Source organism: Cervus canadensis, chromosome 13 (genome assembly GCF_019320065.1).
Source record: "Cervus canadensis isolate Bull #8, Minnesota chromosome 13, ASM1932006v1, whole genome shotgun sequence".
NCBI classification, from domain to species: Eukaryota; Metazoa; Chordata; class Mammalia; order Artiodactyla; family Cervidae; genus Cervus; species Cervus canadensis.
In genome coordinates, this window is record NC_057398.1 from 38,670,932 (window position 1) to 38,743,020 (window position 72,089).

The window sequence follows — 72,089 nt, forward strand, 5'->3', positions numbered from 1 at the left end:
GGAGTGAGTTTTCAACTACTGAGCCAATTCTGTTGTAGCCACTTTGGGCTCCTCCTAATAAGGAAAAATAGGAAAGTCTTTGGGTTTAGCAGAAAGAATATTGGAGTGGAAGACGAGCTGGTTGAATGATTTTTGGTAGGTCACAGATACTCCCTTTAGATGGGGAATAATGGGACCTTCTCTACATATTCTGCAGGGTCCTTGGGAGAATGAAATTAGGGGAAAATGTGACAGGAAATGTTGAAAGATTTTCATAAATATCAGATGATGTGTCCATAGTTAGGCTGGAGGCAGACTGGTGATTCTAGTTGAGAGAAGGAAAGTAGAGCTGTTTCATGTGCTGTCAACTTGCTGGAGTCTTTGTCACCCTGAAAGAGGGAGAGGACAAAAACCAAATCTAAGGAAGTTTCTCCTAACTGCCTCTCCTGCCCTGATGCCCTCCCTCCTTTTTGTCCTTCTCCCCTCTTTTTCTCTTCTTTGTTAGTGCTGTTAATTTGGGGTGTCAACAATTAGATCCTTGATTCACCAGGTTTGTATTCTGGGACACATGAGGGTGGTTTGACTCCTGAGCAAATCAAATGTACTGGGTGACAGGAGGGGAATCACTGAAAGGAGGAAGAAAGAGAAAGTTGCATTGCTTGAATGCCAAAAATCAACACTGGAGACATTATGTAATTATACTATAGTCCAGTGAGGTCACGATCATGGTCCTTATCTTAGAGACAGATCGGAGGCTTAAAATGTGTTCAGTGCCACACAGTATCACACATAAAGTAACAGAATTGGAATTTGCAGTTGATTAAAGCCCTTTGTTTTGTTCTGTATCCCCAGGGGACTTAGAGAATCAACCTTCTCCTCCTCTACTACCCTTCCCTGCACTTCCAGATGTGAAAAAAGAGGTCCCCAGAGATGACCCATGTTGTTCTATGTCACATGCTAGGTAACAGACAAGTGTGGGTTGGTGCCTTGGTGCTCTGCCTTCCACCACCTGCCACAGTTATGCTCCCATGGTTACAAAATCAAATTATATGTAATCTAGTTATGGTCATAAGAATCAATTGACACTTTGTTTAAAGACAGTTATTCCTTAATGCCTTTCTTTCCAGATCTGCTACCCCCTGTTTCACCACTATAGCTTGTGATGTGCCCTCTTTTTGGAAATAATCTGTTGCTGCATAGACAGTCTCAGAATGCACTTGTGGCTGGGAATTTCTAGGCACTCCATCTAGAAATATGAAAGAACTAAGGACTAGAAGTTGGATTTGAAGGCACCCCTAGGAAGGCATTTACTACAGAGTATACACAGATAGAATCCATTCTCTAGGACAATAATGAGTCCTTTCCATTCAGTTTGTTGAAGCTGAGACTGGGAAACTCTTGGTAGGAATACCCAAAGTTTATACAAAAATAAATCGGGATTGGAGGGATGGATATTTCTTAAATGCTGACTTCAAGGCTTGTAGTTAGTTTCTCACCCAAATGGCTCTTCAGTAGGAAAATACAGGTTCCAACAAGCCATTCTACATTTTATATAAATCCTGTTTCCTTCAAAGGGGTTTGAAAGTGCCAGAAGGCTGCACATGATTGCTCTGTGCTCTATCAGAGGAGGTCTGAAGTTACCTGTGTCATTCTCCTTTTTCCTCCTAATCCAGGTTCTTCTTTCAGGATCATATGAGATTCTAGTTACTATGTCAAAATCTACTAGCCTCCCTCATCAGGGGATATAGATGTGATACAAGTTCCTGGGGAGTGTAAGTTGCTGTTGAGCAGAGGGGATTATGAGGACGGTTTGGGAAAGAAGGGGTATGAGTATGAGACAAATCATACATTCTTAAGAAGGACAGATAAAATTATAACAAGGTAAATGAGGTGAAAGGATTGGAAAAGAATGATTAGCATAGAAAGTTCCATGGCTTGGCCCTGGTGAGGATGGACATGGGATGAGGACAGCTATATACATTCAGGAAGGGTGACTTTCAGAGAAGGGGGTGATAGTGTTTTGCATCTTCATCAGGACTGGCTAGCAGGCTCACAGACATGCCGTTGTTAAGTCTGTATTATGCATTAGAGCTTTAGCAGATCGGTTTTGAACAAAGTTGTGAGTTGAGTGGTCTTTTGTGGAGGGCAGATGGTATGGTTGATGTGTGGGGGCTGTATTTCAATGGAATATATCATAGAAAAGTCCTTTCTAAACCTGGAATGATTCTCTGATGCTGAAAGTAGGAGTTAAAAAGCAAGTAATAATACAGAGGTCCTTTAACAGCTCTCTTCCGTAACACCTCATCCTTACTGATGTATTCATTCTGCATTCTTTTCAGTACATCTTCTGGAAGAGACAAATTTTGCCACTAAATTATGAGCCTGAAAGCCACAAGGGCAGGAGCACATTCTCATACACCTATGCCAATTGTCGATTATACTTGGCAATCCCTTTTAACAGAAGGCGCTTCTACAGGCTTTCTCTATGGCCCATTCTGGAAATTTTTTCCTCACTGTTAACTGTTAATGAAGCCTTTGAAGCCCCCTTTTCTAACTTGATGTTTTTGATAGAGTACACATTTTATTTTTCTTAAGATATTTTGAGATTTTTATCCTCACAGCCTGTTCCACAGAAATCAATTAAATGCAGCTTTGTTTTTTGACATGATAGAAACACATGGACTTTGCATGTCACATAGACCTGATTTTAAATCCAACTCCACTGCTTAGTGGCCACGTTTCCATCTCAGGGTTGTTGTTCTTGCTCTTTTTTTCACTCCAAATCTCTGTCTGGTTCTTTCCTTCATAGCATGCATGTGTGTATATTCACTCCCTACCTTCGTACCCTGTTTAAGATTCTTCCTAGTTCTTACCATACTTGGTACATTATTTGTCTTGTTGGTTTTTTGAGTACTCTTTTATTGTCTATTCCTCCCCTAGAATGATGTCTGCCATGAAGCACATGCTCAGTTCAGTTCAGTCGCTCAGTCATGTCCAACTTTTTGGACCCCATGGACTGCAGCACGCCAGGAGTCCCTGTCCATCACCAACTTGCTCAAAATCATGTCTCATGTCCGTCGAGTCGGTGATGCCATCCAACCATCTCATCCTCTGTCATCCCCTTCTCCTCCTGCCTTCAGTCTTTCCCAGCATCAGGGTCTTTTCCAGTGAGTCAGTTCTTTGCATCAGGTGGCCAAAGTACTGGTGCCTCAGCTTCAGCGTCGGACCTTCCAGTGAATATTCAGGGTTGATTTTCTTTAGGATTAACTGGTTTGATCTCCTCGCAGTCCAAGGGACTCTCAGGAGTCGTCTCTAACACTATAGTTCAAAAGCATCAGTTCTTTGGCACTTAGCTTTCTTTATGGTCCAACTCCCACATCCATACATGACTACAGGAAAAACCATAGCTTTGACTAGACAGACGTTTGTCGGCAAAGGTTTTTAATCTTTGTCTGCTTTTTAATATGCTGTCTAGGTTGGTCATAGCTTCCACGGAGCAAGCGTCTTTTAATTTCATGGGTGCAGTCACTATCTGCAGTGATTTTTTAGCCTAAGAAAATAAAGTCTGTCACTGTTTCCATTGTTTCCCAATTTATTTGCCATGAAGTAATGGGACCGAATGCCATACTCTGGTTTTCTGAATGTTGAGCTTTAAGCCAGCTTTCTCACTCTTTCATTTCATCAAGAGGCTGTCTAGTTCCTCTTTGCTTTCTGCCATAAGGGTGGTGTCATCTGCATATCTGAGGTTGTTGATATTTCTCCTGGCAATCTTGATTCCAGCTTATGTTTCATCCAACCAGGCATTTTGCATGATGTATTCTGCATATAAGTTAAATAAGCAGGGTGACAATATACAGCCTTGGTGTACTCCTTTCCCAATGTGGAACCAATCTGTCATTCCATGTCTGGTTCAAACTTTTCTTCTTGACCTGAATACAGACTTTTCAGGAAGCAGGTAAGGTGGTCTGGTATTCCCATCTCTTGAAGAATTTTCCACAGTTTGTTGTGATCCACACAGTCAAAGGCTTTAGCATAGTCAATGAAGCAGAAGTAGATGCTTTTCTGGAATTCTCTTGCTTTTTGTATGATCCAGCAGGTGTTGGCAATTTGTTTTTTTTTTTTTTTTTAATGTATTCATGGATAAGCTTTATTCCAATGTTTACATAAAAATGAGTTGACGTTGAACAGGAAAAGGTTTTTATAAAGGGTTAAAATTTATCAAACAACAGAACTTGGTCCTTCCCTTTAGTTTGAATTCAATTGGCTGACGCATCATTATTAGTATCCGCCCTCACTAATCATTTTCATCACACACAATATCTAAATGTCTTTGGATGGCACTTCCTATTTCTCTGGAAGTCTCTTAAACTGCTTTCAGTTACAAGAGAAGGGCAAGGATTTTATCGGCTTATACTCTACTCCACTGGAGGCAAAGATACACCCCTCAATTCTCTTGTTTAAATTGTGGCTGTTGGCAAAGTGTCCAAATGAAGGATTTAAGGCTAACACACAAAGAACATAGTATAATCTATGTATAACAGTAACTTTGCTTCAAATTTTTTCCATTAAGAATTATTTCTATTATCTCTCCACAAGGAAGTTATAAAAATACCTGTAAAAACATTGAAAAGGCTCTTTAAAATCCTGGGATGAAAAATTCTGAAGTATAAATTATGATACATCTTCTATGATTTGCAAATAAAGAATAAAATAAATTCTACAAGTTGGAATTTCTGAATGATTTTGGCAGGAATTTACCAGAAGGAACCAGAACATCAAACCTTTACAATTTTCTATTTTCATCCCAACTGAGTTTTTGAAAAGCTGTATGATCTGTTGACAGGTATAGTCCACATACGAACTTGCTTCTGCTGTTAATGATGAAGTCAATCTGAAAGACAGAGATTTGTATGCTGGATGCGCCAGGCTCTTCCATGCAACTGACTGGTCTTCTCTTATTTTTTCCATCATGTTTTAAATAAAAGTAAATATATATATATGGTAAAAAATTTAAATGGTACAAGAAGATTTAAAATAATCAGTAAATATCCTTTTTGCCCATAACCTAGAAAATCTGATGTCTTCCAAATCATCAGTCACATGAATAATTTGCAAAGTGGAGTCAACCTTAGAGTCTCTTCATCTGAAAATTATTCTCAGGATTTCTGGAATGTGTTGATTCTCTCAAATATTACCTCTGTTACAGAGGAAAGCCATGCAGTCTTCTTCTAAAAAAAAACTAACTACGAAAGCAACTCGCACGCTCTGCTTCAAGAGAGCAAGTCCAGGCAACACCTTGTACTCCGTGGATCTGGTCCTGGCTACAGGCAGAGGCTCTGGTATCAACCAGACTCGGGCGGGTGGCCAGAGCTCAGCCAAGCCCTTCCTGAATGCCTCGGATCCTCCGGGCCAGCTGCACATCCTTCGGGAAGAGCGTGACGCGGCCGGCGTGTAAGGAGAGGAGATAGGCATCCTCGAAGAGATGAACTAGAAACGCTTCTGCCGCCTCTTGTAGGGCCAACAGGGCCTGGGCTTGCCAGTTGAAGTCCACACCACGAGTGAATTGAACACATATTTCTCTTGCCAGGCGGCATAAGGGGGTCTTTCTTAACAGCAGGTGTGTGGTCTTCTGAAGAGTTCGGATCTCCTTCAGGATTCCACATCTCCGGCGAGCAGGTGAACGGGAGGACGTGCCTAAGGACGGGGCCGGCCGGCTGGCGGCGGGAGCCGGGCTCGCGGGGCGCCTCCTTGGTGTTTCGGGCTTGCGGCTCCGGCGCGGGCCCATGGCGGGTGCGCAGAGCTGCGGCCCCGCGGCTCCTTATAGATCTTCTGGGTCCAGGGGCAGAGGCTGGGAGGGCCGGGACGACCCCAGATGTTGGCAATTTGATCTCTTATTTCCTCTGCCTTTTCTAAATCCAGATTGAATATCTGGAAGTTCTAGGTTCACATCCTGTTGAAACCTAGCTTGGAGAATTTTTGAGCATTACTTTGCTAGTGTGTGAGATGAGTGCAGTTGTGTGGTAGTTTGAACATTCTATGGCATTGCTTTTCCAGTCTTGTGGTCACTGCTGAGTTTTCCAAATTTGCTGGCGTATGGAGTGCAGCACTTTCACAGCATCATCTTTTAGGATTTGAAATAGCTCAGCTGGAATTCCATCTCCCCCAGTAGCTTTCTTCATAGTAAAGCTTCCCAAGGCCCTCTTGACTTTGCACTCCAGGATGTCTGGCTCTAGGTTGGGTGATCACACCATCATGGTTATCTGGGTCATGAAGATCTTTTTTGTACAGTTCTTCTGTGTATTCTTTCCTTTATTGTGCCCATCTCTGCATGAAATGTTCCCTTGGTATCTCTAATTTTCTTGAAGAGATCTCTAGTCTTTCCCCTTCTATTGTTCTCCTCTATTTCTTTGCATTGATCACTTAAGAAGGCTTTCTTATCTGTCCTTGCTATTCTTTGGAACTCTGCATTCAGATGGATATATCTTTCCTTTTCTCCCTTGCCTTTTGCTTCTCTTCTTTTCTCAGCTATGTGTAAGGCCTCCTCAGACAACCATTTTGCCTTTTTGCATTTCTTTTCCTTGGGGATGGTTTTGATCACTGCCTCTTGTACACTGGTATGAACCTCCATCTGCAGTTCATCAGGCACTCTATCAGATCTAATCCCTTGAATCTATTTGTTACTTCTACTGTATAATCGTGAGGGATTTGATTTAGATCATACTTGAATGGCCTAGTGGTTTCCCCTACTTTCTTTAACTCTAAATTTTGTAATAAGTTTATGATCTGAGCCACACAGTCAGCTCCTGGTCTTGTTTTTGCTGACTTCTCCATCTTTGGCTGCAAAGAATGTAATCAATCTCATTTTCATATTGACCATCTGGTGATGTCCATGTGTAGAGTGTTCTCTTGTGTTGTTGGAGACTAAATTTGCTCACTAAATCCTTATTAAATTGATAGATAAAAGAGTGAATTGGTGACTTTGAGCAACTTAGTAATTTTCTCTGAGCCTCAGTTTCTGTTTTCCATTCATCAAAGGAAATTTAATATTCCTCAAAGTATTGCAGTAAAGATTAAATGACATGCTTCAGTGTACCTAGCACAGTGCCTGGCAAATCATAATACATTCAGGACAGTTTTTTCTTCCCCTGCTGATAGATTATTCCTTTACAATGTTTATCTAATGGATGCTTGAGAATCGTTATTACTGAGATATAGTTAAACTGGTATCTGATAATAGCAAAGACCAAAGTCATTTAAAAAAACATAAATCTCAATGGTTCCAGGGGGTCATCAAGCAACAGAAAGAAAAATAGCTCAATGAAAATTGGTAAGAATATTTTGCAGGACATGGCTACTGGGAGAAAACTTCATGGTCTTTGGTTTTCAGATTTCCTCCTGTTATGATTCAGGCAAGATTGGTGCAGAGAGGTTAGGTCACTTGTCAGGTTGTTAGTGGCAGAGTTAGGGCTGGGACACACATGCTTGAGACTTGGTTTGTGCTCTTGCCTCCTACACATCACTTGCCTCCAAACACAAATTGATTCAAGCTAGTTTCAGAATTTAGAAACTTGGCAGATGGAAAATGTTAATCACTGGTTTCAGATTCTTGGCTGATTCCAGCTTTCTAACTCTTCAGTTATAAACATGTCTTAACTTTTGTCATAATAGCGCCTTAATAAAAATAAAGAGTTGGAAACATTTTCTCTTTTACTAAATTAGGTGAGCTCTTCAAAATGTTATTTGCAGATCTAAATTTATTTTGTGGGAAACAGTTAATAAAGACGACATATGAAAATAAGGAGAAAACATGCAAGATGAAACTAACAACATAGTGCTGGAAATGCCTTAAAATCAAATTTAGTTTCAAATCAGAGACTTAGAGTCTGAAAGGGCCAACACCAATCAGTAAATGTGAAAAGATGAGGTAAATCTATATGAATACGATCTGAAACTGTGGTAGAAAATAACAGCAATAATAAAAAGAGTGATTTAAAAATCTCACTTTTAATTTTTTAGACATGAATAATTTTCTGTGAAATTTGATTTGTTCTATAATAAAAGCTTATTAATTTAATAAGTTTAAATTAATTAGTCATGGTTTGGCTAAATCAGCTTTACAGAAAGATCAAAAATGTATATTCAACAGTCACATTTTCCATGCAGCTTATTCTGGGTGGACTCATAATAGATGTCTTTTTTAAACCTAGTTCCTAAGAATGAGCTAATTTTTTTTTTTCTAATGGGCTTCTAATAACTTTGCTGGCTGAAGTTACATTTTGATAGGGTTTCTCCAAGAACAAATTTAGTCATTAATTTCCTCCTCACATCCCTTCTTCATTCCTCTAGTTTTCCCTTCTCTCTCACATCTGTCTCCTTTTCTTGCTCCCTCTCCTCTCTCTCTCCTTTCTCTTTCTTCATACCTCCTCACTTCTACATGCCATGCTTCCTTCCTATTTCCATAATCATCTCATTGCCTTTTCTTTCTCTCTCTCTTTTTTTTGTGGACCCAAGTGAATCTGAAGAAATTATATAAATAAAAGTCTCAATCTTGAAAAAACGACATTGGCAAGCCTTGTAATTTGCGATATGCTGTACTTTTTATGGGCTTCCCTGGTGGCTCAGATGGTAAAGAATCTGCCTGCAATGTGGGAGACCTGGGTTCAATCCCTGGAGAAGGAAATGGCAACCTATTCCAGTGTTCTTGCCTGGAGAATTCCATGAACAGAAGAGTCTGGGGGGCTACAGTCCGTGGGGTTGCAAAGAGTTGGACATGACTGAGTGACTAAGCACAGCACAGCACATACTTTTATTAGAGATGGATGTGATCTTAGATACAAATTATAGTATGTTACATGAATGGTCCTGGTTCTTCTCTGTAGCTACATTCTTTGCCATGTGACTATGAAGTTGTATTCCTTGAAAAGGTAGAGATATATTCCCTGCTCTTTGACTTTATTTTGGCCATGTGACTTTCTTTGGCCAATAGAATGAGGCTGAGATGATGCTATACCACTTCCAAGTCTGAGACCCAAGAGGCCTTAGATGTTTCTATTTTGCTTTTCTGTACCTCAGTCATTACCAGAAGATAATACCCAGGCCATTCTTTTGGCCCCAGAAAGAGGATGAGAGACATGGTGGAGCATAACTAAAACTGCTAGGTGGTGTTTCAGAGGGCTCCAAGGAACTCCAGGCCTTTTTGTCTCAGTGCAGAAAGAATTCAGCGAGAGGCAAAGTGATGAATAAATGATTTATTAGAACAGGGTGCTTGTGAGATTTACAAATGAGCAGGGGAGAGGGTGCTGTTTACTGAGAGCTTAGTGGGCTACAGTTTTATAATCAAAGGAAAAGTGGGGAGAGGGAAAAGGCCACCTCCTTCCTCATTCTTGAGTAGACAATCATGCTTCCATCATCAACTCCTCCTCCAGGTTGGGCACGGGAGTTTCCTTGTACATACATGAGATCAAGCCAGGACTGTCATGGCACTATGGAAAAATTATTTCAGGTCTCAGTACAGTGAGGGTCTTTACTTTGAAGTGTCACCTTTTCATAAATTATTTTTCTTTTATGTGTGCAGAGAGCATATCCTAGGAGTCATTAACTTGTTGAGCTCACTGGGCAGGATGTGGGTCTCATATCACCAATGTTTGATTGTTTTGGGGCATGTCTCATGCCTCTGCTGCATGGGTTTTGATGCTGAGCTAGCCTGCTTGATTTTATGGTTAAGCTAACCTGCTTTCTGGAGTAATCACTAATTTACAGGGGTCTCCCATGTTTTTTCTTTATTTACAATTCTCTTGTAGGATTAACTATGTAATCACCTACTTTGCCCCTTTACTCTGTCCCTGTCATAGTCACCCAAACAAGTCAAACCTCAATCAGCTGACCCCTCAGTTGACACACAAATGTTTGAGCTAAATATATGCTTATTGTTATGTACCTCTGATATTTGGTGGTTGTTTGTTACACAACATTATTGTAGTAACGGGAATTTAACAGACCATCCATCTCAATGTCTTTCATTTTGAACATGTGGAGACTGAGACCCAGATAAATCTAGTGTTAAAATTGATTAGTGACATGTCTGAAACTAGAACTCAGAACTCCAGGTAGCTAGCTGGACCTATGCTTGGCCAATAAATTGTGCCTTGCGACAAAGTGAATTTACAAACTCCCCGAATTCTTAATGTAATACCTTTTTACTAAACTTCTGTTAGTGCCTCCTTATTATTTATTTAACTAATTTGAACTGATCATTTCAGCAGTAAGTTAGGTTAATGGTCAATTTATTATAAAAGACAGGAAACAGAAAGCAGTGTCATTTTGTTAAGGCTTGCCAATCTTGCTGTGGGGTGTGTGTTTGTGTGTGTGTGTGTGTGTGTGTGATAGTTAAGAACACTTGTCACCATAGCTATCATTAGCTGAGTAATTACTATAATTAAGTTGTACTCCAAGAATTGTGGAAAGTACTTTTAATTCATTATCTCATTTGGTTTATACCATGGATTAACAAACTGTGGCCTGCAACCAACTCTTGTCTGCTGCCTGTTTTTGTAAATCAAGTTTTACAGGAACATAGTCATGTTCACTTTTTAAGTGTTGCCTACATCTACTTCTGTGCTACAGTGGCAGAGTTAAGTAGTTGTGGTAGAGACTGGCCTACAAAGTTGAAAATATTTGCTGTCTGGCTATTTACAGAAAAAGTCTGTTAACACATGGTCTTGAGTGCGTGCTTGTATCTGACTGTTTGTAACCCCATAGAGTGTAGCCCACCAGGCTCCTCTGTCCATGGGATTCTCCAGTAAAGAATACTGGAGTGGGTTGCCGTGCCCTCCTCCAGGGGATCATTCCAACCCAACCCAGGATCGAACATATCTTCTGTGTCTCCTGCATTGTAGGCAGATTCTGTACTGCTGAGCCACTGCAGAAGCCTGGTAATTTTTTCAAGTGTGGTCTGTGAACCCTAGGGTTCCTAAGTAGGTCTGTGAGGTCAGAACTATTTTCATGACAAACTAAGACATTCTTGCCGTAGTCTCTTGTGTTGACATTTGAACTGATGGCAGGTATAATTGCGGTCAGTTTGGGGTCAGTTGAGGTACTGGTGCTACATTGTGATAGTCATCATATTCGTCAAGTACCCACAGTGAAGAGAAAAGCCAGTTTTGCTTCAGATGTCCTGATGAAGCAACAGAAATTAATTTTTATTAAATTTTGACTAAGTATAAATCTTTTTACTATTCTAGGTAGTGAAATGGGACATGTGAGTAAAGTGCTTCTGTTGTACACTAAAATATGATGTTTGTCTGAAGGGAAAGCCCTTGTGTAACTGAGTTGGGAGCTAAACTCACTGTTTTTTTTTTTTCACAGAACACAAGTTTTACTTGAGAAAAACTAAAAATTTTACTTTTACTTGAAAAGAGTTGGTCTTTTTGATTTTTCCAGCTGAAGTATTTTGGCAGACATTTTCTTTAAAATGGAAGAAGTGAAACAGTTCTTGAAACTATTTCAAGAACAGTTGTTTGAAGAACAACTGACTATTTTTTGTCAATGATAAAAGTCAGGCTTTCAAGTGAAAGTTAACCTTGGGAAAACTTGCATCTGCTACCTTGAGATTGACAGCTTTCTAATACTTAAAAGGCTTTTATGGTTAGCTTAGTAGTAATATTAATGAATGTGATTTATTTATTTGCTATTTATTTAGCCATAGCAAAAGGCAATGGGTGAGTATTTGAAAGATCTGCATAACTTAATAAACTAGTATTTTAAAATGAACCATGAAAAAAGTTACAAATTCATACATGAGTAAAAGATCTTTTCAAAGTGCAAGATATTCCAATGTATCCTCAGGTAACAGAATACTAAGTTCATTGATGCGAGTTTTGATTCTACATGACAACTAACCTTTAATAAACTACCACTTTTGAGTTTTGGTTTGTAATCAAATGACAAATCCATGATTATCTGAAAAGAATATTAAGACACTCCTCTCTTTTCTAACTACACATTTCTAGTTGGTTTTATTTTCTTTGTATACATCAACCAAAGTAGCATGTCACAACAAATTGAATGCAGCAGATATGTGAATCCACTTCTTTTCATTAAACCAGACATTTAAAAAATTACAAAAATGTAGAGCTATTCTCACTTAATTTTTTGAAAATACAGTTTTTTTTTCCATAAAAACTTCTTTATGTTCACATGTAATAGGGCTAATTTTAGTGAATAAATAGTTTTTTAAGAGAAGGTTTATTCAGAGAGGAAACACAGTCCATAGACAGAGTGTGGGCCATCTTAGGAGGCAGGAGAGGCCTAATTATTTTTTAAATGCTCAGCTTAAATTTTTGTGGTGGTAAGTATCAGTAGATGCATGATACATAAATAAAAGCTCTTAAGAATTGTTAATAACTTTTGAGTAAAAAGACATCCTGATATTAAAAAGTTTGAGAACAACTGTAATATATGTACAGCTATTATCCCTATTTTGGGGATGATGGAACTGGCTTAGAGATACTAGGTAACTTGCTCAAAGTCAAATAGTTTCTGTAGAACTAAGATTCAGACTCCAGAAGAATGACTCCAGAACTTATATTTATCACCACTGAAAATGCCTTCAGGTATTTCAGGATTTAGAAAGCTCAGAAAACTCAGGACAGTGATGTCTTGCCCGCCCCCTCCCCCCCCCACCACTGGCACCCCCCCCAACACCCCCCATACACACAGAACAGGATTTTCTGAGCTCACTTTTTTTTTCATCCTTGTTTCTTCTCAGTTCTGAAAACATGGGCCAGTGTATCTGCAAAACTGCATTTAATAAAGTTAGGTAAAACACAGTCCACAGAAAGGAAATGTGGAGAGAAAATGGCTTTAGACCTAGCTGGGTAAGACTTTTCACTTGCTGCTTAAAAAGGAGACAGAAAGAGGGCATAACTGGGGAGTCTAAGGAAGGTTGGCTCAGTTAACCAGAGTAGATGGCAGGAAGATTGACCCAAGGGCTGGATTTTGTCCTCATCCACCTCTTAGATTAGGAATAGCTCAGAGATGATACTTCTGCATCTTGGTCCATGGCAGACCTTGATAACCGGTCAAAACTCTCTTTCTCATTGAGTTTAGAGGCAGCCCCAGTTTCCTTCTCAAGACCAGGTCCTACACAGTCACTCCTTGGAAAGGATGTGGCATATATGATGAAACCTTACCACAAGCCTAACTTTATGCTGTAACCTCATCTCAAACAGAGCCTGTCAAGAAGTTTTCTATGGTTCATTCCTAGTCCTAGAAAAACAACTGGCTATCTGTGAAGTTTTCACTGGTTGCATTCACTAGAAAAGGTTTGCCTAGTTTTCCTCCTATACATGTAAAATTGAACCCTCTTTTGTCATCTAAACCTTAAAGACACAGAATGTGTAGTAGTTATTAGGTTGGTGCAAACATTGTTGCAATTTCAGATCATGAATTTTAAATCATTATAACTAGGTTCATCTTTATTAATCCAGATAGGAACCACTACAGTCAACACATTTTTGCCAATAAAAAATAAGTTCGCTTATTCCCGTGGTGCATAAATCTGTGCTTTGGTATTCAGTGAACTCTTGGAAAGCATCTTCTGTCTCTTGCTGGTTGTGGAAGCATTTTACCTGCTAAAAGCTGTCAAGATGCTTGAAGAAGTGGTAGTCAGTTGGTGAGAGGTCAGGTGAATATGGCGTATGAGGTAAAACTTCATAATCCAACTCTTTCAACTTTTGAAGTGTTGGTTGTGCAACGTGCCATCAAACTTGTCATGGAGAAGAATTGGGCCCTTTCTGTTGACCAGTGCCAGCTGTAGGCATGGCAGTTTTTGGGGCATCTCATTGATTTGCTAAGCATACTTCTCAGATATAAAGGTGTCATTGGGATTTAGAAAGCTGTAGTAGATTAGACGTGCAGTAGACCACCAAACAGTGACCAGGACCTTTTTTGGGTGCAAGTTTGGCATGGCATCCAGTCCCATCACTTCATGGCAGATAGATGGGGAAACAGTGGAAACAGTAGCTGACTTTATTTTTCTGGGCTCCAAAATCACTGCAGATGGTGATTGCAGCCATGAAATTAAAAGACGCTTACTCCTTGGAAGGAAAGTTATGACCAACCTAGATAGCATATTAAAAAGCAGAGACATTACTTTGCCGACAAAGGTCCATCTAGTCAAGGCTATGGTTTTTCCAGTGGTCATGTATGGATGTGAGAGTTGGAGTATAAAGAAAGCTGAGCGCCGAAGAATTAATGCTTTTGAGCTGTGGTGTTGGAGAAGACTCTTGAGCGTCCCTTGGACTGCACGGAGATCCAACCAGTCCATCCTAAAGGAAATCAGTCCTGGGTGTTCATTGGAGGGAGTGATGTTGAAACTGAAATTCCAATACTTTTGCCATCTGATGAGAAGAGCTGACACATTTGAAAAGACCCTGATGCTGGGAAAGATTGAGGGCAGGAGGAGAAGGGGATGACAGGATGAGATGGTTGAATGGCATCATCAACTTGATGGACATGGGTTTGGGTGGACTCTGGGAGTTGGTGATGGACAGGGAGGCCTGGTGTGCTGCAGTTCATGGGGTCGCAAAGAGTCGGACATGACTGAGCGACTGAACTGAGCTGAACTTGGCTTTGGGAAGTGCTTTGGAGCTTCTTCTCAGTCCAGCCACTGAGTTGGTCATCACCAGCTGTCATATAAAATCCACTTTTCATTGTATGTCACAGTCTGATTGAGAAATGGTTCGTTGTTGTTGCAGAGAATAAGAGAAAATGACAGTTCAAAAAGATGATTTTTTTAAATTTTTGGTCAGCTCACAAGGCACCTACTTATTGAGCTTTTTCACCTTTCCAATTTTCTTCAAATGCTGAATCACTGTAGAATGGTTGATGTTGAGTTCTTCAGCAACTTCTTGTGTAGTTGTTAGAGGATCAGCTTCGATGATGGTTCTCAGTTCGTCATTGTCAACTTCTGATGGCCAGCCATTATACTCCTCATCTTCAAGTCTCTCGTCTCCTTTGCACCGTTGCACTGTATGTTCACTAGCAGTTCCTAGGCCAAATGTGTTGTTGATATTGCAAGTTGTCTCTGCTGCCTTATGACCCATTTTGAACTTGAGTAAGAAAATTGCTCAAATTTGCTGTTTGTCTAACATCATTTCCATAGACTAAAACAAATATAAAATACACAACAAGTAATGTCATTAACAAAAAAAACATAAAAGGAGAAATGCACATTAAAATGATGTATAAATGCACATTTATTTAGGAATGTATTCAATAGCAAAAGGCAAATTTCAACAATGTAAAACCACAATTACTTTCCCATCAACCTAATAATAGCATGAGTTCTGGAATCAGATTATCTGGGTTTGATGTTCTAGTGATACTGTGAGGATTATTTGACTTAATAAAGTAAAATGCATTTAACAGTACTCAGCTTATAGTAATGCTTAGTGAATATTAGCTATTTTTGACTATTACAATGGCAGGTTCCTTATTTAGGAAAATGTTAATTGTTTAAAATGAGGGGTTGCAGATTGCCAGCTCCAGCAGCAGGAGGATCAGGTATCCTGAATTATTCCCTGGTTGAAAACAACCAAAATAAATGAATGGAATATAAAAAATATTTAAAAACCACTTCTCTGAGCAAGAAAGGAAGGAAGACATTCGCAGAAGTTGAAAATTAACTGAAAGTGGGAAACTTGAAGGCAAATGAATACCGAGCAGATTTCATTTGAGGTTATTTGACAAACCTTGATGACCCAGAGGTTTTATTTTGATGGATATGCAGGACTTAGAAGGCAAGAGGTAAAGTGTAAGATTGGCTATCTTGGGGGCTCTCATAAGAAACCCAAATCAGTGTGAGATTAATCTCAAAATGAACCTGCCATGTAGAATGGAACAATAAGGAAACTTGTCTGGTTTGACCATGATTTGAATGAAGGGAAAACATTCTCTCTTAAGATTTTATAGCCATAATTCAATCTTCTCTGGGGTTTGAGTGTGAATGAAAAGTCTGAGTTGCAAAAAGAAATGGTGAGAGAATAGATTATTAAATAAGAACAAGCATCATATAAAACAGCAACAACAATATTAAAGTCTAATTGGTTAGACAAATACAGGATAGAACCAAAATACTAGATAGTCATAGAATTTAAATTCAAGGAGTGATGCTGGTAAAGATTGAAACATTGTAGGATACATGTAGTGTTTCTGAGAAGGCTAAAAGTATTTATTAAATTCAGAGCTTGTTAAGTTTGCATGTTAAAAAAAAATCTAGATTAACCACAAAAGGAATAGATAACAAAAAATTCTCCCTTTCTTTTTTAGTATATGTGCTGCTGAAGCAAGCACAAAATTCTCCCTTTCTTGACTACTTCTTGAAATTCTTCTCAGGTATGATAACTTGGCACTTAAGTATCACTACCCAAGTCCCTGCAGTTAGATCACAGGGAGAAGCAAAAGTTTTCACAGCATAAAATATTCACTAATGAATTGGCTAGTAGTGGAATTAGTCCACACACAAATATCTTTCCTTGTCTTTTCTAAGTCCACGATTGTGAATATTTGAATGCAGAATAAACTGAGTGATGAGTAAAACTGCAAATCTTGTACAAGAATCAAGATACTAAGAAGTCTCTGTCAACTACAGATAGGCATTTGCCAAGGGCATTTGTCATCTGCCTCTGCGGGGACTGAATCCGGTGCTGCTGCAGCTGTTGACCTTCAGCATGCCCTGAATGGAGTTCAGTGTGGTGAGCTGGAATGAAGCACTTTGTGCTCTGGGAAAACTGGCGAGACAGGTCTTTAGATAGTTAGATATTTTCAGGAACTGATTTTATGAGCCCAGTCCTTGCATCTCTTCATATCTAGAAAAGCACTAAATCTAGAAAAGCACTACATCTTCATGGTGGCATCAGCTCCTTGTGACTAGCAGAAAACCTTTTGTAAGGTAAGGGATTAATTACATGTACTTCCTCTTCACCAAAATCACATGTATTGACCTTCCCCCCTCTACCTCTTTGGAGCAATTTCTCAGAGCTGTGTGAGGTGCTGTCTCCTGGACTGCAGTCCTCATTTTCCCCCAAATAAAACTTAACTCAGAACTCTCACATTGTGCATCTTTTTAAAGTCTACATGTGCAAAAATGCATGGGAGAATCACAAAACTTCTGAAAAAGGAAGCTCTGGCAGATTCAGATCAGTTGACAACTGAAGTTCAGTTCAGTTCAGTCACTCAGTCGTGTCCTGCACTTTGTGACCCCATGGACTGCAGCACACCAGGCCTCCCTGTCCGTCACCAACTCCCAGAGTTTACCCAAACTCATGTCCATGGAGTCGGTGATGCCATCCAACCATCTCACCCTCTGTCGTCCCCTTCTCCTCCTGCCCTCAATCTTTCCCAGCATCAGGGTCTTCTCAAATAAGTCAGCTCTTCACATCAGATGGCCAGTATAGGAGTTTCAGCTTCAACATCAGTCCTCCAATGAACACTCAGGACTGATCTCCTTTAGGATGGACTGGTTAGTTTTATACTATATATAAAATTTAGTTTTATATTATATATATGTAAACTTCTATCTTTGCATATTATGTTTTATATATATGTCTTAGTTTTATATTTTATATATATATATAAAGGAAAATTACCAGGTGTTAAGAGATTGGTGATCTCTCATCTTTTAGGAATACTGTATAATAACTTGTATAAGATTTGTAAAGTAAGATGTTTTAAGTTCTTTTTCTTACAACATATTAGTCATATGTACATGGGCATTTTTTTTTCCTCAACCACAATACATAAAAATCATATCTTGAAAATGAAAAAATGTGAAGATTTTAAGGAATGGATAAAAAAATATATATAAAATACATGTTTATATGTATATTCCATATACATGTACATACATACATATGTAATATTTAATACATATATGTAATATGTATATATATATATCAATGTAATATTTTGCCACGTTAGTAACTCTTTGTAACTCACTTCAAAAAATATTTTTGTCATTTCCAGTTTCTTTCTCTTCATTTTTAAAGCATCTATAATGGTGTACTGTAATCCATAGACTTCTAATCAGTCCTCTAATATTTTCTTTTTATGTTCCTATTTCATAGGCATTAGGCTCAAACTTGTATTTCGATATGATTGCATCATCAGATCTGTAATCATCATCAGAAGAGGACTGATACTCATGATTTGAGGTTGAATAGTCTGGTAGAGATAATGTGGGCTCCAAAGTCATACAAGCCAGTGCCCACTCACTGGGTTTGTGACCAACATTAAGTCATTTGCATCACTAAGCTTAAATTTTCTCATATGTGAAGTGGGCGTAATCACTTATTTGCAACATCCTTGTGATGTTTACAACATATGTAAGCTGCCTTGTAGAGTACTTCTGTAAATACTTCTGGAGTGGGCAGATGAACTTAGAGATAGGCACTTGTCCATCCTCATGGGGTGACAACTGAAGAAGAGTTGATGAAGATGATAACATGATTAGCTGATTCAAAGAAGAATGGTTTTGATACACAAGGATTAAGGGAGCCCTTAATAAGATAGATAAGTCTCTCTCAAATTCTGTTAGTTAAGGAAAAAGCTGGGAGGTATGGGAAAAGGGACTCCAAAATAGAGTGACTTAAAGCAGAAGTCATGTCTCTCTTATATGAGGATCCTGGCTCCTTTCACCTTGTTCCTTTGCCTTCTATGAAGTAATGCTAGTTTGCATAGACAAAGCTAAATCATGTGGTCTATCCATGTTTCAGTTCAAAGGAGAACAGAGGAAGCCTAAAGCAGGCTGTTTCTTTTTAAGCAAGTGATATAGATATTATATTTATCACTTTTTGTTGTTGTTCTGTTGCTAAATCTTGTCTGGCTCTTTGCAACCCCACAGACTGCAGCATGCCAGGCTCCTCTGTCCTCCACTATCTCCCGGAGTTTGCTCACGTCCATTGAGTCAGTGAAGCTATCTAACCATTGCAATTTCTGCCGTCCCCCTTCTCCTTTTGCCTTCAGTCTTTCCCAGGATCAGGGTCTTTCCCACTGAGTCAGCTCTTCCCATCCAGTGGCCAAAGTATTGGAATTTCAGCTTTAGCATCAATCCTTCCAATTGATATTTAGGGTTGATTTCCTTTAGGATTGATTTGTTTGATCTCCTTGCATATTTATCACTTACTCTCACACTTTATTAGGGAGAATCAAATCACATGATCACAAATGCTAGTGAAGCGGGGAAATGTAGTCTCTACCTGGAGGACAGAGTCCAGGAATAAGAGGAGGGACGACTAGTTATCTGCCCCACAAATATTTGTGCAAAACTGACTCTGTGATCATACTCTGAAAAATATGTGGTGTAAGGGATGATGTACCTGTAATTAGGTATGCCAAATTATGTCCCAACCAAATCAATACTTGATTTGTTTCTTTAATTTAAGAAAGATCATACATACCACTATTACTCACATTTTGTAAGTCAGGTAAAATAAACTTGTTTTGAGGATTTACTAGATTACCGGGTGCCTAATAGTCTTTGTTTCGTTCTTTCATTTTCTAGTAAAATGACTAGAGGATTCTTATTCCTCCTCCACTGTAGCTGATAGGAGTCTTCTTGCACAACCTCTGTGTTCAAGAATTGTAACCAACCTAATTTCTATTTTTAACCCTCACTTATTTTGGCCCAGGCATGGCAACTTAATTTCAATTCATGGTTCCTCTTTCTGCTCAGATTGAACCTAAATCCTAGGGGCTTACATAGCACACAGAAATTACTGGGGCTCTGTCTAACCTGGTGTTTGTTAGAACAGCCATCATCCATTTGGACCTCATTCATTTAAAAAATATGTAAAGTACCTACGTGTGTCAGGCACTGAGAAACACAAGTCCCTCTCCTTTTGGAGCATATCATCTAGTGAATTTTGGTGCATTTTGAAAAAAATCTGGCCCAAGAGCAAGGTCAAGCTTGGGTTAAGCATGTGTTAGAGACAGAAGTCACTTTGAAAGATTGGTTCAAAGTGAGGAGGAAGAAATTAATGACTAAAATTAATGACTAAAAATCTGGGGGTTACTTATATTTTTCATTTTAATGAATTTGTCATTCCACCATAGTCTTTGAAAATTAAGAGTTGGTGATGTTTAGAAGTCAGAAGAGACTTAGAGAGAAGAGGATGTGTGTGTGTGAGAAAGGGTGGCTTCTGTTTCTCCTGGGGAATTCCTCTTTCGATGTTGGGGTCAGGGGAGGAAGAGCACTATAAACATGCAGCCTAATGCAAGAGGGTTTAACCAACCTCTCACCACGTGACAGTAGCCTTCTAGTCACTGTGGGATAGCAAAGGGACCAAGAGCCACAGTTCTGAAAGTCACTTAGAGTCTTTATGCAAAGAAAGGTTGCAGCCCGCAGGGACCAGCAAGAAACAGAACGTACTGGTAAAACGCTGTGACGCAAATAAAGTATGACTATGACAAAGGCTAATTTATAGATTGGCAGAGAGGAGGGAGAGATGGTTATAAGTGGGAGAAGAGTGTGGCCAATTAATTGCAAAGGGGGCAAGGACCCTGTGTGCAGGGGCCGAAGTGTCAGGGAGGACAAGCCTGGCTGGAGCCAAAGATTGGCTGGGAAGGCTTGCTTTTGCAACCGTTCTCTCTCTGTCTGCTTGTGCTGCATAGCCCTGCAGGTCTGCTCTTCCACTGTCAGTTTAATCCCATTCCAGTTTACAGCCTCGTGAGCTTTGCAGCCAGACAGACCTGAGTGAGTTTTGGCTTCACTAGTACCCCTATGTGGCCCTTAACCTCTCTGAACCTAGGTTTCCTAATTGCCTTGCAGGTTTTTGATAATTGTAATGAACCACCATATACAATGTATCCATTAGTGTTTTCAAAGCACTCAGTGGGACTAGCTACTATGGCCATATACAGCCTGACAATGAGATGATGAGTGCTGGGACCAGGGTGGTAGGATGGAGCAAGAAGGGGTGAAGTGTTTTAACCTCTGACAGTCCCGAGTTCACATTCCAGCAATATCACTACGCTTATAGTTCCCACTCTGCTGGGATTACGTGAGATCATGAATATAAAGTTGCTTTACAGAGGCCTGGTACACCAGCAATGCTTTTAAAAAATGTTTGTTTCCGAAAACCTGGAAAAGAATATATATATGTATATAAAATGTACAAATATATTGAAAACTGAATCACCTTGCTGTACAGTTGAAACTAACACATTGTAAATCAACCATATTTCAACAAAAAGTTGTTTTGAAAAAATGAAAAGTTTGTTACCTTCCACATCACTTATCCACTTTTTTTTTTAAAAAAGAATCATTTATTTTTAATAGGAGGATAATTGCTTTACAGTGTTGTATTGGTTTTTGCCATACATAGGGCTTCCCAGGTGGCGCTAGTGGTAAAGAATCTGCCTGCAATGCAGTAGATGCAAGAGATGCAAGTTAGGTCTCTGAGTTGGAAAGAGCCCCTGGAGTAGGAAATGGCAATGTGCGCCAGTGTTCTTGCCTGGAAAATCCCATGGACAGAAGAGCCTGGCGGGCTGCAGTCCATAGGGTCACATAGAGTCAGACACGCCTGAGCGACTGAGCACATACACTGCCATACCTCAACATCAGCCAGCCTTGGGCGTACGCTGCCATACCTCAACATCAACCAGCCTTGGGCGTACAGTGCCATGCCTCAACATCAACCAGCCTTGGGCGTACATGTGTCCTCTCCTTCTTGAACCTGCCTCCTGCCTTCTACTCTTCTCTTTGTTCCTCAACATTCAGCTTCTAGATTTCTAGTTATGTGTGTGTGCAGAGAGTAAGGCAATGGGTGTTGACAAAGGTCTTGTCTTGGCTTGCCCAGGTACTCTTGGTATGAGCTGTTGAGCAGCGTTACTTTGAGTAGTCTTTCTTTTCCCTCACAAAGAATCTTGTTTTGGCAATAAGTTACCCTAGTACTGCCATTACCTTCCTGCCCTCCAGTCTAGCATTCTAGCTGTGATCCCACGCTGCCCTTTCTGGGGAGGAAATCACCTGGGGGCTTTGGACTGGGGCATATCCCTCCAGAGAAGCTGGGGAGTTGACAGGCATCCCCCCAGGCAACCACCTCGTTTGTGTCTTTATTGTCAGGGGGTCCCCAGGATCGACTGGCTGGCTGTCTGCTTTCGGCCACCACTTACTCTTTCCCCTGGGGTTTCTCTCCTCCTAGCGCTCTTACTGAAACAAGATAAAGACACAATAGGGTTTCTCCCCTTGCCTTTCATATTTGCTTCCAACCAACACAGCTTTTCTGGTTGCGTGGGTTTCCTATGATATGTTTGGGAAAAGAAAGAAGAAGAATAAAATTAATTTACGTGAGGAAGTCACAATTCTTTACGACAGATTAGAAATGATCCTAACCTTCATAGTCATGTAAAAGTTGGCCTTTGTTACCCCTCCTCACTGATTCATCTCTTTCAAAGAACTTATGAAATACACCTTTGGCCAGTCTTCCTGTCTCTCTTTTTTAATTTTTGCGACTTTAAGTAATGGTTTCCTACTAATTTTTTAAAAAAATTTTGGAGTGGCCCTTAGTGAGTGCTCAATAAATATTCATTTCTAGAATGGTGGCAAGCCACAGAAGTGGACTGAAAAGGAACAAATTCGTGACTTTTTTTTTTAAAGACTTATTCCTACTGAGAAATCCAGGTCTAATCAGAATGAAACCACAGATAATGATATAATAATGCAAATGCCTATTAAAAGCTATGTGCCAGGTACTTTACATGCGTTACCTCACTGACACCTCAGAGCAGCCTTGCAGAGTTAGATACTAGATTCAGACACTATAGCTTTCCCTTATTTATTATTGAGAAAAACAAAGGCTTTAAAAGGTTAAGTAATTTGCCTGGTTACTCCAATAATTCTTCCATTACGACTTTATAAAGCTTGAGGCCAGCTGGAATTCAGACTCAAGCAGCCTGCCTGCAGAACTCTTGCTCTTAATAGTTCTACTAGACTGTCTCCCCGGACTGCAGGCACCAGAGACCCCACCCCAGAGGTGTAGCCAGGATCCAGCCTGGAGGAAGCCTGCCTGGGGCGGGGTGGACCCTATACTTCTGAAAAAAGGCATGACACATCAGCCATTTTCACTTGTCTCTCTGTGGTCTTGCTTTTGCCCTACTTCCTCTCATAGCTTTTCATACCAAAATTAATAGTCAAGTCCTCATTTTACTTTTCTAAGTTATTGAAAAGGCACCATTTTGGTGGCTGTTTAGTGGGTCATTCCCCTTCCCTATGCCTGCCCTCCGTTGTCACTGATTTTTTACTGCTGGTTTTTTTGGCCGTTGATGGAGAAGGGATGATATCACCAAAAACATTCTGAAATTAGGGTGTCCATTGGGATGGTGCAAGAGGTTGCTACCAGGGGAAGGAATTTTCCAGGCATTTAAACTAGAACCTCTCAATCTTGCTAATTCTGAACCAGTTTTTCCTGTGAGGTCAGAGTAGGGGAAAGGCTCTTGAATACTCCTCACCTTTAGTTTTCCAGTATCAAGATGTCTACTGCATGATTGTATCGTGTGTGTGGTTATTTTTTTTTCACTGATGCAACTAACTTTCCCTGATTAAGGTTGGGACTTTTTCTCTTTGGTCATTTCAGACCCATTCAGTGGAGTTTTTGTATCTTGTCTTTTGTCTCTGATGTTTCCTTTACTTAGTCAGGCTTTATTTCAGGTTTCATTTAGTACATCTCTGTCCCCTTCCTCCCACCCCACCTAATTTTTAGATGTTAGAATATATACATCATAGGCAACTAAATTGTCATTCTGGTATGAAGTCTTCATAATGAGTCATAACAAGTTTTCAGCTAGTGCCAAAGCTGAAGGACAATTGGATAGAGAAAATATACCTCCTAGATGGGTCCTTTTAGTTGGAGTACACCCAAGATCATAGTGCTGCAGTATTGCTAACTTTGAAAGTGACCAACTATAATATTCGCTAATGTTTACCTGACATTTATTATATGCCGTGTCTTGCACATTGCTTGTCTTGTCTCACTTAACCCTCACATGGATCCTGAAACTCTCCATTTTCACGAGGACAAAATCACACCTCAGGGAAATTAAATGCCTTGTCAGAGGGTCACATGACTAGTATATGGTGGTCCTGGGATTCAGATTCAGCAATCTTAACCTCTGTGCTGCTGTGTAAAGGGAAATATCACATGGAGTGAGTTAGCCAAATGATCTTGGCCAAATTACATAACCTCTCTGTGATTTATTTTCCTCATCTGTAAAATGGGGAAAATAAAATGATGCCTGGAGTCCTTTTGAACACCTCTGTGGTGTTGAATGAGGAACCGTCCAAAGCAGAGCTCCTGACTTGCAAACTGCCTCCCCTGTCTGCTTCTCCTGTCTTCCTCTTATGCTCAGTTAATGACACCACTGCACAATGACTCAGCCAAATCACTCAGAAATCACCTTTGAGTCCTTGATTTCCTTCACCTACCACATCTAATCCCGTAAACCTTACTGTTCTGCCTGCAGAGTCTAGCCCACATCTGGTCATTTGTCACCATCTCTATTACCATGACCCAAGTAATCAAGCCATTTCACATACCTGGACTACTGGGTCTTAACTGCTTCTATCAGTGTTAATAAACAAGTAAAAAAGAAAGAAACAAGAAAATCTTTGTCCCTTTCATTTATCTAAGCAGTAACTAAAAGACTCAGGAAAAACATTATTTTTACTAAACTTGCAATAACAGAACCTCATATTTAACACATTATGAAGTGGCTTTAATGAACAAGTTAGAGGAGGGGGCAGAAGTTAACATCCAAAGAAGTTTTTTGTATGTTAGGGTAATTTTGTCCCTCGTGGAATTTTTTCCCTTTCTCTCTGGACCAGGAATAGATCATGAGGTCTCAGTAACTGGGGAGAGAGTGTAAAAGAAGAAGGGACTTCTGTGTATAAGGAGCCTTAATATTTTTTCATTAGTGGGTGTTGAGTTTTCTCTTACCTTGCCACCTGGAACTGTGATGAAGTGGATAGAGACCCTTAAAGTAGAGATATTGGGCTCTTGGGTCTTGTGAGTAGACATTTCTAATAGCTGTGTAAGGGACCTAACCCACAGCAAATTGAACAAGAATATAGAGAGATCAATTTGGAATGTCAAGGTGATTGGATGATGACTCAGGAAGGACAATGGTTCACAGACAGAACTGCTGGTAAAGGTGGCAGATATCAACGTGGACCATTTTTTGGAGCACCTGCACTCTCCCTGGATGCCCCAAAATACCTGGGAACCACATTCTGGGGTGTTTATGGGTTCATGCTATCATGTGGGTTAGGGGCTGTCTAGCCCAGTGCTATTCAAAAAGAATATCACAATATAATCTAAAATTCTTTAGTAGCCATATTTAAAATGTAAAAAGAAACAAGTGAAATTAATTTTAATAATTATTTAACCTAATAGATCAAACATATCATCGTTTCAATATACAGTACTAGCCTAATGGTGTGCTGGTAAAGCAGCTGTCTGGAAAAAAAAAAAATCCCAAGTGTTAACTAATTTCAGTGATATAAATACTCTCACCATGGCAATTTTCAAGTTACAATAATGATACTAATAGTGACAATTAACAATTGTTGAATGCTAACTTATATCAGATACTCACTCTCATCTGTAGTAGATGAGTGCATGAAGGCTGGGAGGTTAAATAACTTGTCCAACAGCAAGTAGAAAAGCTTTGATTTGCATACAGGTCTTCTGACTTTTGTCCAAATTGTCAAGAATAAAAGCAAAGTGGAATCAAAGAAGAAGCTAGAAGGATAGAAGAAAAGAAGGCTAAAAGCTCTGAAGAACTGGAGTACAGTTGTAGCCCCAGTTCGGTCTGATTCACCTACAGTTTTAAGCACAGCCATGGACAGGGCTGGGGGAGCACAGGCATGGACTCTCTTCCATGTGGGGAGACAGGCACATACATGCAGAACTCTGACATAGGGCAGACTGTGATCTGTGATAAAAGAAGAGCCTAATCCATCTTCCCCAGACTGAGCCTAGAGGAGGAGGAAGGTGGTATGGTGAAGAACCAAACACTGTGGCAGAGGGATTGGAGGGACCTGGAGCCTGAGCAGTTCCTAGCATGACATCCTTTGGGACTTCAGGATCAGTTATAAAACAGGAAGTTGAGATCTAGGGTCCAAGTTTAACCAAGATAAGTTTGAGCTAATGCAGGAAGGAAAATGGTAAGAACTGCAGAAAGCACCAAGGAGCACAGCAGAAAGTAGGAAAGGGAGGCCTGGAGGAATTCCCTAAGCTGATTTGCATAAAGCTGTAGGGGTTTTTGTGTGTATGTGATTTTTGCAGAAAGATATACCCTAAGGACTTATCAGTACAGTTTAGGGAGGCAGAAATGAGTGAACAAACCATATACAGTGGTATTGGGGGTAGAGACATAGTGAATACTACATTCACAGAGAGACAGCTGATTGAACCTTCCAGAAGCTTTAAGAAGTGGTTAATGTAACATATCAGTGAAAGGATAAACCTTGAAAAGCACTTACAAGTTAAAAAAAACACAAAACAATACCATCTGTTTAGGGCCTACTCTGTCTAGACCCATTGCTTGGTATATTGTATAGCTTATTTCATTCTAGCTACAAAATAGGAAGAACATTCAAAAAACAGTTCTTAGAAGGACATTGAAGATGACAGGGTGAAATTGGTAAGAGTGGGTATATCTAAGGGTAGAAACGAGAGTTTAAGAAACAATGCTCTTTTGGTACAGTTTTTATTATTTTCAGCTGTCTTGGTCTGCTTGGGTTGCCATAACAGAATACTTTTGAGTGGGTACTTAAACAACAGAAATTCATTTTTTTTTTCACAGTTTGGAGCCTAGAAGGCCATCAAAGAGCCAGCATTATCAGCTTCTGATGAGAACTCTCCGCCTGGCTTGCAGATGTCTGCCTTCTCACTGTAGCTTCGCTTGGCAGTAGAGAGAAAAGGCAACTGGTATCTCTTCTAAGAGCATTTATCCCGTCTGATCAGGGTCCTGCCCTCAGAATCTATTACCTCTCAGAGGCCCTATCTCAAAATACCATCATATTGGGGGTTAGTGCTTCAACATATAGATTTTGGAGAGATGCAGACTTGCAGTTTATAATACCAGCTATTGAGGGTTTGGTACAAGTAAATGAACAGACAAACCCAGATGATCTCGGTTTAAATCCCAACACTGTTGTGGTTAATTTTCTCTGAGACTCTGGTTCCTCATGTTAAAGATGTGGTTAGTAATTCATGCGCAGTGTTCCTAGGAAGATTGAATGAAGAGAGGCTTCAGTGCTACGTACAAACATTCCCCAACAATTTGGAAAAAAATCTCTAACTGATAAAAAGAAGTTATTTTCTCTTATTGAATAGTGGTTGTATACATTTGGCATGTTAATATCTGTTTAGATGTATTGACTGTTTACTGAGTTGCCCAGGCCAGACATAGAGCTTATATTTTTATTTGGAAAAATCAATAGTGTCACATGGAATTTAAGAACAGGCTCTGGAGTAAAAGAACCAGGTTTCAAATCCCAGCCCTGCCACACACTTACTGTGTGACCTTGACCAAGTTAGTTCACCCCTCTAAGCCTTAGTTTCTTTCAGTTATAAAATGGGGAGAAAAATAGTGCCCTCCTTAGAGGTTTGTTGTTGGGCATTGGAGAGACATTTAAGGCAGGACAATAAGCAAATGTGAAGGCTCAGAAAGTGAATATTGCATTGCCTCATTTAATCAGTTATGGACATGGACATCTATACCAGGGTTTCTCAACCTTAGCATTACTGATATTTTAGGCCAATAATCTTTTGTTGTAGTAGGCGCCGTCCTGTACCTTGTGGGGTGTTTAGCGGCAAGCATGCCTGGCCTCTAGCCACTGGATATCAGTAGCACCCACCCCAAATCCCGGTAACCAAAACCATCTCCAGATATTGCCAAATGACTCCTTGGGGGGAACAGTTAAAATCACCCAGTTGAGGATCACTGGTTTACACAATTTATAACCAATTTAAAATATTTTGGAAAGAGAAGGGAATTTCTTATGTATTCAGTTTAAATTTGTTTGTGGAATGATTGTTATTTAAAGAAAATTTTCTTTTGGGAATGAGTAAATGTTCTGTATGTGATGGTGGTTTCTTGAGAGTGTACAACTGTCAAAATTCATCTAATTGTTAACTTGAAGTAGATACAGTTTTATCTGTAACTATTTCAGTAAAGATGATTTTTTAAAAAATTGCCTATACTGTTCTTAGTTGAAAGCTTTGCTTACAAATTTTTGTGTATTCTTGGCATTGCATACATATTTTAAATGCACAGTTTAAAATGTAATTTTGTGAGCCAAAAATACTGTCTATATATTTGCTTTCCATAATGGTGTAGTACTTCACGGGCATATTTCCATAGAGAGAAAAAGATTCTGCAGCAGTTCCGTGCCACTAAGTTTTAGAATCTATCATCATGCTCTAAAATAACTTCCAGTGGTCGATTCAAGATAAAGAAAAGGAACAAACATGAAGAATGAAAGGGAAAATCAGTATCGGAAGAAGAGAAGTTGACAAATAAGGGGCTAATGAGTCTGAAACCCAACGGAATATCATTATACGAGTTCACATGTACATTTGCACTAATGGTGTGCATCCGGTTTCAATAAAAAGTACACATTTCAGGTTTGCTAATCTTTCACATCTAAGATCAAAGTCCAGTTATCAGGAGACTTCTGTATTTAATCGTGCCATTTTCAGTTTTGTTTAGACTCTCATTCTTCTTTGGTCCTGAAAATAGCATACTTCACATCTGTTGCAAGCAAATTTAATTTAATTTGGCAAATTTTTATAGAAAGACTATACTACTTTGGCCATGTGAGTGTGTGCAGTAGAAGACTCTTGACCTCAAGATCTTTCAATATCATGGGGGCGGGGCAGGGGAATGGGAACAGATTTGAATAGTTGTGTAAGACAAGACAGAGCATGAAAAATGCTGTCTACACAGGGACAGGAACAACTGCATCCTCTGGGAGGCCCTGAGCAAGGATTTATATCATAGAACTGTAACAATGAAACAGACTTTAAGTAGTCCTTTGGGGAGATTCATAATTTTGGCTCTTATGGAAGCTTTTCGAAATACAGATTCTCAGGCACTATTCTGAATTTATCAGAGTTTCTAGAGAGAGGGATTAGGAATCTGACTTTTTCAAAAGCTCTCCCAGTGATTCTGATGATCAACTGGGCTTTGCGAACTTGTGATCCTACAAATCTCCTACGCAGTGCCAGAATTCTGTGAATAGTACTCATTCCCTCAGGATTTTTGTTTAGACCCTTTGGAGTACTATAAGCTCACTACCCACAAGGCAGCTAGCCCTTCATAGAAAGTGTGTAGGGTGTAGGATTTTGATCATCAGAGATGGAGGATAAGGATATTTGAGGGAAAATGATCATCAGAAATAAACAGAAAATGGAGATAAATTTGGAGAAGAGACTTGGGGTTTCATTACAGAGTAACTTGAGTGTTGTGCTAAAGAGTTTCAACTTAATCCTCTGTGAGATGGATACTGATCCTGCCAAAGCAGTGTGGATTAGACATCAAGGAGAATGGAAGTAGGGAGAACAACTGTGGGTTTAATTCAGAGATTCAGATGAGATGTAGTAAGGACTTGGAACAGAAGCAAAGCTTAGTGCAGTAAATATGAGCTGTATTGCAAGGATAAGCCTAGAAGTCTGACTGATTGAGGCAAGGAGGAATGAAAGCTGATTCTGGGGTTTTGAGATTTTGGAGTGCTAAGTTAACGTAAGTTAACTAGAATGGGAACATTAAAATCAAGAGAAGATAGTGACGGCAGATGGCAAGTCAGGTGTTTTTGATATTTGAAATGCATTTGTTTCTATCACCTCCCATCTTACTCTGTCACCTGTCCCAGGTCAGAGCTTAGTTATGACACCCTTTGTACACTTGCAGGGTAGCACGAAGTAAGCGCTCAAAATGTTTGATGAATTTGTATATCCGCTGTGAATATCTTCTCTCTTAACCTCTTGGCTCTAGACCAGGACCTTGTAATAATTCTCTTGAATAATTACAGGCTTGAGGACCACCCCTGCTCTTACGCTAGCTCCCATTCTTTGGGTGAATTAGAACAAGAAGCCCTGTCTGAGTTTATGAATTAGAGAAAGGTACAGTTATATGGATGGAGGCAACCCTTTGTTCAGGACTTGGGAAGCAGAGCACACCTTTGTGGGAAGGTAAAGGCTCCCCTTCATAGAATGAAACCTCCTGTTCTAGGTCGGCAGGCATGGAGAGCCGAGTGCAGAGGTGGGCTTTTAGGCTTACCCATCCCCTCAACTGGCACAGAACACCCTGGAAAAGTCCCCCAGTTGATCTCCTGGATCCCACCCTGCCATTTCTGTTTCATCCAGTGATTTTTTTCCTAAAATGTAATACTGTTGTGCCCTGCTTTCTGTATTTCCCCAGTGCCTTCAGGATACAGTTCAAAGTTCTTAACACAGCCGTGTATAACCACCTCGGATGCAGTCCTTTCCTGATTGTGCTGGTTCTCCCTTCCTGTCTGTGACCTCCTGTTAACTAATTTCTTTTCCCCCAGCACCACAGTGTAGACACCCAGCTCATGCTTGTCGAATAGACTGATGACTTAAGAAACAAGTGAAAAGTGTGGATTTTACCACCCAAACCCCCCCAAATCAAAAGTTTCCCCCCAAACAAAACAACAAAAAAGGCAGACACCACCCTCCTACACAAAAAAGTTTTGCTGCTTCCTAAACAGGAGGTGTCCTGTTAGTTAAAGCTTTTTCTTAACGCCTTCCGATATACTTTTCTGTAGTCTTGAAGTGGCTGTTTATTTGGAGATTGAAGATCTGTGAAAAGATAATTGCTTTGAATGAAATCTGAGGCTGCCATTCCAAGGCTGATTTGCTCTGGTGGGTCTGTGTATTGGATCTTTGTGAAATGCTTTTAAAAAATTGCACAGATTCAGGTGACGTACTTGACCTCTAAAAAACATGTCAACTTTGGAGATAGAGGACTCTGTCCATCTGCCCAACACTGATCTCTGATTGATGGCTTCATTTGTTCCAAATGTAGACTAGCCCAATGATGAACTTTTGAAATGCTTTCATAATCTTGTCAAAAGTTCTTGCCCAGAACCTCCAACCCAGTTGCTATTTATCTTTCCATGTGTGTTTCTCCTCTTTGCACAAAGAATGTTAAAATAGTTGTGAGAATGTATTCAATTCAAAAAGAAACAGTTAATTGTAAAACATCATTTAAGTGTCAATAAAAAATTGTAAGTAGGTAAAACATGGCAGGTAGGAGATGAGAGGTGTGCCTCAGATGTGCAGGCCCAAGTGCTGGTATAGTTGGTTTAACTTTCCTGGGACATCACCAAACTGGAAATTCATTCTGTTGCAGAGTTCTCATTGGTCTGTAAAGACAGTAATTTGTATATTAGTAATTGTCCATTTTGCTTCAGAGAAGCCAAGCTGTTAACAATGAGAAAACATGCTACTTAGGCCACAAGGATGAACTCTGTAAATGTTTATTTTTTTATTTTCAGCCTTAATAGTTTTCACTATTTATTTTTCAGCTGGTTTCTATTGTTTCCAGTAGTTATATTAGGCTTTTTTGTTGTTGTTGCTGTGGCTCTTCTAGTCAGTTTTTGAAACAGTTACTGATTTTAATGTTTATTTATTTAGAACTATTAACTATTACTTAAGAATTAGACTCTCATAGGAATAACTATTTAGAATTTAAAAACTATTTAGAATAAGTTTAGATGGAACTTGACTTCCAGTTTTGGCTTGGAGTATGTAGTGTAGTGTCTCAGTCACTGTACATTTCAGACAAAGACTTAAAGACCAGTGTGTTCTGCAAATGCAAGGTATGATGATTATAATGAGGGTATCAATTCATATACTAATTGATTTAAACTGTGTTATTGTATTAATAAACGTACTTTCCATTTCCTATAAGCTGTTTTCCTTTTGAGTGTGCCTCATACCAATTTTCTATAAAAATAGGTTGCATATGACAGCTCATTTATTTTGTTGATATTAGAAAATTCCTCCCCCCTTCCCCTCTTTAAATATCTGTTGAGCAGCTGTTGGGGAGCCCAGAGAGACATACCGGCCCATGGAAGAGTTGTGTCTTAAACAGCCCCTTCCGGTGTACCTGTGCTGTCCAGTATAGCACAGCACTTACCGTGTACTCAGTTAATATTTATTAATTTGAACTTGCCATTATCAATAATTTTATCATTTATTTCATTTTATCATTCATTTCAGTGGTAAAAGGTAAGTAGTCCCTACTGGTAGGATACTCTTACTTTACAAATTCTAAGTCTACCCCTGACCTCAAAGAAAGGTACATAGCTTATTTGAAGCTATGCATGTGTTCATTCATGCAAAAATTATGTATGGAGAAAATGTAAAGTAGAGAAGAGGGGAAAAAGTCAGGATACTCTTCTGCTTCCTTCCTGCTATGCTTAGAATTAGTCATGTAAGTATTTACTGAGTTTGCCTCAAAGATTAAATGAGAAAAAGATAGTAAGGCTGTTTAGCATAGTGCCTGACACATTGTATATGCTCAGTATATACTAGTTTATTTATTATAATGCATTGGACTAAAACTAGAGGATCTCACTCCTTTATTCTGCATAATTTGCCATCCTATCTTCATCTTTTCTTTTTCTTTTTTTCACTTCAAGGATGGTCTATGTGTGCCTTTTTTTCCTGAATCTGTAGAATGGGTTCAATGCTTAGTTACCCAATGAAGTGCAGGCAAGAACTTAAGCTAGCGTTTTCCTTAAATTTCTTCTATGATTTAAGACACCTTGGGGAAGAGATAGGTGAGCTTCTACATCAACGGATGATGATTTTTATCTTTATCAAGTGACCCACAATTTGGTTACTGGTGCAATGAGAAATTAAGAAAATAGCACACTTTTATGACTGTCTTTTCACAGTCACTCAAATCAGAACTGGAATGCCACAAAAACAACTCCCTGTTAGCCCAGAGAAAAAAAAAGAAAGAAAGTAAAGGGGAAATTCAGATTAGTCACAAAGAAGTTCCCCCGCCTGCCTGCAAAAGCTGAAGCATTAAAACTGAGAGAGTCCTCTCTGCTCTTTCAATCGCCTCTTATCTCTGGTCCTGGGACCTCTGTGTATCTTCTAATTGATACACATTGTGTTGGCTTCATCTCCTTCTTTGTGGGGAAGAAGTCAGTTCTCCCTCAGGTTTCCCTCTGTCACAGTTTTCATCGTCCCTGCATTCAGATTGTGAAGATGGAAGGGGTCCAACCCCTGGACGAGAATGTGGGAAACGCACCAGGACGGAGATTCTTGAGGAACAAGCTATTGCTGGTGGCCTCCATAATTCAGGGGCTGGGGCTTCTCCTGTGTCTCACCTACATCTGTCTGCACTTCTATGCTCAGGTAAGATGCACCAACCAACATGTCCTTTCCTCCAGCTCAGGCTGATGGCAGCTGCAAATGGTCACTTGGAAATAGTCTGACACCAAATTGTTTTCCCTTTTCTGTTCGGCGATTGTAAAATGTGGTCAAGCACCCTCGTGTCTCTCTTTTCCTTCCTTTTTTTCAGCAGTGGCAGTGGTGAGGCACAGTGGAGATAGGGCAGGGACACTGCTTCTGGATTAATCTTTTTCTTTACAACACAAAAATCCTGGTGTTCTTTTGTGAACTGTCACTTTGAAGCTTTGAGTCCCTGACATACCTACTTGGTTTATCTGTTCTGCTAGTAAGCAACTGATCAGGGAATTAATGTAGAAAGGAAATAATAAATTTTTTTATTTCCTTTGTACATTATTATACTTTCTCATTGTATTCATAAACCCCATAGACTCAAGGAGATATGCTTTCTGAAGAATGCTGAAGGTATCAATATGAAGTTCTTTTAAATAGCTAACCTATATATATTTAAGGGCAGAGATATATGTGTTCATGTCTGTATGTGCACGTGGCTGAATGTTTATCCCAACAACTTAATCAGACATTGTTTTTCACAGTCTTTCTCTACCAATCACAACTTACTGACATCACTTTGTCCAATACCTTATGTAGTGGAAGATCATCATTTTAGTATTGCCCCCCGCCCCCCACGCTGCTTAAGGAAGAAATTCTTTCCATTTTTCCATCTCTTTATTCTGGTCCTGTTTACATTATTATTTTTTTTCATAGTTGTTCATATATAAAAACATTATTAGCTCTTTACGGATGTTCTTGACTTCAGGAGATTCCACTGAAAAAGAAAATAAATGTGTAGTGGCCCCGTGTTCCCTTGTTGGGGCTAGTCTGATAATTCTTGTTTGCCTGGTGGTTGCTCTTGGTTAGAAAAGTCTCTCACTGGTAAAGGTCAGACAATGGGAACTTTCATTTCTGATGGCCAGGTCAGAGACTGGGTACCTCACATTAGATCAGGCTAAGATGAGCAGAGTCCTAGACAATGCCTGGGCTTGTCTCTGTCTACAGGAAACGGTTTTCGGTGCCTGCAGTCTAATGGGGGTGCGGTCGTGATCACTGTCCCGCAGAGGGTGCTCGTGTCTCCAAATTCCCGAAGGGTACTAGTGTCATGCTCAAGTCTGCAGACCAGTGAGCACCCCAGCACACCCGTACTGTCTTCATCACGCCACACATTTCCTTCTCTGCGCAGAACCCTTTGGGTGAAATTAGAATAGGTGATTTTGGGGAGAGGGTGTGGGGGGAGGAGCAAGGTGTCCATGGCAGGATGCCCAAGACAAGACCGGAATTAGGCTCTTCCGAGAAGAAAACAGAGTAACCCAAAATAGAACAGCTGAGTTTATTCACAAGGTCCGGGAGCCCTGAGACTGCTTTTGAAACAACCACAATGTTACATATTTCCTTGCACTGTGGGATGATTAAAAAAAAAAAAACAAAAAAACAGAACAGATGGCCCTAGTCAAGCCTCAACAATTAATTGCACTAGGGCTCAGAGGATGGGAGAGAGCAAAACATGAAACAGATACAGACGTGTAGCTGGCTGGTGGCAGGGGGCCACCCTGGAATATTAATACCCAGGGGAGGCAGTGGAGAGGGGTTCTTTCTAGCAAGTCACCCAGCAATTCTGTGCTAGAGCTTGGAAGGGCAGCTGAATGCTGGCTTCTAGGATACTGGAATTCACGGTGAGCTGATCTTTGGGAGAGAATTAGCTTTCTCAGGTCCTGGCACAGAAAGGGAAGCAAAGATGGAGGAGGTACGTTAGAGCTGTTTGCTCAAAAACTGTGTTCTTATATATTCTAGATACAAAATTTTCTGTGGCTCAGATATTTGGAATTGTTCACTTGACATTAATTATTTTCTTATTTCTCACTAGACTGTTTTAGCTAACACAGTTTCTTATACTATTAATGGGACCCAAGGCAGTACGATGTGTCCTTAGTTGTGATCTCATACACTTTGTTAAGGGAAAGAATAGCTTAGAGAGGTCGTGTGTGTTTTTCCCAGAACTTGATCAGTCATGGTGGCAGCAGTGTGTAGAGGAGAGAGACTGAGAGAAAAGGGTATAAAGTAACTGCTGAAGAAGGAACATAGACTCGGAGCTTTTCTAAATTCATGGATAAGATTGTTTGGGATTTTGGTTGAAGGATAGGTAGGTGGGGATGCCTATCAAAGCTCTACTTTTATAAGACATTGTATTACAGTGATCTATAGAGGAGTTGAAATAGAGCTGAAATATTCATCATTTACCTAGTTAAATTGGATCTTTTATTGTAGGAGAAAGATATTTGGGGAATAATCATGATTTTTCCTTATTTCTTAGATTTAATTTTTAACTTCATAAAAATTTTCCAGTGTGGATGACTCTGTGAAAAAAAATAGGTATGTAACTGTTAAACTCCATTTGGCAGTCAGCCTTCCTTTCAATCAAGTTTATTTAGTAATATTTGTTTTCTTACCACTTGGTTAAGTTTTACTAGTGAAAAGCAGAAGTTTTTGTTTTTGAGATGGCAGATAAAAAGACCTTACCCACTCCTTATATAATTCACTTCCCTCTTTGGACCCTGATTTTCTCTACTGAAACATGAGGCATTTGGATCAAATGGTCAGAAATATCTCTTCCAGGTCAATATCCTGTGAATATGTAGTTTATACTCATAAAATGGGTATGAGGATCTGAGAAATACAAATCTAAGTGAACAGATTTTTGTGCTTAAGCTTATGGATACCCTGGTTCTTAAGAAGGGACTGGGGGAAATCATGTTTGTACATATATGTGTAATCTGTATTTATTCATATACTATGCACATTTCTAAATAACTTATCCTGGATTAGCAAAATACCTTATTTAGAAAGGGGAAAGAAATAGAGACTGTACAATAATATCCATGATGCAAGTTACAAAATTGAGTCATAAAAACCAGTACAATTATTGGGGCTGCTGCTTCCAGGCTTCCAGGCTTCCCTGTAACTTCAGCTGGGAATGATGGCAGAAAAAAGTTGATGTATAAGGTGAGAAGCTTTTGTAAATTATACCCATGTATCTCAGAGCTATTGATGCTGGGCTCTTCCAAGATCTGTATCAGAGCACTTGAAAAATGTGCTTTTAGTGATTATTTATCAGCAAATCCCACCCACAGTTAAAGGTTTATATTCTTATCACTTTTATTACTGGAGAAGACAGAAGGGGAGGTTGTTGAGCTGACCAGCTCTGTATCAACAATGGCTAGAGTTAGAATTCAGTTTCTTGGTGAAGTTTCAGACTATAACTTGGACTTCATATCCTTTAGGAAGAATAAGAGATATTTTTGTTTAAAAATTTTTGTCTCAGATTTTAGGTCAAATTAGATGTGTCCCCATGTGATTTTAAAAAGTTTTTAAAGACATTTTTAATGATAGACATGGAAATAAATAATTTTCAGTGCAATTGAATTTGCATTTTATAAGCAATTTTATTGGTTTCCCTGATAGCTTAGTTGGTAAAGAATCTGTCTGCAATTCAGGAGACCCTGGTTCAATTCCTGGGTTGGGAAGATCCCCTGGAGAAGAGATAGGCTACCCACTCCAGTATTCTTGGGCCTCAGAAGCCTGGCATGATGTAGTCCACAGGGTTGCAAAGAGTCAGACACGACTGAGCGACTGAACTGAACTGAAGCAATTTTATGGGCTTCCCTGATGGTTGAAATGGTTAAGAATCTGCCTATAATACAGGAGATCCAAGTTCGATCCCTGGGTTGGGAAAATCCCCCTGGAGGAGGGAATGGCAATTTTATGGGAATTAAAAAGAAACACCTGAAGTATTGAACTGATTTGTCATTAAGTATTTTGAGGCTCTTAAAGGAGATACTACAGAAAATATATAGACTTGTTAGGTTGAACAGACATTAGACACAGTCCACTTGCAGATAGGAAAACAGAAACTCAGGGAGGGTAGAAGCTGGAGAAGGAGGTGATGCTTCAGCTGATGTTAGGAGTAGAGGGACCTCCCTGGTGGTCTGGTGGTTAAGACTTTGCCTCCCAGTGTAGGGGGTGCAGATTTGATCCCTGGTCGGGGAGCTAGGATCCCACATACCTTGGGGCCAAAAAACCAAAACATAAAGCAAAAGCAATCTTGTAATAAATTCAGTAGAGACAAAAAATGATCCATATCAAAAAATCTTAAAAAAATAGTAGAAATTCTTTAAATAGACAAGAGGAATGATGGTGGCTGGGTAGGGGCAGAAGGCTTTCTAGGTAAAAAGGCAGGTTGTTCAGAATGGTTGGAGGTGAGTGTTCATTGGAGAAAGTGGACGAAGATGAAAATCTAGGTGGGGACAGGACACAAAGGGCCTTGTGACGTGTCCTAAGGGAACAAACTTCATTCCATTCTGTACAAAAGAAAATACAGGAAAAATTACCCAAGTTGTTGCTTCTCCAGATTTCACTTCTCTTACATGGTCTACATGCTGGCAAATACAGAAAATGTGTCTCATCTCACATAGCACTAGGGGGCACCACAGTAAAACTAACAGTTCTCAAATAGCTTTTAAAGAGAACCCACTCTTTTTTTTACCCGCCCCCCCCCCCCGAGAAGTTAAGATTAGAACACTTTTCTGAAGAAGCCAAGTGCTCATCGTGTGTAAGAGGATGAACAATATAAGGATCACCTAATATTGTTCACTGTTTATGCAGTGATGATATTTTCTACAAGAAAAATTTAGATATAGGTTCTGACCCAAGTACTCAAAATAGGACAGAGATTGTTTGGACAGGAATTATGCTGGAAAATGTCACATATATACACATGAATAGAAACAAATGTACACACTCAGAGGAGAGATGTAAAGTGAGCAGAGAGGCTCTTGGTATAGACCTTGGAATATAACCTCCCTATTCCTTTTCTCTGACTTCAGCTCCTAGCTGCTAGCCCTGAGTAGACCTAGCCTTGCCTAATGGCTGACCACCCTGCCCTTCCAATTCTGTTTCTTTTAATAGAAATTATTTCTGTATCCCTCCCTCTCAGAGAACCCGCAGGTTCACACCCACTTTAGGAATTTTGCATTCATGGTTAATGAATGTTAATCTTCTGAGACCATTTAGGTTGAGGGAGCCATGTACAGTGTTCAGTTCAGTTCAGTCGCTCAGTCGTGTCCGACTCTTTGTGACCCCATGGACTGCAACACGCCAGGCCTCTCTGTCCATCACCACTCTTGGAGTTTACTCAAACTCATGTCCATTGAGTCAGTGATGCCATCCAACCATCTCATCCTCTGTCGTCCCCTTCTCCTCCTGTCTTCAATCTTTCCCAGCATCAGGGTGTTTTCTAATGAGTCAGTTCTTGGCATCAGGTGGCCAAAGTATTGGAGTTTCAACTTCAGCATCAGTCCTTCCAATGAATATTCAGGACTGATTTCCTTTAGGATGGACTGGTTTGATCTCCTTGTTGTCCAAGAGACTCTCAAGAATCTCCTCCAACACCACAGTTCAAAAGCATCAATTCTTTGGCGCTCAGCTTTCTTTACAGTCCAACTCTCACATCCATACATGACTACTGGAAAAACAATAGCTTTGACTAGACAGATCTTTGTTGGCAAAGTAATGTCTTTGCTTTTTAATATGCTGTCTAGGTTGGTCATAACTTTTCTTCCAAGGAGCAAGTGTCTTAATTTCAAGGCTGCAGTCACCATCTGCAGTGATTTTGGAGCCCCAAAAGATAAAATCTGTCACTGTTCCCATTGTTTTCCCGTCTACTTGCCATGAAGTGATGGGACCAGATGCCATGATCTTAGTTTTTTGAATGTTGAGTTTTAAGCCAACTTTTTCATTCTCCTCTTTCACTTTCACCAAGAGGCTCTTTAGTTCTTCACTTTCTGCCATAAGTGTGGTGGTGTCATCTGCATATCTGAGGTTATTGATATATCTCCCGGCAATCTTGATTCCAGCTTGTGCTTCATCCAGTCCATCATTTCTCATGATATACTCTGCATGTAAGTTAAATAAGCAGGGTGACAATATACAGCCTTGACATACTCCTTTCCCGATTTGGAACCAGTCTGTTGTTCCACATCCAGTTCTAACTGTTGCTTTTTGACCTACATACAGATTTCTCAGGAGGCAGGTACAGTGTTGTTATTCCTATTTAGGAAATGAAAGAGTAGCACCTGAATAGCAAAGTAGAAAGGCTATTTCTCATAGTCACAGATAAAATATACGGTAGTGTTGGGATGGAATTGGATTCCCCAATATCCCATGGCTAGTGTGTTTTGTTTGTAGCTAAATGAAGGGATTAAAACACTTTTTATACAAAAATGCATCATATCTTCTCAAAATTTTAGGGGAGTCATTGAGGTATAGGAGAGAGTACATTGGATCAGGAACTAGAAGAATCTCGTTCAGTCTAGTGTTTTAGCTTTGTGACTCTGGGTAACTTCCCTGAAATTCCCCAAGTATCAATTTAATCATCTCCAAAACTGGAATTTGATTATTGTGAGGAACAATTCTGTTACAGAGCTTTGTAAATGTTTAAATTATTATTATTTATAAACATGCCTCTATAAGCATACCACCCACTAAACTGTTTACCTTGTAGCACACATGCAACTCCATAACTCAAACTCAGAAAGCATATCATAGGTAAGGTCAACCTTAACTTCATGAATTTGGCTTTCTTACTGTAATTTTTAAGATTAAGAAAAACCCCTTGAAATAATTCTAGCTTATTTGAATTTAGATGTCTAATTAAGATGCCATGGCTGTATTAGCAAAGGAAAAATGAAGGGGAGAATTTATGAGCATATAAAAATTATCAGGTTAGTGTCTGAAAGTGGTTCAGAAATCTAAAATAGATAGATGTGTTCACTTAGAACACATGGCCCAGATGGGTTCCACCTCCCCCTACATTAATGTAGTTCATCCAATCCTCTAATAACTTGGTTTCCAAATAAGGCAGAAACTTAGAAGAGTGGTCTGGCTCACAATGCTAGAAATGTTGGAGCTAAGAGGGGCATAATTATGTATTTTTTTTCTTTTCAGCAAACCTTTCATTCTGAAATGCAAGTTTGATGTGTTATTAATTTGTATTAATTTGTCTTGCTTTGATAACATTGAAAATGCTAGTTAAGAACACGCTCTGACAGAAAGAGCGGCAAGTAGACCCAAACTTTAGTTCTTCCAATACTAATTGAATAAGGGGTACGGATAGAAAGTGTCACTCCCAGGATGTTATACAGGTGGGAATCTGGGGGGATGAGTGTAAATGATATACTTTCAGGCTGGGCTGTCCTGTAGGTCACATAGCACGAGCCTACAGAACCTAAGATCAAAATGAAAATGACAATTAACATTGCAAAAAATTATAAGCATCAAAATAGTCACCAAGGGAAATTATAAAATCTTTACTGGGTTATAAAAGAAGTTGTAAAAGACACGTTTTACTGCTTAGTAATGTAAAATATATTTTGAGTTAGCAGTGTGTTGGGTGGTTAATCTTTTTAATTTCCATGGCCTGTAAAAATCTTAATCTGGCCTTGTATGTGGTATGATGAAGACTGGAAACTCAGCTCTTTTTTGGGAGAGGTTGACGGGTGTCACTCCTGGTGCTACTTGAAATACCATCTCTGGTTTTGCGATCTTGTCCCTACGTTGTCCTTACTTCTTCACTACGATCTTGGATGGTGATAGATATTCGTAGGCAGTTTTACAGTGAGGAAATCTGAGGCATAGAGACTTGTCTAGGTCAACATAGGAAGGTCTGGTTATAAATCAGGACTAGGCTTAAATTCTAGTCCTGTCTCTTTCCATTACACCTGGCCAAGACTATGTGGCTCTAAGCTGTAAGCATTTTACCTGGCTGTTTTAAAATTTTTTCCTTTCCTGACATTAATTGCTTATGTAGAAAAACTGGGGGAAGATTTATAACCTGGAATAAAGGGAAGAAAGATTCTTTTAAAAAAGAGATCTGAATCTCCTGCCACAAATTCAGATAACACAATCAATGAAGCTTTAACAAATGTGTACTACCTTATAGGTTATTTTGGTAAAACAAATCATTGCCATGTGTGATTCATTCATAGAAGAGAAAGGGGACTTGGATTGGGGCATTGGCTCAGTCCTTTATTCACTCCAAGAGGTACTTTTCTTTTTTTTTAAACAATAAGGAGATTAGACTATATAATCTCCATGGGCCTTTCTAGTTCTGCCAGACTGATTCGAAGAATTATTTTAATGTTGTAAGTGTGATTTCACACTATATGCAAATATCTTTTCAACCAGGGTGGCACTGCAAATTTGGTAGCTTAAAAGAAATTTAACCTTTCACAGTTTTGGAGGATAGGTATTCAAAGTCAACATGTCAGCAGTACCCTGCTCCGTCTGAAGGCTGTAGGGAAGAATCCTCCAGGATCCTTCCGTGCCTCTTTCTAGCTTCTGAGGGCTCCCAGCAATCCTTAGCGTTCCCTGGCTTGATAGTACTGGGTAAAACTAGTTGAATACAGCTCTTCAGTAAGAATTTCACAGAGGGCTAGTTTCAATAGCTATTTTCTCGATTGGGATTATAAAGCAAGCGTACTTTAATTTTTGCATCAGGTGCTTCATTTCTCTTCCATTATTTAACAGGAAGGCTTTAGTTTAAAATGTCATTATCATTATTGTCACCACCACCACCATCATCATTCCACTGCTGTTCTGTGATGATTTTTACCAGTCACCAGTCTTGGTTCACACCATAATGTAGTTTGAGGATTATTTAGCCTTACTGCAAATGAGGCTAAGAGCTTCATTGCATAAACAACACAAAAGATACTCATGATTCTTCATTAACCATCAGAGGGAGCCACTTGGGGAGAAAACCTGTTCTTTTGTTGTGGCTGAGGGATTTATTATCATGTATTAACGTGTTGAAAAGATCTTCTGTTCAAAGGATCTTCTTATCCAACAATAATTTGGGCTTTCTCTTTTGAATGTTAGGATTTTCCTTATCTCTGGTATTGAAAAATTCCTTAGACAGTCCCCATTCCACTCTGCTTATTCAACCATCTTAATTGAGAGTTAAAAAATGAGGATATAAAAATGAGGAAATTCAAAACTGAGAAAGGAAAGGACTTGTTCTGGCTTATGACCAGACCTGAGTGTTCCTGTTCCCAGCCCAATGCCTGGTCCGTTTCTACTAGGTTGCCTTTCCAAAGCAATAGTGCCTACTCTTTTATATGGCCAGTGAGATGGGGAATGAGTAACTTCAGATAGAAAGATACTGATCATAATAATGGTGCTACCCCCTTTGTACTCAAGGATGAATGGGGCAGTTTAAAAAAACCTCGAGCCACATATGGTGTTGGCTAGTGTCCCCTGGAGGAGGGCATGGCAACCTACTCCAGTATTCTTGCCAGGAGAATCTCCATGGACAGAGGAGCCTGGTGGGGTATAGTTCATGGGGTCACAAAGAGTTGGACATGACTGAGTGACTATGCACAGCACAGAGCAAGTGTCAGGGTACAGTCTAAGGGATTCAGTGACCATTTATTTATAAATGCCATTATGTTGAAGGCATTGTAAAATTTGTGATAATGCAATAGGTACCTTGTAAGCCAACCTTTCCCGTTGCTTTGCTGCTGTTGCTGCGGAGTCGCTTCAGTTGTGTCCGACTCTGCAGCCCTATGGACTGCAGCCTGCCAGGCTCCTCTGTCCATGGGATTCTCTAGGCGAGAGTATTAGAGTGGGTTGCCATGCTTTCTTCCAGGGGATCTTCTCGACCCAGGGATCGAATCTAGGCCTCCTGCATTGCAGGCGGATTCTTTACTGCTGAGCCACCAAGGTAAAAACTAGGATATTTTGAAAGTTACCTGATTCCCAAGGTGAGGAAGGAAGTTGTTTCTTTTTTTCAATTTAATTTTTTAAAATTGAGGTATAGTTGATGTACAAGATTATGTAAGTTTTTTCAGGTGTATAATAGTGATTCACAATTTTTAAAGATTGTATTTCATTAATTGTTATTATAAAATATTGGCTTTATTCCTTGTATTGTACAGTACATGCTCATAGCTTATTTTATACATGGTAGTTTGTACTTTACAGTTCCCACTTCCCTCTCCTCTCACTGGTAACCACTATTTTGTTCTCTATATTTGTGAGTCTGTTTCTTTTTTTGTTATATTCACTATTCTATGGGAGTTCTTAGAAATGTTTTGGCAGACCCCTCTGTTAGTGTACTTAAGGAATTTACCAGCAAATGTGGAAAGGGAAATCCAGATAGAATCTTCCCCTTGAGGATATAAAGAATTGCAAATCACAAAATTTTGAAGGTGCATTCATGTCACATGGATGCTTTTGGTTCATTTGGTTGTTTATCTGAATACCTGATACTCCTCTTGCTGCTAAGTCACTTCAGTCATGTCCGATTCTGTGCGACCCCATAGATGGCAACCCACCAGGCCCCCCGTCCCTCTTGCTGCTGCTGCTAAGTCACTTCAGTCGTGTCCAACTCTGTGTGATCCCATAGATGGCAGCCCACCAGGCCCCCCCGTCCCTGGGATTCTCCAGGCAAAAACACTGGAGTGGGTTGCCATTTTCTTCTCCACCCCCATCCCTCTTAGGGATCTTGCTAAGCATTTGGGACAGTGAAACCACAGTTCCTGTTCCCTGAGATAGAGAGGAGAGGATCAGTGAGTAGAGGCCAGCCATTACTAAATAAATTTGACAAGAAAAGTGGAAGTGGTTAGAGAGAGGGGGCTATATCACATGGGCTGTGTAGTAGAGAGTATAGTAAGAGTTTAAAAAGAGGGATTACAGCAGAAAGGTGCTGGCAGCCATGGTGAAGGTGGTGACAGAGAAAAAGAAAGTCTAGAAAGACAGTTAAAATGGCTTTTCTTTGTGTTCTTTCATCTTAATAGACTCTACTCGACATGATTTTCAAAGTCACACATCTTCATGTCTAAGAAATATCACTTTGAGGATAAACTTTCCTGATTATGGAAGACCAGCCAAATAATCAGTTTTTGTTCATTCTTCCTATTCCTTTCTCTGAGTTGGATTCTGAACTTTCCTGATCAGAAGTTAGGGCCCTGTGCTTTGTAAGGGAGTTTCCATTGAGTATATACTAAATCCACCAGGAGAAGAGTCTGCCTTCCCAACCCACTGTAATGGGTAAATATGGAAAATTCCATCTTCCTCTTTGGAGGCTCATTCAGAAACACCCTCAGAGCCTATAAGACTTTGCTTTCATAATCTCTCAGGTCTTCTCTGATTGATGTGAAGCCCATTGTTGGGGGAGGAGACATTCACATCCTTGTGGAGGTTGCATGCTGAACCATGATCACATACCTGTTTCTGCACTGTCCTCCACTGACTCACATCTCATCCCACTCCGACCTGGGATCTTGACTGATAGCAAGTGAAGAAGGGCAAGGCCCACATAGTGAATGCAGAGCCCACTTCCTGGTTTCACATTTGATGAGTATCATTCCCTCCTGCCACAGATACACCCCCTCCAGGACAAATGCCACATGAGTATAAGGTTGGCAGCCTCATGTCACATCCCAGTGAGTCAGAATAAGAAATTCACACATTCTAGAGATGAGCTCATGAGGTAAGCAGCACCTTTTGGGGGACATGGTACAGGCTGCTGGATAAATGCTGTATATCAGACATTTTCCATCTTTGTTCTTAGATAGTTCAGTGTTTCAGGTACTGAGAGAGGTCAGGAAAGGACATTATTCTGACTCTTTGCATCACCTACTTGCTGCCTACTTTATTTGTCCGCTGCCCCTTGCCAGGACAGTTGCATCTAATTAGAGTCCAGATAACGACTTTGCCAACCTGAACTATACAAACAACCTTGGAGAGTTGACTGAAGAGCTCTTTTCTGGAGAATGTTTAGATATTCTGAGATATATCTGAGTGTTTTGACAACTATCTAAAACCTAATCTTTTAATCTTGTTTAGTATTGAAAATTAAAAATAAATTAATCTTGAACCCTCAGACAAATGTTTTCATAGCGGTTTTTTACTCTCAAGATAGAATAGGATAAAGAGAAAGGATGTTATCATGAACTTGAGGTTCAATCAAACTCAAGTTAATACCTGTTTATTCCTGAGCAAGTTCTTAACAACACTGATTCTCATTTCTTTCTATCTATAAGACATGAATAATTATTATTTCTATTTAATAGTATTATTTTGAAAGCAAACAAGGTAATGGATTTCAGAAAGAGTAATGCAGTGCATGGCATGTTTTAAGTTTTGAATAAGTTTTTACTGTTTTTCTTGAATACACCAAAAATGGTCTCATTTCTAGACCTTTCCTCTAAGCAGTGCCTTTGGATTCTCTGGGTCCTCTTTCTCTTTTAAAGCCTAAGCCCACGTCTTTCCTCCTTGAGCTCCCAAAGCCTGCAGTGGTTTTTTCTGTTCTCTGGAACCTTGTGGCATAAATTGCCTATTGCTCTTTACCAGTGGTTTTATGTGGAGGAATTATCTCCCCAGTTGACATACAAGTTTGTCAAAACTAAGGACTGTGTATTCTTTCCCTTTGTGTTCTTAGAGTTGAATGTGATACCTGCCGTATAGTAGGTACTCAATAATTGTCAATACTGTTTCAAATCACCAATAATATGGCAATCATGTAATCTATTCAATCAACTATTAAATAATATTGATAGTTGAGCACCAGCTTTAGGACAGGCATGATTTTTGCCAAGGGAACAGTTGAAGATACATCTTCTGGATTTGGGCCTTCAGGAGTTCACAGTAGAGTGTAGTAATTCTCAAATCTTGAACCTTGGGTGCTTGTAAAAATGAGATTACTGCGTCCATCTAGACCTTTTGAATCTGAATCTTTATGAATAAACTGGCCATCTACACATTTTTACAGATTTCCCAGGTGACTAATGTATATGATAACACTGGGCCAGCTGACCTTTAGTTGCATCGTCAGCTGCTCCTAGACAGGGCATACGCATTATTCAGTCAGTTGGTCAGATAGCCCATGTATCAGCTGCCTCTGAGTACTCTGTGTTCTTGGCTCTATTTATGACAGCCCCCATACCCAGGAGGGAAGCCTAAACTTTTGGCTCTCCCTTTGCATTCCCATGACGAGGTCATCATGAGACCATCACCCTGCCAATCTGCTGTGCATGATCACATCTTCCTTCCTCCAACTCGGCACTAAAGTGGACACAAGAAATGGACTATTGGTAAAATCTTCAAAGAAATTTCTCTCCACTTAAAATTTGCATGAGGAGAAGAAAAACTGTTGTTGTGTGAAACAGTGAAAATTGTTCTGGATTCCAGGCGGCTGGAGTCGAATCCCTTTACTTCTGTGGGTCTCATTTTCTTCATCTGTAGAATACAGTGTTCAGTTGGAAGATGACTTCTTTTATACTCATGCTTCTGAGGCCATCTCACTGAAACTTCAGGACTGTACTTTGATCCTGGTATACTGACTTAGAAGAATTTCTAGTCCCCTTTGAAGATAGTATGAGCTCTTCAGACTTTGCAGATTGAAGAAGCTTTGTTCTATAGCTTGTCCTTACATGAAAGCCCTTTGGGATCTTTGATATAGTCCATTTTTTTCTATTATCTGGAGAAGATATGAAGATTTTTATTTTCTTGTTATATAAAAAAACAACTATGCCTGTGGGTAAAATTAATGCTATCTGATTTTTTTCTGGTAATTTTTCTTATAAAGCCAGAATAATTTTGTGATGTTCTTCTGGGCTACAGAGAGCTGATATTTTAGGGATTTGGTTGGACTTCCTTTTTTTTTTTATTCTCTCATTCTGTAGTCATATGTCAAGCTAAGTTAGTGTTATAGTGGCTAAATTAAGAACATGACATGGATCTTGTCTCCCATGAGCATCCAAGGATAATAGTGGACATTTATCAACTCCTTACAGTGTTCCAGGTCAGGTGCTACAGTGCTACATGATCTCACTCACAACAACCTTCTGAGATACAGGGTTTACCTTTCCATTTTATGGATGAAGGAGCTAAAAGTCAGCAAGGTAATGACATTTTCCCAAGAGCACACAGCTAGGTAGTCTTGTAGTGGAGAGGAGACATGTATCCAGTGGTGGTAGAATGAAAATCAGTAGAGTGATTAATTTTTTTTTTTTCTTACATCAGGGTTCACTCTTGGTATTGTACATTTTATGGATTTTAACAAATGGACAATAACATGTACCCACCATTAGAGTATTGTGCAGAACAGTCTCACTACTCTAAAAATCTTCTACACTTCACCTATTCATCTCTCCCTCCTCCCTGGCAACCACTGCTCTTTAACTGTCGCTATAGTTTTGCCTTTTCCAAAACATCACACATTTGAAATCATACATTATGTAGTCTTTTCAGATTGTCTTCTTTTACTTAGTGATATACATTTAAAGTGTGTCCATGTCTTTCCATGGCTTGAAAGCTCATTTCTTTTTAACATTGTTACTCCGTTGTCAGGATGTATCACAGTTTATTTATCCATTCAACCTACAGAGGGATATCTTGATTGCTTCTCCTTGGCAAGTTTTAACAATAAGAAACAAAGCTATTATAAACATCCATGTGTGAATAGAGTAATTTTTAAGTACTTGCTATGGGAGACCAGAAGCCAGGGATTTGATTTAGGCCTTGAAGTTGATATTTTGATGGGTAGACATAGATGAAGGGACATTCTTGGTGGAGAGAACAAAGGAAGCAAGTATTTTTTGAATGCTTACCACCTGCCAGGCAAACTCTTGAGTATTTTCACATATGTTAACTTTGAGCTTTATAGTCATCTCCTCGAGGATCCCAATAATAATATGCCTTATTTTCACAGACATGAAAGCTAAAGCTCAGAAGTGGTATATAACATCCAAATTCAACAGGACTGGAGGAGTCACAGTTTGAACAAATCTTACTCCCAAGCCTGCACCCTCTTTGTCCTACCAGGCTTTATTTAAAGGATTAGAGGAAATAGTTAATCCGAGCATAAAGCACAGATAGGATATGGGTAGCAGTAATGCTTGACAAGGAGGTTGGCACCAGGCCATAGAAGGCCTTGAATTGGGCACTGTGGGGGTATTTCTGGGCAGTGGGGTAGTCAGCATGAAGTAATCAGGTTTGGAGGATGAAGGGAGAGGTTGTGGAAAGTCATGGAGCAAGAGAAAGAGCAATCTTATTCCACAAATGACCGAGGCCTGGTGGTGTTGACGCTAGGAAGATGAGAAAATGCAAATTTCTAATGCTGGGTAAGCTTCAGGAGGAAAGGAAGCCTGGAGTAGAAGTGAATCTCCCTAAAAGAGGAAGTCCTGTGTGCCTTCCTTGCTGCCTGTCAGCATCTTAATCTCAGAATGTCTTCTTGATCATTACCGCTCTGACTTCTTCATCACAGTGTTTCAGAACATTGGGAAATGTCATTGTTTTGCAGGAACCTTATGGAAAGTTTGCACAGTCAGTCAAATAATCAGATCATGAGGACTTTTAAGTCAGAGAGTTTGACGTGAATTTGGGATGAAGAGGCTTCCTGTTTCTCTCTTTCATTGAAATTGGCGTAGGGTTGCAACTTTTAAATTTTAAATCATAAACAGTGTTGAAAGGAGTGTCTCTGATCTTTGAGGAATTTCTAAAGATAGAAAAAACTGAGACGTTATGAAACCTGCCTAAGTACTTGCCTGGCTGGCCTTAGGACCAGGTTGCTGCATGCTGAGCCCTGCTCTTGGTGCAACTGTGCAGTCTGCGTCTGACTTTAACAAGGTGGCCAAGGAACCAGCCTGCCTTGAGAGCAGCAGGGGCATTCATTCATTTACCTAGGGAATTATGGTGTTTGGGTAATGTAGCTTTTGAGAGGCCTTCTTCCAGAACATCGCTTTAAGCATGAAGGACACTAGACCAGCCTCACAAACAGTCCACAGAGGGGAGAGAGGAAAGACTGGTCTTCCCGAGTCAGCACCTCTCTGCGTGCTCACCACTGACTAATACCGCTCTAGGGGCCCAGCCACTGGCAGGGCTCAGCAAGGCTCTCCCTTCTTCTTACACTGCCTGTTGGTTTCAGCTTGGTGAGGCTTGTGACTTTACGTACAAGGGAAGTAGGGGATTCTTCATCAGCGTGGGCAGGCCACAGTGGAGTCCGTTTGACTGCTGCCTTGAGTGCCAGAAAAGTGGGAAGCAGGGACTCCACACCCCAGAGTATGAAAACAAATTCCTCCCCAGACCTTTGATCGGGACATCTTGCCAAAAATAACCTGGTAGGAGGAGCTGTTGTTCTCTGCAGGCACAATGGGTGGTAGGTTTTTCTGTTTGTTTGTTAGTTTCTATTTCCCTTCTTAGTAGGTAATGTAAAAATTTAAAAATACAAGAAAGTAAGCCGTGGAAAATAAATGTGCCTCCCACTCCTGTCCTCAGGCTTCTAGTTCCTTTCTCCAGAGGCAGTGCTTTATTCTTCTAAATAAATTCTGTGCCCACACAAAAATTCTTTTCTTTTCTTTGAACACAAATGGAAATGTACTTTATATGTGATTCTCCCTTTTGCTTTGGCTTTTTTCACTTAATATATTTTGGAGTTTGCCCCATATTGAACTTCTTTGTTCTTTTAACCACCAAATTTCCATAGATGTTTTATCTGTTAACTTTTCTTTCTTTGTTGCTTTACTTCTTTCTTGCTTTTGAGTTCAAGTTAGGTTTTACACACAACTAAAGAGTACAGAAAGACCCAACATTTTAAAAATTGACTCACAGATCTACTCATCTCTGAAGGGTTTGAAGAGTTTTTATTGCCTGTGGGCCTTGAACGTAGGACACGCTTAATCCTGTTTTACAGTGAAAAGGCGAGCAGCCAGGAGGCTCCCAGACTTCACTCCCAGTCCATTCTGGGAGTCTGTGGCCGTGAAGGATTGACTGGTCACAGCCTTGTCCATGAAGAATCTCTATGACTGAATGGGTTTCTTAACAAGATAACTTCTAAGTGCTCTATTATCTAAAATGGGAAATTGGGGCTCAAGGAGCCAAAATAATATACCAAGGAAGAGTTTGGCAAGTGAGGATAGATCTTACTTAGATGCTTGCATGAGAGAGCAGAAGACTCCTAACTTACCTTATGAGATGTTATAGAAAAGCAATGGGGGCAGGCAAGAAGGCTGCATCTAACTCACGTAGCAAAAGGCAAGTCTAATCTCAAGTCAGTCTCTTTACCTGCTGCATTTCTGCTTCATAGGATGGATATGATGCGTCAATTCTACTTGTTCATTTTTTTCCCTAAAAATATATGCTTTTTCTTCCTTTAGGTGCCATCTCAGTACCCTCCAATCCAGAGTATCAGAGTACGGTTTACCAGTAAGTATTGTCAAAAGTTTAATTGGTTAATAGTTTTAAAAGAATCTTCTCTCCAGCTTCTTAATTTCCCCTAGAACATATGATCTCTCCATTTTCTTAGGGAAACATTAAATCCTGAAATTGTTGGAGCCTGCATATTATTTTCATTAAGGTCAAAGAAGAAAAGGGGAGTAATTAGTTAACAGATAAGTGCTTGTCACTGTACATTATATTCCTTACTTAATCCTCCCAGGAACCCTTTGAGTAGAAATTACACTCACTTTTTAGGTAAGAAAATGAAAGCTTCTTACAAGTCTGTCTGACTGTAAGATATATCATTCCCCAGTAATTCTATTATAAGACAAAATTTTACCTTAATGAGAGTTGGGGGACTTAAAGGTAATGTGATATCTTTAACGAGAGAGCATTATTTGAATCCAAGATTAATACTAGGACAACCACCAATGGTTTCTGTATGGATATTCATTTATTAAGTCCTCTTGAGTCAAAGGAAAATATATCTTGCCTTCTATAAGTGATCCTCATTTTCAATTTGAAATATTTCCCATGGACTTGATTCAAAGCAAGAATTACTGAATTGTGCCCAGCAGTGGGAACTTAATCTTTCCTATCACCGAGGGACATGGGCCAGAATGGAGAGTTTGAAGTGTCATTACTTGACCATTCAGGATGATACTGAGGCTGCCGTGGAAGTAGAAGATATTTAGTTTTTGATTTATGCTTGAAATGGCCCCACACAAAGCTATTACAGTTATCATTCTGTGTTCTGCTACTTTTCCTTTTCTTTTTCCTGTGGTAACCACTATTCCCAAGGCACCTTCCAGTAAAAATTGACAATAAAAAGGTAGAAGAGAGAAGGGAGAAATAAGTCTATGTTCTTGAGCTCTTATATCAGAACCTGAACCCACAGACTAAGCTTCACTTAGTATTAAAGCATAACTAAGCTTAAGTGATTGTTGACAAAGGCCAGTAATACATGTTGTTGAGAAGTCTAGTTGCCAGGGCATGTGAAGAATTTTCATTTCATGGTGACATGGAGAGAAGAATAAAAAAAACTGAGTGTTATTCGCTCCATTGTGTCCAACTCTTTGCAACTCCATGGACTGTAGCCCACCAGGCTCCTCTGTCCATGGAATTCTCCAGGCAAGAATACTGGAGTGGGTAGCCATTCCCTTCTCCAGAGGATCTTCCCAACCGAGGGATCAAACTCGGGTCTCCTGTGTTGCAGGCAGATTCTTTACCATCTGAGCCACCAGGGAAGCTTGGAGAGAGGATAGAGAAGAGTTAAAAGTGATTACTTTGTGTGGACGGGGTGTGCAGGACCCAGGCAAGAGGCACTTCCACCACCCTTTGCCCTAATCAATCCATTGAACAAAGTTCAATGCACTGAAGTTGCCAATCCCTGCTGATTTTGAAAAATCAGGGAAACCTTGAGACTCCATTTCCTGCCACAGGTGTGTTGTGACAACTGCCAGTTGCTTTAATCTCTCCACTCTTGAATCCCAGCCCCCTCTGAAACTCTTGACTACTAGTATTAGCTTTGCCTCTTCCATTCCACAGGGAAAGCGGATTCCAACCCTCATATAGAAACAGTCTTCTCTTACTTTTATTCTTCAAAATCTGTCCCTATGACTTTTTCTTCATATGTTTCTAGATATATTGGAAGGTGGTTGCCCAACGCTGAGCTAAGGAGTCATTCTTTTTTTTTTTTTTTACCCTACCCTCCTTAGAGTGTGAAAATGAGAATGGTTTCATCATCACATCTCCAGACACGGATGGAACCATGAAGGTGCAGAACAACTCAATCATCATCACCTGTGATGGGTTTTATCTCATCTCTCTGAAGGGCTACTTCTCCCAGAATCTCAGCCTCAGGCTTCTGTACCGAAAGGGTCGGGAACCTCTTTTCTCCCTGAACATGGTCAAGTTTGTTGACTCTGTCACAGTGGCCTATCTGCGTTTCAAGGACAAAGTCTACCTGAATGTGACCACTCAGAATGCCTCCTGCGAAGACATCCAGGTGAATGGTGGGGAGTTGATTCTCATTCATCAAAATCCTGGTGGATTCTGTGTCTACTGAGGACCTGATGGTTGCACCCAAGCCAGGAACCAGCATGAATGCCACACTGGGGGTGGACAGGACTCTGATTCTTCCTTGGGAGTGGAGGCGTTGTCCCAGCTCAGCCCTCATATTTGGCCATGTGAGATGTGACCAGAAGCAGATCACTCCCACCCCCACTCAGGGATATTTAAAACTTGTTTTTACATACCAGTTAACTTTATGTATTTATCCTATGTCTTCTAAATCACCTAGCCCTCCTCATCCCTCAAGATTTCCTCAAGCCTGTTAGGCACCTCCACCAGAGTAAGAAAAAAGGTGCCTCTTCCTCAAGATGTTGTTCCTGTTGGTCAGGAAATTATTGTAATAAACTTTCATTATTGAAAAAGACACTTGACTACCATTTGTCATCTGACACTGTCAAAATGAAGAAGACCAAGGAGAGGGGTTTTGAATCTGCAAAGCCAGTGGACTGACTCCTCGTGAGCAGAGGTGCCTCTCCAAGGAGAAATTTGTTGTAGTCTGCATAGAAGCCCGATCTCTCCCTCATGTGGAGGAATTCAAAAGGAAAAGCACCTTATGAACAGCTGTCAGGACTTGATGAGGGTAGCTGGCTAAGGAATACTCCGCTCTGGGCTTTTTTTTCCCCCCTCGTTTTCTCCATTTTTCTTTCCCAGCCTCCAAATGTTCTTGATAGATATTTCCTTTCAAAGAACCATCTCGGGGGTGTGATGCTTGAAAAACCTAATCAGTGACTTAAGGAAAGCTGATGGGACTTTTCTGAGCTGGGAGAGTGAGATAATTTATTGTGAGGGTTATCTTTATCACACAGGAGTGCAGTGAAACTGGACCTCTCAGGATAAAAGTCAGTGGAAATTTTAATAGTCTGGGGAGGAAATCACATTTGCCACAGAGAGGCAGTGTAACACATGCCTAATGCTGAGATACATACTCAGCCCCACATCTTGTGCTCAGGTACCACCTTGCTGGTTTCAAAAAAATGTTTTAGGTGAATTGTGCCCCCATCCTCGGGCTGCACTGCATGTCTTACAGGGTCTTAGTTCCCCAACCAGGGACTGAACCCAGACCCACGGCAGTGAAAGTGCCAAGTCCTAACCATTGGACTGCCAGGGAAGTCCCCAACATGAATTGTTCTGAGCAAGATATTCTATGATATGTGTCTTGACTACTTAGAGGATTTAAATGTGTGTGTGTGTATGTGTGTGTGTGTGTGTGTGTGTGTGTACTTGTTTGTTATTGACTGTGTTTTGCAAAGTCAAAGTTATTCAGAGTGGTTGCTAATAAGTACATGTTTATCACTGCAGATAATATTTAAGAAAATACATGTTTTTTAAGTTTGGAATTTCTGACTGTATTTCTTCTGGACATATGCATTCCAGGCCAAAGCTTAATTGTTTTGTGAGTTGGTTGTCTTTTGCGTTATGGCCTCTCCTCACAGGTGCCCCCTCCTTTTAGGTACACGTGGCCTGCTTCTCCCATGCTGGCCTCCTTCAGCGACACAGGGATACTTCTGCCAGCTTCCACCCATCAAAGTACATGTGTCCCATTTAAATCATTCAATCAAAGGGATAATTAACCTTACTCTGAAAACAGTGGAGTTTTGTGTAAATGAAAAGTCAGGAGATTGGAATTCTAATTTTGACTCTGTCACTAACTGGCCACAGGACCCTGGACAACTAATTTCCTACCTTGGGATCCTGCTTTTTTCTCTTGTTGAATGATCATTTTAGAATCTTATGCTCATAAAGCTAAATGTGAATGTACATAGTAAATACCTATGTACTGGTTGCTGTGAGTCAAGATATATAATCTTCTCTTTTAATGTGTGGAGTAATTTTTTTTTTTCTGGACCACCTAGTATTTTCCCTCAGCGTTGTTGGTGATTTCTGTGAGCATGTGTCCGTGCTGTCATGTCTGACTGTTTGCAACCCCATGGGCTGTAGCCCGCCAGGCTCTTCTGTCCATGTAATATTCAAGGCAAGAATACTGAAATGGGTTGCCATTTCGTTCTCCAGGGAATCTTCCCAGCCCAGGATCGAACAGATGTCTCCTGTGTCTCCTGCATTGCAGGCGGATCGGGGAGGCCCCGATTCCTTTGAGAATAGTTGCCAGTTGTTACTTAGTGACTTTTTGTTTAGGGAATGACTGAAAGGATTCCAGTCTTGATTCAAATCGTAATTTTTCTTAAGCATATCGGGCAGGTCCCCTACTTTAAATCGTAATTTTGTATTTAGTGCTCTCCTGGCTCTCGGAGAGTGTTAATATTAATATTAATAATATAGCTAATAATAATATTGATATTTACATGGAAACAAATAAAAGATCTTAGAATTCAATACTGGTTAGAGTGTTGAGAGTTTTTATTTATCTTTCTCTTCCTTTCCATGTTCTGATCGGCTAATTCCCCGAATAGGGGAGGACAGAGAAAACTTGCTGGTTTCCTATCCGCCTCCAATTCCAGCCATTGGAATTATATCCAAGGGATGGTTGAGCTGCCAGACTCCACCTTTGCTTTTGAAAACGTATTCACCATAAGTTCTCAGGGCTCCTCTTCCTGGTTCAAGAGGTGGATTCAAATAGAATTCTCTTCACTGTTATCCTTTTCCTCAGTACTACTTGTCTTGTTTCTAAGTCTGGGATGATCTCCTTGAGTATTACATCCCTTCTCCTTCAAAGTAATTACATCTTCAGTCTTATAGAGGTCCCAGCTCTTAATGCGTTTGTGTGCACAGTCTGGCCACAGTGATCCCTGTGCCACCTGTGGTGGTGTTAAACCTCCTTCCTGAATGCTCCTCTTCCTGGACTTCCTCTGAATGCATCTCTCTCCGGGCCACTCTTTCCATCTCTGTTCTCTGCCTGTCTGATCTCCTTCACCTCTCCTCTTTCTCTGCCTATCACTTTTGTGATAATGCTCTATAGAGCTCCATCCTCAGCCCTCTTTCTCTACACTGGGGGGATCACAGTCTGGCAGCTGACAAGCCACTATCTAGCTTATGTATGTGTTCAGTTTACTTATTAAGTTTGACTTTAGTCACCAACACTTAAATACTGGGAAATTGTTGACTTGTTTTGACAAAACAATGGAAAACAGAAGATCTGGTGACACTGGGCCCAATTTTGACATGACAGAAATCATCTCAGTCTGGGTAGCAGCCTCCCTCTTTAGAGAAACTATGCACTCTTCATTTCTCTAGAGTCCCCCCAGTTCATACTGTGTGCAAATGTGCTTACACCAACTCACTTCACTCACTTGCTGGCCATGGGGCATTCAAGTTGTGATCTCTGCTTCTTACACTTGCCTGTTTCATTGATTCTTATGCCTTCAACCACTGCTTATACACCAGTGATACCTAAATTCATTCTCCAGCTCAGATGTCTCCTACTCCAGGGCCACACTTACTTTAATCATCTGTATAATTGTAATAACATGTATAATTGTGATAACAAATAATGAGTACATATATGCCTGACATATTCACCATTTTATATGACTTGTTTTTTTTATTGGAGGATAGTTGTTTTACAATATTGTGATGGTCTCTGCTGTACCTCAACGTATATCAGTCATAACAATATATATATCCCTCCCTCTTGAGCCTTCCTCTCCCCCCATCCCACCCCTCCAGGTCATCACAGAGCACCAGACTGGGCTTCCCTGTGCTATACATCAGCTTTCTGCTAGTTATATGAATTTAATTCTATCTTTCTAACAGCTCTTTGTGGTAGGTATTCTTCCTGTTTTACATATGAGAAACAAACCCTCTGAGGTAAAGTAATTTGTCCCAAGACATGCAGCTAAGAAGTGGTAGAGCTCAGATTCAAGACCAAGGCTGGTTGACACCAAAGACCATGCTTTTAACCACTGCTTCCCCGCTTCTGGGCAGCTCCATGTGGAAGTAATGGGCACTTTACTCAAGATGCTCACAAAAGAATGTCCTCTCCTTCACCAAACCCACTCCTCTTCCTGATTCACGGTGTTGTTTAAAGGCATCGTAATCAATACTGAAGCCAAAAGCCCCAGTGTCATCCTATTTTCTTCTTTTTCCCAGTCCCCACCCACGAGCCTGTGGTCTTTGGCTCCTCCTTTTGCAGTGACCTCTCACCAGGCCTACATGTCTCAGTGAGTTCTCATTGGATTAAGAGAATGATATCCTCTGTTTCAATAAATGAATGAAATCAATGGACAAAATTAAGCAGAGTGCCATGGTGGAAAGCTTGTGATGTTTGGAGCCTAGTTTTAAATCCTCACTCTGCCATTCACTAGCTGGCTGACTTTGGCAAGTGTTTTTTTTAAACCTCTTTGAATCTTCACTTTCTTTATCAATAAAGAAGGGATGTTAACACATACCTCTTGAGTTATTTTGAGTATTAGAGTACTTAGTATATTGCCTGGGACACTGTTGGTCTCAATACTTAATAATTATTAATTTACAAAAGTCACATCCACAAGACAGAAAGTGAGTGCCAAATGAATAATGAAATTTATCTGGTTTAGAGATGCAGAGTTCACACAAGCAAATGGAAGAACTTTGCAGAGTTTAGATTGGAGAAGAGGAAAGGAAAAGATAGAGGAGAACAGTGTATGTGAATGTCTCTGAGGTGGGAATTCTCATGGTACTTTCTGGGGACAGGAAGCTTCCACTGTGCTTATGACATTCATTCTCTCAATTTTTGATTTGAGTATATTCTATTTTCCAGGATAGAAACCTGTGTTTAGTCATGGTTGAAGGTAAGGATTAATGAATAATTTGAGGATAAAATATTGAAGGCATTAAAGACATAGCTAAGAATTTTGGATCATGTCCTATAAAGGGAGACACTCTGTTTTTGAATAAAGAGAATTTATCATGATTTGGGAACAGAACCTAAGTTCTTGTCAATATCACTTTTCATTTTGACCCAATTTATATGAATATCTTATTCTCTGTCAGTTGAACAAAAGCTTTGAATTACTTCTAGACAAAAATAAGAAAAATAAATGTCATAAAACCCAAGTTTTAATACTTTTTGGCAAAAAATATACAGAGAGCTTCTTATTAAATTCAAATTATTGTTTAATAAAGACCATAGTGGTTTTAAAATATTGATTAAATATTTTCAAAGTCATATATTAAGATATAAACTTAAGATATTATGAGCATTAAAAAATAATCACTGAAGATTTCAAGCACCGTGAACATTTATTTGTTTATAACTCAAAATTTCGGCAGTGCTTTGGAATTGCTTACCATCTGTCTACCTATCCATCTATCAGTCTCAGTCATCTAACTATTGTACTTTTCCCCTGAAATAATCTACCTCATAGAGTGTGTGGGTAGCTTGGAACCTTCCCTAAGAGCATCCTTAGTAATTAGTCATTGTGGCTGTTATGGCCACTCATTCAATCCATAATCCATGGGATCAAGACATGGAAGGATTTGTTAAAATTTAAATGTAAATATTACTTAGGAGAGCTGACATGTGAGCCTGTTAATGCTTTTTCACCACCACTTTCCCCCCAACCAAAAGCTGGTCACATGATTCATTCCAGTTTTGAGGGTGTGGGATATAAGGACCTTTAGCTCTGACTGATGCCTGGGGGACAACTAGGGTAGCACTGAATCCAGAAGCAGTCAGGGAGTTGCCTTAGGAAGAGAATGTTGAACTTGCAGGGTATCCTATCATTCTGACATCCTTTCAGAAATCTGGAGCCACAGTGCCTAGGGGTGTGTTTAAACATGGACCTTGACCAGCATTTTGATTAATGGAACTTGTTGACTTTGTTCATCTTTCTATGGTCTGTTTGTGAGAGGAACAGAGGAATGCTAGGACTGAAACAGACCTCAGCATTTGGGTTTTCTTGGAGTCATGCCAAGGCTGAAAAAATACTTTTACATTCACATACATTCTCTTTATTGATGATAGATATAAAAGACCTTTTATTTTTCTCCTGATTTATTCAGTCTTGACCTTTAGTTTTTGAGGTTTGAGGTCAAAAGTAGAACAGTAATAAAGTAATCTGTTTGTAGAAATACAAGCAGGAAATAATTTCTAAAGGTCATTTCAGCCCAGCTCTTTACTTTTATTTAGGGTGCACTATTTATTAGTAAGGATGTTTATCATCTTAGTGATTTTTAAGATATGACAATCTATATCTATCCCCTTAATCAGTTTTAAGAGTGAACATTCTGTTATCCTTTGACTGTTCTTTAAGTAAGGCAACTTGAAATTTTCAATTTATAAAAATCATATTCACTATTATAAATTAAGCAATAGGCAGTCAGTATAAATGTGCTATACTACTACTATATACCAGGCATTGTACTTAGCAATTAGTGATACCTTTCTTCTTCTTAAGAAATGAAAATAAGCCATTATTTTTGATCTTTTACTCTCAAACCCCAAATACTTGCTGCTGTTCTATTGTTTATGCCTCTCCTAGCACTCATGTATTATCCAGATGCACTATAGAATATTATTCAGTCAATAAAAACATTGATAAAATATACTTTATTTGTATATTTTTCATTTATACTATTTCTCTCCATTTAGTCATGTTGATACTGTTTTAAACTCTTGAAAATCTATGCAAACACACTCTTTTAGGCAATAAGCAATTCTCATTCCATCTACAATTAAATCTCACTTTATTAGAGGTCAAATACATAGCATTTTTGAAAGAGCAGACATCTGAAAGTTCAAAATAACTTTGTCTATGAATTTTCATTTTTAGAATGTTGAATTCATAAGATAAAGAGGCCAGAGACTGAGTTAATACATTTCTTATATGCGTGCATGCGTGCTCAGTTGCTCAGTCATGTCTGACTCTTTGTGACCCTATGGACTGTAGCCTGCCAGGCTCCTCTGTCCATGGGAGCCTCCAGGCAAGAATACTGGAGTGGGTTTCCATGCCCTCCAGGGGATTTTCCTGATCCAGGGATCGAACCTGCATCTCCTGCATTGCAGATGGATTTTTTTCCCCAGTGAGGCACCTGGGAAGCCTGATTTCTCATATAGCATTCCTTAAGTGTTCTTGCCTGGAGAATCCCAGGGACGGGGGAGACTGGTGGGCTGCTGTCTATGGGGTCACACAGAGTTGGACACAACTGAAGTGACTTAGCAGCAGCAGCATATCATTGATAACATTTTATTTATTCATCTACAGATAATTGTTGAATTCCTGCTTTGCGTTACGGTGTGCCTATTATGCTAGGTAGTCAAAATATAAACAAAAATACAGAATCAGTTCTTTCCAGTAAGTATTGAGTATAGTATGTAGCACTAACTGGAGTGAGGAGAAGCTGGATATCTGATATCAGGATGTCAGATAAAAACGTGTTGATAACTATAAAGAAAGGAATAGATTTGAAAGATATCAGGAATGAAAACTAAGGACGTTTTGATTGGTAGGATGTGAATGGTAGATTTTGTGGTGAGGAATTCATTTGTTCATTCATTAAAACTAATATTTTGAGAGTCATGAAGAAATAAGAAACAATAAGTGAAAACAAAGGAAATAAAAATGTTAATGCTATGAGAAAAAAAAAAGTGAGGTTATTGACTTTAAATGGGGAAGAGACCTTGTTGAGGAGATGCCATTTAACTCAAGATCTGAAAATCTGAAGAAACTAGCTATTTGAAGCAAAACATGTTGGTGGGGCCAATGAGGTGGGGGTGAATTATGAAAAAGGAAGTTAAAAAATTAGTCACTTCTATGACCATATGACCAACTTTGTAAATAAGAACTATAATAATTATGAGTATTTTCCTTATTTTGATATGACATTATTTTGATATTTTGATATGTTTAATCATGATGGTGTGATCACTTACCTAGAGCCAGACATCCTGGAATGCAAAGTCAAGTGGGCCTTAGAAAACATCACTATGAACAAAGCTAGTGGAAGTGATGGAATTCCAGTTGAGCTATTTCAAATCCTGAACGATGATGGTGTGAAAGTGCTGCACTCAATATGCCAGCAAATTTGGAAAACTCAGCAGTGGCCACAGGACTGGAAAAGGTCCGTTTTCATTCCAATCTCAAACAAAGGCAATGCCAAAGAATGCTCAAACTACTGCACAATTGCCCTCATCTCACATGCTAGTAAAGTAATGCTCAAATTTCTGCAAGCCAGGCTTCAGCAATATGTGAACCATGAACTTCCAGATGTTCAAGCTGGTTTTAGAAAAGGCAGAGGAACCAGAGATCAAATCGCCAACATCTGCTGGATCATCGAAAAAGCAAGAGAGTTCCAGAAAAACATCTATTTCTGCTTCATTGACTATGCCAAAGCCTTTGACTATGTGGATCACAATAAACTGTGGAAAATTCTTCAAGAGATGGGAATACCAGACCACCTGACCTGCCTCTTGAGAAACCTATATGCAGGTCAGGAAGCAACGGTTAGAACTAGACATGGAACAACAGACTGGTTCCAAATAGGAAAAGGAGTACGTCAAGGCTGTATATTGTCACCCTGCTTATTTAACTTATATGCAGAGTATATCATGAGGAATGCTGGGCTGGAAGAAGCACAAGCTGGAATCAAGATTGCCGGGAGAAGTATCAATAACCTCAGATATGCAGATGACATCACACTTATGGCAGAAAGTGAAGAGGGACTAAAAAGCCTCTTGATGAAAGTGAAAGAGGAGAGTGAAAAAGTTGACTTAAAACTCAACATTCAGAAAACTAAGATCATGGCATCTGGTTCCATCACTTCATGAGAACTAGATGGGGAAACAGTGGAAACAGTGTCAGACTTTATTTTTTTGGGCTCCAAAATCACTGCAGATGGTGACTGCAGCCATGAAATTAAAAGACGCTTACTCCTTGGAAGGAAAGTTATGACCAAGCTAGATAGCGTATTAAAAAGCAGAGACATTGCTTTGCCAACAAAGGTCCATGTAGTCAAGGCTATGGTTTTTCCAGTGGTCATGTATGGATGTGAGAGTTGGACTGTGAAGAAAGCTGAGTGCTGAAGAATTGATGCTTTTGAACTGTGGTGTTGGAGAAGACTCTTGAGAGTCCCTTGGACTGCAAGAAGATCCAACCAGTCCATCCTAAAGGAGATTAGTCCTGGGTGTTCATTGGAAGGACTGATGCTGAAGCTGAAGCTCCAATACTTTGGCCACCTCATGTGAAGAGTTGACTCATTGGGAAAGACCCTGATGCTGGGAAGGATTGGGGGCAGGAGGAGAAGGGGATGGCAGAGGATGAGATGGCTGGATGGCATCACCGACTGGATGGACATGAGTTTGAGTAAACTCCGGGAGTTGGTGATGGATAGGGAGGCCTGGTGTGCTGCAGTCCATGGGGTCGCAAAGAGTCGGACACAACTGAGCGACTGAACTGAACTGATATATATATTACTGGAGGAGGACATGGCAACCCACTCCAGCATTCTGGCCTGGAGAATCCCATGGACAGAGGAGCCTGGTATGCTACAGTCCATGAGGTCGCAAGGAGTTGGATATGACTGAGCGATTAAGTACAGCACAGCACATGCATATATTAACCACTCTTTTCCTTCCACTTCCCCATTGCTTCCACTGTGAACACTGTAACTGTGTTCACAGTATTAACTTTATATGTCAGTGTGACTCAGCTGGAATAACAATAGAACATCATCCAAAAATGAGTAAGTGAACTTTGTATCTTATTTGTGGGAGAGAGTTAACATGTTTTTGATTTTACAAGGATTAGCTCCATCATTCGGTGGAAGCATCATTTTGGCATTATTTTTATTTGGAAGTTAGTATGATTAAAAGATGCTGTGTTGGCAAGGGGTGAACTGTGGTGGGTTTGTAGTAGTACAAGTTAGCTAAACTTGAAGTTTAACTCCTAGCTTTCTTTTTCCTGTGTGCTTGCAGGGAAAAGACTGCATGAAATTTAGAAGGTGGAAATGAAGGAGCAGCTATTTTTATACTCAAAGGTATAAAAATGTCATCTTCCTGGGTCCAGTATTCAAGAGAAAGTGACAGCATGGAGAAAAGGCAAGGAAGTTCCAATATGTAAGATCACAGGAGTCCTTGAGGGAGAAACCAGTTTTAAAAACAGGAAAATGTGTCAAAGACTATAGTTTAAAAAATCTCTTCTGAAATGATAAAATTTGAAACCACATATTACATGCATGGGAATACTGACCCTGAATAACCCATACCAGGGCATAGTAAAATTACTGAACTTAAATAAAAGGAAATAATTTAATAGGCATCTTGGCAAAAATGTTTTCACCAGACTCTTTGAGACTAACACTTTATTAGTCTTTTTCTGCTGTAAAAGGTTACCAGATACTAGTGGGCTTAAAACAATGGAAATCCATTCTCTTACAGTTCTAGAGGCCAGAAGTCTGACATGAATCCTACAGGGCTAAGATCAAGACGGCAGAAGGGCTGACTCTTCTGGAGGCTCTCAGGGAGAATCCATTTCTTTGCTTTTTCCAACTACTAGAGGCTGTTCTCATTCGTTGGTCAGTAACCCTGGGTCACCTCACATTTTCTCCCCTTGCTTCAATCATCACATTGCCTTCTCTCTTTTGTGGTCAAATCTGCTTCTGCCTCCCTCTCATAAGGATACCTGTGATTACATTTAGGTCCATCTGGAAAATCTAGGGTAACCTCCCCATGCCAAGACTCTTAATCACATCTGCCATATCCCCTTTGCCATATAAGTTGACATATACACAGGTTGCAGATATTAGGACATGGAGATTTTTGAGTGGGGAGAGGCATTATACAGTCTACTAAAAACACACAGCCAAAAGAAAATGGAAAACATTTAAAATACTCAAGATAATACAAGACAAAAATTTTATATCCAGCAAAAATAACATTCAAGTACAATGGGCATAGAAAAATTGCTTTGAACTTTAACAGCTCAGGAAATATTGTTCCCATGAACCCTTCCTGAAGAATCTATTAGAAAATGAAGTATAATAACTAGACAGACTTTGACCTAGGGAGTTGTGATCTGAGAAGCCAAGTTTTAACAAAGATAAGACTTGAAAGGAGGAGGTTATAGTATACAATAGCTATATCCTCTGACACCATAACTTTAAAATGGGAAGGGGAAGATATATTAAAAATATATTTTAAACTGATCTTATTAACTGTATTGATGGTAGTTATATTAGTATTGCTATTTTGAAACTGTTGTGGAAATGTGGAATAAAATAAAGGTACAATCATCATTTAAGGATTAACTCAGAGAAATCTCCTCTGTTAAGTCCTCCTTTAATTCTACTAGGAAGAAGAGTTCTTTTCCTTTCTTTAAATTCCCATTATACAATTATTTTTATGACACATTATTTTAAATTTTTTACTATAGTGATTTGAAACAAGTTTTTTTCTCAGGCAACATAATGAGAGTTTCTATATCTGGCACAGTGCTGAGTATATAAGGTTGGCAGTGCATAATTTTTTGTGAATACATAAATGATTTACCTGGAAGAAACAGCAGATACAGAGATAATACATTGGTATTGCTAATAAAATGGGTCTACATTTCTTGCTTTCCAAAATGTTGCAAGGTCTGAAGGATAGAGTATCTTTGTTAATAATGTCAGTTCATGAAACAATGAAACGTTCCTTAAATAAGTCTGAATCTTGCCTCCAAGTGATTTGTTTTTATTTACATTGGTAGTATGGAAATAGGTCCCTAAGGACCCATACTTTTATTGTTTTCTGAAGGTAGTTAGTTCCTGTGGATATAATTTGTTAGACAAGTCTCGTAAACCATAATTAGCTACCCACCCCCACACAAAATCATACCATTATTAATCACCTGCCCACAGCTTCTTTGTACATAGAACAGGTTACCTTATACAGACTGTAAAGTAGCAATAGAATTCATTCTGAGTCTCTAGAGTGGTCACGTGCTTACACGCAGAAGACAGTTGTAACAGAAAGTTTCTGCTGGCTGCTCTTAGAGTAGAAAGAAAAAAAAAAGACTTTCCTCTGGCTTGGCTGACTTCCCTATTAATTTCTGTTAATTGAAAATATAACTCATTTAGCATGCAACAGGAATATTGCTGGAAAAGGAATAAATGTCTAGCTAAGGAGACAAGAAAACGAATGACCCAAGCTAAGTCTAGACAATCAGACAGTTGAGTCTAAATCCACATTCCATTGAATTAGTTTTTCCCATAAAGTTAAATAAGATAGGAAACTTTCTCAAATTATTATAAGTCATGCTCTTCATAAGACTTTTGCCAGAAATTCTCGAGTGGCTAAGTGGCAGTCAGCACAATGTATGATATAATTTCCTAAATAAAAGCTTCATTCTTAGGAAAACTTAAGATGGCCCTTGGGGGCACTGAGAAAGGGAATGAGGGAATGCAATGAAGTAAAAGCAAATATAAAACTGGCATAGAGAAGACAAAAAAGTCTAGAAAGGGACAGTATATATGTCCTTTAAGAGCATAGATTTATAATAGGGGCTTATGTTTGTTGGAAGATTTCTGATTACAGTTTCAATTTCTGTGCTTGTGATGAGTCTGTTGAGATTTTCTATTTCTTCCTGGTTCAGTTTTGGAAAGTTGTACTTTTCTAAGAATTTGTCCATTTCTTCCAAGTTGTCCATTTTATTTGCATATAGTTGCTGATAATAGTCTCTTATGATCCTTTGTATTTCTGTGTTGTCTGTTGTGATCTCTCCATTTTCATTTCTAATTTTGTTGATTTGATTTTTCTCCCTTTGTTTCTTGATGAGTCTGGCTAATGGTTTGTCAATTTTATTTACCTTCTCAAAGAACCAGCTTTTAGTTTTGTTGATTTTTGCTATGGTCTCTTTTGCTTCTTTTGCATTTATTTCTGCCCTAATTTTAAGATTTCTTTCCTTCTACTAACCCTGGGGTGCTTCATTTCTTCCTTTTCAAGTTGCTTTAGGTGTAGAGTTAGGTTATTTATTTGACTTTTTTCTTGTTTCTTGAGGTAAGCCTGTAATGCTATGAACCTTCCCCTTAGCACTGCTTTTACAGTGTCCCATAGATTTTGGGTTGTTGTGCTTTCAGTTTCATCCATTTCTATGCATATTTTGATTTCTTTTTTGATTTCTTCTGTGATTTGTTGGTTGTTCAGCAGCGTGTTGTTCAGCCTCCATATGTTGGAATTTTTAATAGTTTTTCTCCTGTAATTGACATCTAGTCTTACTGCATTGTGGTCAGAAAAGATGCTTGGAATGATTTCAGTTTTTTTAAATTTACGAATGATTTCAGTTTTTTTTAATTTACCAAGGCTAGATTTATGGTCCAGGATGTGATCTATCCTGGAGAAGGTTCCATGTGCTCTTGAGAAAAAGGTGAAATTCATTGTTTTGGGGTGAAATGTCCTCTAGATATCAATTAGGTCTAACTGGTCTATTGTATCATTAAAAGTTTGTGTTTCCTTGTTAATTTTCTGTTTAGTTGATCTATCCATAGGTGTGAGTGGGGTATTAAAGTCTCCCACTATAATTGTGTTATTGTTAATTTCCCCTTTCATACTTGTTAGCATTTGTCTTACATATTGTGGTGCTCCTATGTTGGGTGCATATATATTTATAATTATTATATCTTCTTCTTGGATTGATCCTTTGATCATTATGTAGGGTCCATCTTTGTCTCTTTTCACAGCCTTTGTTTTAAAGTCTATTTTATCTGATATGAGTATTGTTACTCTTGCTTTCTTTTGGTCTCTATTTGCATGGAATATCTTTTTCCAGCCCTTCACTTTCAGTCTGTATGTGTCCCTTGTTTCGAGGTGGGTCTCTTGTAGACAACATATATAGGGGTCTTGTTTTTGTATCCATTCAGCCAGTCTTTGTCTTTTGGCTGGGGCATTCAACCCATTTACATTTAAGGTAATTATTGATAAGTATGATCCCGTTGCCATTTACTTTATTGTTTGGGGTTCGACTTTATACACCCTTTCTGTGTTTTCTGTCTAGAGAAGATCCTTTAGCATTTGTTGGAGAGCTGGTATTGTGGTGCTGAATTCTCTCAGCTTTTGCTTGTCTGTAAAGCTTTTGATTTCTCCTTCATATTTGAATGAGATCCTTGCTGAGTACAGTAATCTGGGCTGTAGGTTTTTCTCTTTCATCACTTTAAGTATGTCCTGCCATTCCCTTCTGGCCTGAAGAGTTTCCATTGAAATATCAGCTGTTATCCTTATGGGAATCCCCTTGTGTGTTATTTGTTGTTTTTCCCTTGCTGCTTTTAATATTTGTTCTTTGTGTTTGATCTCTGTTAATTTGATTAATATGTGTCTTATTAAACTTGAGGTTTAAAATAAAGGTTTATTATTATTTCAATTCAATTTGTTTGAACAGGTATTTGTTCAGTTTCTTTCACCAGGTACCTGACACTTGTAGGTGTTCTGGAGAATCTGAGAGAGATATATAAAAAGGAAGCAGAGTGACTTGATTGGTATAAACCCAAGATTTGGAATCAACAGAAGCTTAACTTCAAGTTGAGATTTTACCATTACTTATGAGCTGTGTTCTTTGGCTATTATTTAATTGTAGGTCCCCTACTCATTGCCTCCTCTGCTCCACCATTGTACAAATAGGGGTAATGAAACCTATCTCACTGGACTGTTGTGCATGTGAAATTAAGCCCTAAGCACCATTCAGTTCATGACATTTTCAAGACATTTAGTAATCTTTAGTTCCTACCTGTAGTATCTTATGTAACAGAAACCAGAGATATAAGAGCCTCTTGAATAAGCAGAGAGAGAGAAAAATTTGTGGGTTTGCAAGAAAGATGAATAAGATAAATGGAATATTTTGCATCATTAGCAAATAGCAAAAACTTTATGATCTGTATGAAGCAGTGGGCCTGTCGCTTTTTGTTTTATTATTGAAAATTATATAGGCTTAAGCTTTCCTGAAGGCTTCACTTGTGGCTCAGATGGTAAAGAACCCTCCTGAAATGTGAGAGATCTGGATTCAATCCCCGGGTTGGGAAGATCCCCTGGAGAAGGGAAAGGCTACCCACTCCAGTATTCTGGCCTGGAGAATTCCATGGACTGTATAGTCCACAGGGTCACAGAGAGTCGGACATGACTGAGTGACTTTCCTGTCAAGCTTACCTGATAGCTCAGACAGTAAAGAATCTGCCTGCAATGCAGGAGACCCGGGTTTGATCCCTGGGTCGGGAAGATCCCCTGGAGAAGGAAATGGCCACCCACTTTAGTATTCTTGCTTGGCGAATTCCATGGACAGAGGAGCCTGGTGGGCTACAGTCCATGAGGTTGCAAAGAGTTGGACACAACTGAGCAACTAACACACGCATATAGGCTTAAGAAAGTTTTTAAAAAAGACAGATTTATCATTTTACAGATAAGAAAACAAAGATTTACAATAACAGAGGCTACTAACTAATCGACAAAACTGTCTTCTTTTTCTCTCTGGTACTCTCAGCCCCCCTCACAGTTGGAAGTGGCCATGTGACTGAGTTCTGACCAATGGAATGTGAGTCATTTAGCCCTTCCTACTTGCCATCATCCATGTTCTTCTCCTATATATGGACTGGATATTGATCTCCAGGGCAACTTTGAAGCCTCTTCAGCCTAGGTCTGTAAACTGCATGCAATAGAATATCTTTCCCGTTTCTCGTCACCAATCAGAAACACCTCTTTTGTCTACACACACAAGAAATTTCCACTGCTTTAAGTTATTGAGAGTCTGGGGTTTTTTTCTTTTTTTCTTTTCCACAATAACTAGGATTGCTCAGCTAAAACAGTTGGAGAGAATAAGAAATTGACTGTATAAAGAACAACTCACAGAGCCATGTTAAAAACCTCAGAGCATCAAGGAATCAGCTCAAATCTACCTTTATCATTTTTACACTTATTATATTTTTAGACATAGCTTGAAACTTGTAAAACTGTGCTTGGTCTGGTTCCTAATTGTGCTGAGGTTAATGCATGTTGGTGGGGAGTAATCATGTTTATATTTGTCTTAAAAATACAAGTGGTCAAATGTAACCGTTCCATCACTCTTGTAATCAAGTGATGCTTTGTTTTGTGTTCTTTCTAATGTCATTGTACAGATTAATTCATGCAATGTGGAAGTACTACAAATTATTCTTCAGAAGTATAAATATTTAATACAACCATTAAAATAAAGTCTTGAATACAAATAGCAGTGAGATCTTCAAATCAATTATTTTCCAAGGGCCTTTTCCTACTTTGAAATCATAGAATAGTGGTTATGATGTTAGCAACTGATTTTCATGGAACTTATATGTGCAGGCACTGTTTTAGGTGCCTGGAGTAGAACCTTATTCACCACTACCCCAAAAAGATCTGAGAGTCCACATCTGTGCTCCAAAGAGATTTAAAATGACTCACTTGAAATTTTTACAAACATAATATCTCTAGATTCCTTGTAGGAGTGATCAAGCAGAGAGATGAAAACTTCACCATTGACTTTTCTGGTTTAATTCATTACTCGTGCTTTATTTCCAAGTCAAGAGTTAAGGTGTCCTGTGAAACCTAGCCAATCTGGTGTTCTAGAATGAGTGATGTACTTAAGCTAAGATCCTCAGGTTCCAGAATAAAGTCGGCCACTCACTTCACAACCATGGGCCTTAGATCTATAATTTTTCATCCTAATTCTTATTGTCAAGGAGTTCTAAATCTATGGGATGGATGAATCTGTTGATATACTCCCTCAAACTTCTGAATCTAACATTCTGCTAGAGGACCAGCCATATTTAAGAGGAAAAGGTACCACCAGCGCTGCCTTCAGCACAATTACCATCATTATTATTCCCTGTCTGCAGCAGTGGGATAGTGTGGCTAGAATAGACTCAGAAATCAGATGACCTATTTGGTCTTGGTTTTACTCTTCACTAGCTGTATGACCTCGGGCAAAATACTGGACTATTCCATGCCTCGGTTTGTTCTCTAAAATAAGAAGGAGGGTGGTAATATTTACTTCACAGAGTTACTGAGTGGATTAAGTTAATTCATGTACATAAAACATTTAGAAGATTGCCTGGCATACAGTAAGCACTGATTATAAATTAGTGTAACTAATTATGTTACGGTTTTATTTTTATGGTTTTATTGTTATGGCTTTTGGGTAACTTATGGCACTGGGGAAAATATGAGGCCTTTGAGGTCTCATATTGCTGTCACCACTTTCTATAAAGAACTGGTCATAGGTAAGAAGAAGCATGGGTATTTTGACTCTCTGTGGGTGAGGGCTTTTAAACATAAGGAAGTATTGCTAACATTCTGATTCTTAAGTTGGATAGGGAGTAATGAGTATTTTATAACTATGTTGTATAATGTATATATTATTTTGCATGCATCAAATACTTCATCAAAAACAATAGGATTTGTGAAGTCTTATTTACAAATTTATATAAAATTATATAAATGGATGTGCATATATAATAAGAATGGATTCATAACATTTCAAAAATCATGGGATAAGCACTCCAATTTCTTCAGTTGTAGAATGACATCCAAAGAATTGAGTTAAATGCAATGTTGACTTGCTTTGCCAGATGTTGACTTGCTGATTCCAGGAAAGCTTCCTTTTCATTCTAAGTCTAGACAGTAATCCTTCCTATTTCCATTAAATCCTGTACTTTTTGTCTTGTCTGGTGGCAACTGGAATTGATAAACTGCTGTCTGCTTCCTTTACTAGGTTTTAGGGTCAGTGAAAGCAAGAGCTATGGCATGTCTGCAGTTCTCTTTCTAAAATCTAGCAGCCATCCTGGCACCATTGAGGCAGTCAGTAAATATATGGTGACTAGTGAATGAATGAATGTATTAATTCATACCAAAATGAAAATGTTTGATTTATCTGAATGAACTTCTTGACTGTAAAAAGACAGCAGAGTTTAGCTCCTATGTAAAAACTGGTTGGTCTTTTTTGGTTCCCCTGATATCACACGATACAGCCTCTTGTTCCCCAGGAGCAAGAGAAGACAGCAGATTTCCACTTTCATCTGTGATTTGTCTTTATCAATATGTATTCTTTACTCTTCCTCCTCCTCTTCCCACATGGCATGGTTTAGGGGAAAATTCAATCCCAGGATGACTGTTTCTTCAGAGAAAAGACCATCTCTAATTTAAACCAAACATAACCTAAGGAATCAGACTAGCTGTTTTCAGATTAAGTAATGGGTTTAGAGGAGAGTGTCACCATGTGTCCAGGGCTGCACCGATACCATTGACTCCTTGTGTAAGATTGACTTTTCACCCCAGTTTTTGTTACCCACACTTTCATGATCTTTGTTTCCCTCCTGAAGAGATAATTTGTCAAATGTTAGCCCTGCTTGGGATCTGTGTCTTGGAGAGACTGAAACCTGGCTGGGAGTATTTGTTAGCCAAGAGTGAATTACACTGCTTATGATTTTTTGGAATAATCTTGTGTCTAAAATAGCTAACACAAAATTGTTATGCAAAACAAACCAAGTTCTCCAACACAAAGATGAACAAAAACCTAAGGAAATTCCACAACATGAAAAAGAGGCACTGAACCCAACAAACAGAACTATTCCCTCTGGTTAGGAAACACAGTGTTAGAAGAAACTCATATGAGGAAGAAGGCAGGAGAACATCTGATGCTAACGCAGACCCAGCTGTTTGTGAGGGCTTGCGTAGGTCCTAGAAGCTCTTCAGGAGACACTGACCTACAACTTAGGTCACACAGCTTATTTATGACATGTCCTCATTTTTCATACTTTGGTACCATAGAAACTTTCTTTGGAGAATTGTGAAAAAATAGCTTGGAAGCCAGCAGTGCTTCTGGGATCACACTGGAGTGGACAGAGACGCTGAGACAGGAGTGACGGGAAGCAAGCACTGAGTTGGGTACATTCCATGGGCTGGATCCCAGTAAGCCACTAGGCAGGGCTGGGTGCACGCTGGGAAAGTGGTGAAACTCTGATCACATGACTGGATTGTTTTTTAGAAGCTTACTACCCAGTGGTGTCCCAACTTCTAAATGTGATGATTATACAAATTTTTGCTGAATGTTTATCAGGTATCAAGCATGGGAGGTGTATGTATGAATGCCTGTGGCAAATATCCCCAGAGTTCTCTTCCCTCCACTCCAGCTACTTTTACAAATAACACAATAAACAACAACACAGGGGAAGATTCTATGAGTGCCGGTGAATAGGATGAACATGGACTACTGTTGTATTGGCAAAAGAAGTCATCGTGAGTTGGAGTTCCTTGAGACATCTTCATGGATGTGGTGAGATATAGCTGAATGTTGAGATTCTGATTAAGTAGGAGAAAAAATTAAAATGCTAGGCAGCTTGCCCTACAACTTGCAA

General features: G+C 39.5%; 2 protein-coding genes across 5 annotated transcripts; one reads left to right on the forward strand and one right to left on the reverse strand.

The window, feature by feature from the left end:
• Positions 1–5,350: 5,350 nt before the first annotated feature.
• LOC122452398 (histone H3-like centromeric protein A) lies at positions 5,351–5,764 on the reverse strand. Of its 2 annotated transcripts, XM_043485965.1 has the most exons (2): positions 5,564–5,764; positions 5,351–5,485 (listed from the first exon to the last, which is right to left on the reverse strand). In XM_043485965.1, the coding sequence occupies exons 1-2, from the start codon at positions 5,762–5,764 to the stop codon at positions 5,351–5,353; spliced, it is 336 nt and encodes a 111-aa protein (XP_043341900.1). The 2 variants fall into 2 exon arrangements, with proteins under 2 accessions (XP_043341900.1, XP_043341899.1); XM_043485964.1 differs by having other exon boundaries at positions 5,351–5,764.
• A 27,404-nt stretch (positions 5,765–33,168) lies between these two features.
• Positions 33,169–55,155, forward strand: TNFSF4 (TNF superfamily member 4). Of its 3 annotated transcripts, none has more exons than XM_043485580.1 (3): positions 33,169–33,437; positions 50,699–50,747; positions 52,478–55,155. In XM_043485580.1, the coding sequence occupies exons 1-3, from the start codon at positions 33,288–33,290 to the stop codon at positions 52,825–52,827; spliced, it is 549 nt and encodes a 182-aa protein (XP_043341515.1). In that variant the 5' UTR covers positions 33,169–33,287; the 3' UTR covers positions 52,828–55,155. The 3 variants fall into 3 exon arrangements, with proteins under 3 accessions (XP_043341515.1, XP_043341516.1, XP_043341517.1); XM_043485581.1 differs by lacking the exon at positions 33,169–33,437 and adding an exon at positions 35,011–35,161; XM_043485582.1 differs by lacking the exon at positions 33,169–33,437 and adding an exon at positions 35,059–35,232.
• Positions 55,156–72,089: the final 16,934 nt, after the last annotated feature.

What these genes read in the sequence shown, in the direction of transcription:
- LOC122452398 (XM_043485964.1), bottom strand. Translation starts at nt 5,764, where the DNA reads ATGGGCCCGCGCCGGAGCCGCAAGCCCGAAACACCAAGGAGGCGCCCC.
- TNFSF4 (XM_043485580.1), top strand. Translation starts at nt 33,288, where the DNA reads ATGGAAGGGGTCCAACCCCTGGACGAGAATGTGGGAAACGCACCAGGA. An exon ending in GTCTGCACTTCTATGCTCAG is followed by an intron (nt 33,438 to 50,698) that starts GTAAGATGCACC and finishes TTCTTCCTTTAG; the next exon opens with GTGCCATCTCAGTACCCTCC. An exon ending in TATCAGAGTACGGTTTACCA is followed by an intron (nt 50,748 to 52,477) that starts GTAAGTATTGTC and finishes TACCCTCCTTAG; the next exon opens with AGTGTGAAAATGAGAATGGT.